Genomic DNA, 72089 nt, shown 5'->3' with positions numbered 1-72089 from the left:
AAATACCGACAGATTGTTAGGTAAGACACATATGCAACAGTTAGGTATCTTTATTTCGAAACGTCTCGCCTACACAGTAGGCTTCTTCAGTCGAGTACAGAAAAGTTGATAGAAGCAGAAGATACTTGAAGACGATGTAATCAGTCCATCACCCTTAAAGTTTTGAGGTGGTCAGTCCCTCAGTCTGGAGAAGAGCATTGTTCCGTTGTCTGAAACAATATGAAGTTGAAGTGACAGAATGGGGCCTTATATAGTGCCAGGAGGTGAGACGTAGGTGGCACTATATAAGGCCCCATTCTGTCACTTCAACTTCATATTGTTTCAGACAACGGAACAATGCTCTTCTCCAGACTGAGGGACTGACCACCTCAAAACTTTAAGGGTGATGGACTGATTACATCGTCTTCAAGTATCTTCTGCTTCTATCAACTTTTCTGTACTCGACTGAAGAAGCCTACTGTGTAGGCGAAACGTTTCGAAATAAAGATACCTAACTGTTGCATATGTGTCTTACCTAACAATCTGTCGGTATTTTATACCATTTTAATGTTCGCCCAGAGTATATACATTCCCCAGAGAGAAATTAGGTCTAATAATAACGATCCCAAATGGGTTAACAGGAGGCTAAAGCATCTATTAGGGGAGAAAAGGGGAATTTATAGGCGCATCAGAAGAGGAGAGGTTAACCTTACTGACCAATATGTTCAGCTTAAAAGAGAAGTAAAAAAGGCGATTAGAAAGGCTAAACGTGACTATGAAATTAGAGTCGCTAATGAATCAAAGACTAATCCAAAGGGGTTCTTTCAAGTGTATAGGACGAAGGTGAAGGAAAAAGTAGGACCTCTGAAATCTGGGAATGGACTGCTGACGGATAATGAACTGGAAATGTGTTCCTTATTTAATGACTATTTTTTGTCAGTTTTTACACAGGAAGATGTAAATGAGATTCCAGTAATAAACAATTATTTAGTTCCTGATGAATTTAAGTTAACTAATATTACTGTCACGAGGGACATGGTTATTAAACAGATAGACAAACTGAAACAAAATAAGTCCCCGGGACCCGATGAGTTGTTTTCAAGGGTACTTAAGGAATGCAAGATGGAGCTTAGTCAGCCATTAACGAGTGTATTCAATGCGTCCATCCTTACCAGTGTTGTGCCAGAGATGTGGAAGATGGCTAATGTGGTTCCTATATTCAAATCAGGGGATAAGTCCACTCCTTCAAATTACCGTCCAATAAGCCTGACATCTATAGTGGGCAAGTTATTAGAATCAATTATAGCTGACATTATCAGAAGTCACCTTGAAGAGCATAACTTGATAAATGAATCTCAGCATGGATTCACGAGAGGTCGTTCCTGCCTGACAAACTTACTGACGTTCTTCAATAGAACATTTGAGGCAGTTGACAGTGATAAGGAATATGATATTGTTTATTTGGATTTTAGTAAAGCCTTCGACAGAGTACCTCACAAGAGACTCTTAAGAAAAGTGGCAGCTCATGGTATAGGAGGTAAAGTTCTAGCATGGATTGAGGCATGGCTTACCAATAGAAAGCAGAGAGTTACCATTAATGGAGTGAAATCTGAATGGGGATTAGTCACTAGTGGCGTTCCACAAGGATCAGTTTCAGGCCCTCTCTTGTTCATAATTTACATTAATGACCTTGATGAAGGGATTACTAGTGACATGAGTAAGTTTGCTGATGATACAAAGATAGGCCGTATAATTCACTCTGAGGAGGATATCAATGAACTCCAGGACGATTTGAACAAATTAATGTCTTGGTCTGAGAAATGGCAGATGAAGTTTAATGTGGATAAGTGTAAGGTACTTGCCCTTGGTAATGAAAATAACCCTCGAAGCTATAATCTAGGTGAAGTAGAGCTTGGTCATACAGAATGTGAAAAAGACTTGGGAGTCATGGTAAGCAGAAATCTAAAGCCAAGACAGCAGTGCCTCAGTGTGCGCAACAAGGCCAACAGATTACTTGGATTTATCTCAAGAAGTATAAGTAACAGAAGTCCAAAAGTTATTTTACAGCTCTATACATCACTAGTGAGGCCTCATTTAGATTATGCTGCTCAGTTTTGGTCCCCTTACTACAGGATGGACATAGACTCATTAGAGAACATACAGAGAAGAATGACTAAAATGATTTACTGTGTAAGGAACCTCCCGTATGAAGATAGACTTAAAGCCTTAAATCTCCACTCTCTGGAGAGGCGTAGAATGAGGGGAGATATCATTGAAGTGTATAAGTGGATGACGGGCATAAACAAGGGAGGAAATGGTATGGTGATACCGACAAGATGTGGAAAAAGACACTTATGTACAGTTCAGGACATTTATTAAAGGAAACGTTTCGCCACGAGTGGCTTCTTCAGTCCTAATACAGAGAAAACTAAGAAAACACACATATATATAGTGGTGGGAGTCAGGTGAGGTGAAGCGTGGGTAGAGGTGGTAATAGTAGTAGTAGTAATGGAACTAAGGAGGTGAGGTTAGAGAGGGACCTGCTGGCATCAAGTAACACCAGTTCCCAGGATGGGTAATATCCTCTTGCTTAGTAATTTTGAAATACTGTAACTACCGGATTTTTGCTTTATAGTGTTACTGACAGAAATTAGTGCAGCTTCAATGCATTTTCTCCGTCTTAAGTCGTCTTCTTTAATAACTAGTTTAGCTTCATTGAATTTCATGAGGTGTCCAACATCGTCTCTATGTTGAACACATGCGTTTTTGCGGTCATCATTTCTGCAAGCATTTTTGTGTTCTGCTATTCTAATGTCCAGAGTTCTGGCTGTTTCCCCTACATATACTTTGTCACACCCACCACATGGTATAGTGTAGATTCCTGCACTTGTGCCAGAATCATGCTTGGGTTTTTGTATCAGGTTCCTAATAGTAGTTGAAGAGCTGGTAGATATTTTAGCCAGTTTTCTGTCAAACATTTTTGAAACATTAGTGGCAACGTTGCTGACCGGTAAAACGATGTAACTTGGAGGCTTTTCTTCAATTTGATAGGTGCTGGTCTTGCTGAGGATACGTGTTGCACGTTTCCTGCAGTCACGTATGAAGTGTAGGGGAAAGTGTAGTGAACTAAAAGAGTTGGTGATGTATGTACATTCTTCTTCGAGGAACTGCGGACTGGAAATTCTGTAGGCTCTCAGAAAGAAGCCAATAACTACCCCTCTTTTAGTTCTTGTGTCATGGTGAGAGAAGAAATGTAGAAGATCATTCTTGTAGGTAGGCTTCCGGTAGACTTTAAAAGAAAGTTTGCTTTCCCCTGTGCGTAAGAGAACGTCGAGAAAAGGTAACTGGTTGTCCTTCTCCTCCTCTAGAGTAAATTTAATAGTAGGTTCCAGATTGTTGATGGTGTTGAGGATGCCCTGTACGTCAAGATTTTTGGGTACAATGACCAAAATATCATCTACGTACCGCATCCAAGTAACTGAACGAGGGATGTTATTGAGGATCCTTCTTGATTCCAGGTCCTCCATATATAAATTGGCAAGAACTGCACTAAGGGGGGATCCCATGGCTAGTCCGAAGAGTTGTTTGTACTTCTTGTCCTCGAACCTAAAACAGTTATAACGAACACAAAGTTCGACAAGGCTCACAAAATCTTGGCGGGGTACAGGTAACTCTGTATCATCTTTAATCACCCTGCGAAGAAGATCAATGGCTTGATCAACTGGGACATTGGTGAATAAGGCAGTCACGTCAAAACTTGCAAGCTTCTTATCACTCATGTCGAGATCCCTGATACGGTTAAGGAGGTCACCCGAATGCTTTAGATGAGCCTGACTGATTGTACCCAGGAGCTTTGACAAATATTTCGCCAAAACTCCTGCTAGACTGTGAGGGGCGCTGCCGATACCAGATGTAATGAACATTAAAATGGTATAAAATACCGACAGATTGTTAGGTAAGACACATATGCAACAGTTAGGTATCTTTATTTCGAAACGTTTCGCCTACACAGTAGGCTTCTTCAGTCGAGTACAGAAAAGTTGATAGAAGCAGAAGATACTTGAAGACGATGTAATCAGTCCATCACCCTTAAAGTTTTGAGGTGGTCAGTCCCTCAGTCTGGAGAAGAGCATTGTTCCATTTAATGTTCAGTAAGGGGACCAAAACTGAGCAGCATAATCTAAATGAGGCCTCACTAGTGATGTATAGAGCTGTAAAATAACTTTTGGACTTCTGTTACTTATACTTCTTGAGATAAATCCAAGTAATCTGTTGGCCTTGTTGCGCACACTGAGGCACTGCTGTCTTGGCTTTAGATTTCTGCTTACCATGACTCCCAAGTCTTTTTCGCATTCTGTATGACCAAGCTCTACTTCACCTAGATTATAGCTTCGAGGGTTATTTTCATTACCAAGGGCAAGTACCTTAAGAACATAAGAATGTAGGAACACTGCAGAAGGCCTACTGGCCCATACGAGGCAGGTCCTTATCAAAACGATCTCTACCTAAAGCTACTCAAGAAACAACTCCCGCACCCCCCAACACCAATCAAACCCAGCCCCGTCCTGGAGTTCATTGATATCCTCCTCAGAGTGAATTATACGGCCTATCTTTGTATCATCAGCAAACTTACTCATGTCACTAGTAATCCCTTCATCAAGGTCATTAATGTAAATTATGAACAAGAGAGGGCCTAAAACTGATCCTTGCGGAACGCCACTAGTGACTAATCCCCATTCAGATTTCACTCCATTAATGGTAACTCTCTGCTTTCTATTGGTAAGCCATGCCTCAATCCATGCTAGAACTTTACCTCCTATACCATGAGCTGCCACTTTTCTTAAGAGTCTCTTATGAGGTACTCTGTCGAAGGCTTTACTAAAATCCAAATAAACAATATCATATTCCTTATCACTGTCAACTGCCTCAAATGTTCTATTGAAGAACGTCAGTAAGTTTGTCAGGCAGGAACGACCTCTCGTGAATCCATGCTGAGATTCATTTATCAAGTTATGCTCTTCAAGGTGACTTCTGATAATGTCAGCTATAATTGACTCCAATAACTTGCCCACTATAGATGTCAGGCTTATTGGACGGTAATTTGAAGGAGTGGACTTATCCCCTGATTTGAATATAGGAACCACATTAGCCATCTTCCACATCTCTGGCACAACACTGGTAAGGATGGACGCATTGAATACACTCGTTAATGGCTGACTAAGCTCCATCTTGCATTCCTTAAGTACCCTTGAAAACAACTCATCGGGTCCCGGGGACTTATTTTGTTTCAGTTTGTCTATCTGTTTAATAACCATGTCCCTCGTGACAGTAATATTAGTTAACTTAAATTCATCAGGAACTAAATAATTGTTTATTACTGGAATCTCATTTACATCTTCCTGTGTAAAAACTGACAAAAAATAGTCATTAAATAAGGAACACATTTCCAGTTCATTATCCGTCAGCAGTCCATTCCCAGATTTCAGAGGTCCTACTTTTTCCTTCACCTTCGTCCTATACACTTGAAAGAACCCCTTTGGATTAGTCTTTGATTCATTAGCGACTCTAATTTCATAGTCACGTTTAGCCTTTCTAATCGCCTTTTTTACTTCTCTTTTAAGCTGAACATATTGGTCAGTAAGGTTAACCTCTCCTCTTCTGATGCGCCTATAAATTCCCCTTTTCTCCCCTAATAGATGCTTTAGCCTCCTGTTAACCCATTTGGGATCGTTATTATTAGACCTAATTTCTCTCTGGGGAATGTATATACTCTGGGCACTGTGTACATTATTAAGAAAACAATCATAAAAGCAGATCCCTTCATATTCATAAGTATGATTATCGTCAATAAAATCATTAGCTAGATAACCCCAATCAAGATTAGACAGATGTTCCCTAAGTCCATTGTAATCGGCAGAACGAAAATCGGGGATTTTTACTGTATTATCATTATTCTTGCATTCCCAATTAATGCTAAAGGTGATGGATTTGTGATCACTTGCGCCAAGCTCTTCAGTGATCTCCAGATTATTCACGAGTGTTTCCTTATTTGACAAGACTAGGTCTAGCAAATTATTACCCCTGGTAGGTTCAGTTACACTCTGTTTCAGAAAACAGTCCTGAACTGTTTCCATGAAGTCACTGGACTCTAGATTACCTGTCAAAGAATTCCAGTCAATTTGGCTAAAGTTAAAGTCCCCTACTATGACTACGTTACTGTGTCGAGAAGCCCTAACAATTTCGTCCCAAAGAAGTCTCCCTCTATCGTGATCCAAGCCTGGAGGTCGGTATATTACACCTAGAATTAGTTTTTCTTGACCCTCCACGAACTCTACCCAAACAGACTCTGTTACTGCTCCATCTATTTTTATACCTGTTTTTATGCAACAATTAATATTTTCTCGAACATACAATGCAACTCCTCCCCCCTTCCCATTACATCTATCCACATTGAATAACTTAAATACCTGAATATTACACTCAGCAGTCATATCCCGACTCTTTAAATCATACCACGTTTCAGTTAATGCAATGATATCAAAGTTCCCAGCACATGCTACCAAACGTAGTTCATTAATTTTATTTCTTGCACTTCGACTGTTAGCATAAAATACCATCATATGTTTTTTCTTCTGTACATTTTTCTTATTCATCTTTGTTTTTACACAATTTCTGAAATTATCATTACCCAGAGTTACTCCATGACAGTTACTATTAAGATTCTTAATATCAGAGCATGAGTCAATATATCCATACTCATTATTAATCATTTCTAAACCCATACCTCTAACTAATCCTAGTTTAAAGTCCTAACAACCCCCTCAACTGAGTTAGCAAGAAAACCCACACCTGCCCTGGATAAGTGAACCCCATCCCTGGCATACATGTCATTTCGGCCATAGAAGTTGTCCCAGTTGTCAATGAATGGTACTGCATTATCCTTACAGTGTTTATCCAGCCAACAATTAATACCAATTGCTCTGGACAACCATTCATTACCAACACCTCTTCTTGGCAAAATGCCACATATAACAGGGCGCCCCCCCTTCTTCCTAATCATGTCTATAGCTGTCCTGAACTTTCTAACTAAATCCTCACTTCTACGCTTGCCTACATCATTGCCTCCAGCACTGAGGCAAATAATAGGATTGATCCCATTACCGTTCATGATGTTGTCAAGCCGGCTAACAATGTCCTCCATCCCAGCCCCAGGAAAGCATACCCTTTGTCTCCTTCTCCTGTCCTTCAAGCAGAATGCCCTATCCATGTATCTAACCTGGCTATCCCCAACAACAACAATATTCTTACCTTCCTTGTTGTCGTTCGTCGTGACGATCCCAGTAGTAGACTCACATTCGTCGGGTAGCACCGAGAATGCGTTGGAGGTTTCCACGGGAGTTTCCACAGCAGTCTCTTTCTTCTTCATCGTTTCTGGCTTTCCATTCGTCTTCTTGATCGTCAACTTCGTCGTCCCCTGCTGTCCAGCCACTGACCACGATCCCTTCTTGACCTGAGGACTCGAAACAGGAGGACTACTACGAATCCTCTTGTTTTCCTCGGTCAATCGGCATATCTCCATCTTCGCTTCCCTCAATTCTTCCTTAAGTTGCTGGTAAAGTTGCTCGATGGAGGGCATCTTGGTTCAGTCCACGGGAGCAAACAAGACACTTCTTCACAGAGTTAAGTACAGGTCACCACTCAAGAGCACACAAACAGGTCTTCACAGAGCTAAGTAAATTTTTCATGCCCCTCTGAAAATTCTATCCAAGCAGACTCTGTATGTGTTACTTCAGACTTAATACCCGTTTTTATGCAACAGTTCAAGCGATCTCTGACATACAATGCCACCCCACCCCCCTTCCCGATACTTCTATCTACTTGGAACAATTTAAAACCCTGAATGTGACATTCTGCAGGCATGTCCCGACTTTTTGAATTAAACCACGTCTCAGTAATGGCAAATACATCTATGTTACCTGCACTAGCAACTAGTCTCAACTCGTCCATCTTATTCCTAGCACTGCGACTATTTGTGTAATAAATACTTAAAGACCCTCCTCTCTCTTTACCCTTCCTGCTCCTTTCTGTTATTCCACTAAACCTATTGCTGTCCTTGTCAATTAGTGCCACTGGCTTTCCAATATCCACCTCATTTTGCCTATTACTAGTTCTCCTAGTACTCATATTACTACCCTGAGACTTCACAGTTTTCCCGCAAAAACCCATACCACTATTTCTAGTTTAAAGACCTAACAGCTCCCTCCACTGCGTTGGCCAGTGCTCCCACCCCACACCTAGATAAGTGAACCCCATCCCTGGCATACATGTCATTTCTGCCATAGAAGAGGTCCCAGTTGTCAATGAATGTTACCGCATTTTTCTTACAGTATTTGTCCAGCCAGCAATTGACACCAATTGCTCTGGACACTTCTTCACAGAGTTAAGTACAGGTCACCACTGTACTTAAGTTTAGATAAGTTTAGATTTAGAAAGGACATAGGAAAGTATTGGTTCTGAAACAGGGTAGTTGATGAGTGGAACAGCCTACCTAGTTGGGTTATTGAGGCTAGGATATTGGGTAGTTTCAAATTTAGGTTGGATAAATATACGAGTGAGGGGTTGGATTTGAGTGGGACTTGCAAATGAGTGGATAGAGTTATCAGAGCTTATTTCTTGGGTAGCATTGAGGATTGGGTTGGGAAAATGTTAGTGGGATGAATTGTAAAGGACCTGCTGAGCATGGGCCAACAGGCCTGCTGCAGTGATCCTTCTTTCTTATGTTCAATGGCTCAACATCGGACTAACTGGGAGAGCTACGACCCACCCCAAACTTATAGCTCCCGTCACTGACCTTCATTTTATAGGACGCAGGGTGGCTTTTGGAGACATTTATGGAAAAAAATGCCTAATAAACCACAAAATATGGTAATAATAATATGGTAGTAGGTGAGGAGGGTGGGGATGGAGGAGTAGCACAGCAACGCCCCCCCCCCCACGGCGTCAAGGGCACCACTGAAGCTAAGGTGCGGACGTTAACCTCCCCAAACAACTCCATACACTACAGTCCACATCATTATCGACTTAAATTCTGGCAACACTTCATTATTATCCTGTTTCATTATCCTCACAATTACCTGCAGCAATACCACTCTCGTAACTACCCACCACTCCCTCTATAACCACTAAAACTCCCTCTATCTTCTTCATTATCACCACCAAACCCACAACCATAATCACCACCACAATATCTCCCGCACAATGACCACTAACCCTCAACCACAATAACCAACAGAATCTTTCCCTCATACTACCACTATCCTCTTCCTCACCACCAAACATTCTTCTGATATATACCTTCGATGGGTTTCGGGAGTTTTCTTACTCTCTCAGCCCGGCCTTGGGCCAAGCTTGTCTGGTGCTTGCCTGGTCAACCAGGTTGTTACTAGTGGCGGCCCACTGGCCTACATACTGGTGACAGCCTGGCAGATCCGGCACTTGGTGGAGGAAACTCTAGTTTCCGTTAATAATCACTACCACAATCCTCCTTCCCCAGTAACAATGAAAATATATTAATTTTTTTAATAATAAAGTCAGTAAGTTCAGGAACCACGACCATTTATTCCACTCACCTCGACCCCTCGCTGCCTCAACACTCCAGCCCCAACAACACAAAAATTAAATTTTCCTGTGTATGGTATAGGCCATCCTGAAATATAGTTATTCCCAAGCAATAGTAATTCTAGCTCTGCTGGAACGAAATCTGCCTTAGTTGTGAACCTTTAATGGAATACTTGACGATATCTTCATTGTCCTACCAAAGTCTCCCAGCTCAGGCTGACACTGTATGGGCCATATCCTGTGTGATGAAATACGACAGAGGAAACAAAGCAAGCTTTTGATCTCACTGTGTAAGGGGTACGTCAGTTCCCCTGTCTTCTAATAATATGTAATTTTTCCCCTATAATCTACCTTGTCCATAATTACTATCGAATTTACTTTGCTTTCGTAAAGTGAAATCTAGGATCTTTTTTTAATTCATGGTATATTTTAACAAATCTTTGGGGACAATTGTGTTGCAAAGGTCTGAGTTTTGCTCAGACCTTTGCAACACAACTGTCCCCCCAAATTTGTTAAACTACCATGAATTAAGGAAAGATCCTGGACTTCACCTTACGAAAGCAAAGTAAATTCGATAGTAATTATGGACAAGGTAGATTATAGGGGAAAAATAGCTATGATATTAGGAGACAGGGAAATTCATGCGCCTCTTAACTGTTATAGATCATACAGAATATGGTAGGCCATTATGTATTCAGTTTTCCTAAAGTAAAAATAAAATAACCCTCCCCACGTCCACCCAACAAATCTCTCAAACTGGCATTAAGCGTCATATCAAACACAGTTTTACAGTGAAATATTTAGCGTGGTAGGTGAGAGGCCGAGAGAGTGATCGTCTCTCCTGCACACCGCGTCCAACATATTCCACACAAGAACGTGGGTAGACAGGTAGATCAACCCCCCCCCCCCGAACACTCATCTCCCGGCCGGGGGTATGGTTTATTTGCAATCGTGTCATTACGATTTCTTGAGTCATCTCTTCCCATCTCATTTGAGCAACCCATACTGCGTGCTGATATTAAAGATGACATGGAAACCATACCCCCGGCCGGGATTGAACCCGCGGTCATAGTCTCAAAACTCCAGCCCGTCGCGTTAGCCACTAGACCAGCTAGCCACAATAAGATTCATCCAACTAGGTATATTTCTACACCATAGGAATGTTAGCACAGGCACCACTGACCACAAATGCAAGTTTTTACAGACGAATCTCCAGCTAGCGTGGCCGTGACGAACTCGAGCTCAAGTCCCTTCACTGCCGTCAACATGACTCAAGAAATCTTGAGCTAGAGTTCGTCACGGCCACGCTAGCTGGAGATTCGTCTGTAAAAACTTGCATTTGTGGTCAGTGGTGCCTGTGCTAACATTCCTATGGTGTAGAAATATACCTAGTTGGATGAATCTTATTGTGGCTAGCTGGTCTAGTGGCTAACGCGACGGGCTGGAGTTTTGAGACTATGACCGCGGGTTCAATCCCAACCGGGGGTATGGTTTGTTTGCAATCGTGTCATTACGATTTCTTGAGTCATGACATGGAAACTAGCTAGCTTTTGTTCCCACAATCACTCGTATAGAGCAAGGGAGCCACACGCTGCGGGTGTTCCACACACAAGTAACATAGTGGAACACTAAGAGTGCTCTCCACAAGTAAATATCATATACAACAACATAGTGGAACACTTCGGGTGTTCCCCACAAGTGGACGTAGTGGAACACTGCGGGTGTTCTCCACAAGTGGGCATGGTGGAACACCGCAGGTGTTCTCCACAAGTGGGCATAGTGGAACACTGCAGGTGTTCTCCACAAGTGGGCATAGCGGAACACTGCAGGTGTTCTCCACAAGTGGGCATAGTGGAACACTGCAGGTGTTCTCCACAAGTGGGCATAGCGGAACACTGCAGGTGTTCTCCACAAGTGGGCATAGCGGAACACTGCAGGTGTTCTCCACAAGTGGGCATAGCGGAACACTGCAGGTGTTCTCCACAAGTGGGCATAGTGGAACACTGCAGGTGTTCTCCACAAGTGGGCATAGTGGAACACTGCAGGTGTTCTCCACAAGTGGGCATAGTGGAACACTGCAGGTGTTCTCCACAAGTGGGCACAGTGGAACAATGCAGGTGTTCTCCACAAGTGGGCATAGTGGAACACTGCAGGTGTTCTCCACAAGTGGGCATAGTGGAACACTGCAGGTGTTCTCCACAAGTGGGCATAGTGGAACACTGCAGGTGTTCTCCACAAGTGGGCATAGCGGAACACTGCAGGTGTTCTCCACAAGTGGGAATAGCGGAACACTGAAGGTGTTCTCCACAAGCGGGCACAGTGGAACACTGCAGGTGTTCTCTACAAGTGGGCACAGTGGAACACTGCAGGTGTTCTCCACAAGTGGGCACAGTGGAACACTGCAGGTGTTCTCCACAAGTGGGCACAGTGGAACACTGCAGGTGTTCTCCACAAGTGGGCATAGCGGAACACTGCAGGTGTTCTCCACAAGTGGGCATAGCGGAACACTGCAGGTGTTCTCCACAAGTAGGCACAGTGGAACACTGCAGGTGTTCTCCACATGTGGGCATAGCGGAACACTGCTGGTGTTCTCCACAAGTGGGCATAGCGGAACACTGCAGGTGTTCTCCACAAGTGGGCATAGCGGAACACTGCAGGTGTTCTCCATAAGTGGGCATAGTGGAACACTGCAGGTGTTCTCCATAAGTGGGCATAGTGGAACACTGCAGGTGTTCTCCACAAGTGGGCATAGTGGAACACTGCAGGTGTTCTCCACAAGTGGGCATAGTGGAACACTGCAGGTGTTCTCCACAAGTGGGCATAGTGGAACACTGCAGGTGTTCTCCACAAGTGGGCATAGGGGAACACTGCAGGTGTTCTCCATAAGTGGGCATAGCGGAACACTGCAGGTGTTCTCCATAAGTGGGAATAGCGGAACACTGCAGGTGTTCTCCACAAGTGGGCACAGTGGAACACTGCAGGTGTTCTCCACAAGTGGGCACAGTGGAACACTGCAGGTGTTCTCCACAAGTGGGCACAGTGGAACACTGCAGGTGTTCTCCACAAGTGGGCACAGTGGAACACTGCAGGTGTTCTCCACAAGTGGGCACAGTGGAACACTGCAGGTGTTCTCCACAAGTGGGCACAGTGGAACACTGCAGGTGTTCTCCACAAGTGGGCATAGCGGAACACTGCAGGTGTTCTCCACAAAAGGCCACAGTGGAACACTGCAGGTGTTCTCCACAAGTGGGCATAGCGGAACACTGCAGGTGTTCTCCACAAGTGGGCACAGTGGAACACTGCAGGTGTTCTCCACAAATGGGCACAGTGGAACACTGCAGGTGTTCTCCACAAGTGGGCATAGTGGAACACTGCAGGTGTTCTCCACAACATAGAACACTGGTGTTCTCCACATGGGCACAGGAACACTGCAGGTGTTCTCCACCATAGCGGAACACTGCAGGTGTTCTAATGGGCACATACACAGTTCTCCACAAGTAGCGGAACACTGCAGGTGTTCTCCACAAGTGGGCACAGTGGAACACTGCAGGTGTTCTCCACAAGTGGGCACAGAGGAACACTGCAGGTGCTCCTCACAATGTAACCATACACAGGTATACCCCCGGGACCACGTACAGGTGTGCACGTAAATCCAATGAACCTTTGTGGGTGCACCGGAAGGTTACGTTTCCGTTGAAAAACCACAGGTACTAACGGTGGAGCGGAGAGAGCGAGACAATATCCCAGTAAAGGAATAAATGTGCCAGTTATCAGCAATTTTATAAATGACTAATACTGAAGCATGACCAGAACATCTCCGAGTCTAAAAATCAATCTCAACGAGGGGATTCTTAGGTAAAAAGGACACACTTGTAACTAGCGCGACATTTTTGTGGGAACGTTTCGCTCTCCAGAAACTTTGTCAAGCAGTTATGCATTATTGCACACGTGTCCTTTTACCTAAGAACGTTGTCGTTAGGTAAGGGTGATGGACTGATTACATCGTCTTCAAGTATCTTCTGCTTCTATCAACTTTTCTGTACTCGACTGAAGAAGCCTACTGTGTAGGCGAAACGTTTCGAAATAAAGATACCTAACTGTTGCATATGTGTCTTATAAAGATACCTAACTGTTGCATATGTGTCTTATAAAATACCTGTCGGTATTTTATACCATTTTAATGTTCAAGAACATTGTCGCTTATTCAACCACTATTACAACGAGGGTATTTGTCTTCAATGAATCCCCAGGTTGTGCCAGACGTATGAGCAAGTGTGATGAATTAGACAATTGTGCAACACTTGGATATCTTTACAGTGAAAACGTTTCGCCAACCAGTGGCTTCCTCATTCTAGTACAGAAATCAATGTTTGAAGATCAGGAGTTTGAGGTAATCAGTCCCTCAGCCTGGAGTCGATGAGACCAGTCCATCAATCTTTAAAAAAGTGCAGCTTATGCGCAGAGGAGCAGTTTATATATTACAGACAGGTGAGGTGAAGCAGTCGTAGACGGTGTCACCTTGGATAAATCCCCAGGTGGAAGTAGGTCATGCCTATAGGCTAGGCAAGCGTAGAATTCCCTGTATTAAGACCTAAAGATGTTGCTACGTCTGACAAGAATTTATTGGACTTGGGAAGCCACTGGTTGGCGAAACAATAAAGATACCCACGTGTATCACAAGTGTCTAATTCATCAACCTGTCGGTTCTCTGGGCAAGTGTATACACAGGCGAGGCAACATACCCCCGACGAATAGTAGGGGCGTCATTAATACAATAAGAGAAAACACAACAGTGTCCGGGGCCGAAGACTGTTCAACAGCTTCCCACAAGTCATAAGGGGAAGTACCAATAGACCCCTGGCTGCCTTAAGAGGGAGCTGGACAAATACCTAATTTCAGTGCTGTATCAGCCGGGCTGTGGTTCGTACGTTGGACTACGTGCGGCTAGCAGTAACAGCCAAGTTGATCCACCGGGAGGCCTGGTCATGGACCGGGCCGCAGGGGCGTTGATCCCAGGAATACTTTCCAGGTAGACCTGGTGTTCCTGCTCACCTTGCAGTATAAAGGAACCTGAGGGTTCAGTCCATCCTCCAACTTCAGGCGCGTGTTACCATGCATAAACTGTAAACCATACCCCCGGCCGGGATTGAACCCGCGGTCATAGAGTCTCAAAACTCCAGCCCGTCGCGCTAGCCACTAGACCAGCTAGCCACAATAAGATTCATCCAACTAGGTATATTTCTACACCATATCTTATTGTGGCTAGCTGGTCTAGTGGCTAGCGCGACGGGCTGGAGTTTTGAGACTATGACCGCGGGTTCAATCCCGGCCGGGGGTATGGTTTATTTGCAATCGTGTCATTACGATTTCTTAAGTCATGCATAAACTGTCTTTTCATCTGGTTTCATTATTTTATTTCATCAATGTCGATATTACGATATTAACCTATTTATTTAATTTGCATTAATCTAACATACGTCTTTAATCGTTGTAGTTAAGATCGGGCAGAAATCAACGATCTGTAATGCGTTGGAAAACGCCCGTCCTATTTGGATGACAGGTTAGGGAATTAGCTTTATTGTGGGTGACTTCCTGAGGATGTGAGGGAGGGTGGAGTACACCTCACCTAGGGCTCAACTTCCAAGCAATTCTAATTGAACTGAAGCAAATATACCAATTCAGTCTGCAACTGAACTGTATAAAATGTTATTGATGTGATTGGGTTCATGAAGTGATGGAAACAACTTGCATTTGACTTGTGTCCGACGAGTGCACTTTTGGACAAAACTGTAGCCATTAAGAGTTTCTCTCAGTGGCGTAGCGCCAGTGGTCACTGTTCCCGGAAATAATTACACGGGGAAAGTTAGCTCCTGATAGATTTTACTAAACGAATTCGAGTACACTCGCAGTGTGCAACTACTGTACTCAATAGGTCTGCCACAGTGGAAACAAAAAACAGTTGCTTTTCTATTTTATATATCAGATAATCATATCTGTCAGTCTGAGTTGGAAGACTTCAGTAAGGTGGTGAGGATATTGTCAAGTGTTACATCACGGGTTCATCAGCTACGGCACTTTCAATAGTTTCCATCCATCAGAGTTACTAATAGTTTGGAATTATCCAGCAGAAAAGAGGAAGAGGAGAAGCCGGAAGTGAAGATGCTGGGGAGGTGATAAAATCTAAAAAGTTTACGATCCCACGAAACTGTGATTTGGCACAAATCAATTATAATAAAATGTCAACACCGTGGTGGAACAATTTACACGTAACCCATAAATATCACAACACCGTGGTGGAACAATTTACACGTAACCCATAAATATCACAACACCGTGGTGGAACAATTTACACGTAACCCACAAAACTGAGATAAAATTTGATGTTTCGGTCCGCCCTGGACCATTATTAAGTAACAAGTGATCAACTGGTCTAGGACGGAACCAAACTGAGGAATCACCAACTCGTGGTACTGTAAATGTATGTGTGTGTGTGTGTGTGTGTGTGTGTGTGTGTGTGTGTGTGTGTGTGTGTGTGTGTGTGTGTGTGTGTGTGTGTGTCCCTCAAGATGCATCACACTTCACAGATGCTGAGACTCAACAAGGACAACCTAGAATCCAGCCTACTAACACAGACAAACACTGATACGCTCGCTAATGATATGAACGTCGTCACTATAAATAAACATGTTTCTCTTACTTGTATTTTTCCTTTTAGATAACAAAACACTTCATTTTTTGCACTAAGTTTCCTATGATGTAAATGGGTTAGAAAACCACACAAGTTGAAGAATGAAACTTGTGCAACATTTAGGAAGTTTTATTACAGAAAAGTATCGCCAGCCAGTGGCTTCTCCAGTCCAATACAGAGAAGAACAGTGGAGGATGAGGAGCTTGAGGTAATGAAGCCCTCAGCCTGGAATCGATGTGTTCAGTTTATCAATCTTGAGAAATGTATAGCACATGCGTGGAGAAGTGGCTGCTATACTGCAGACAGGCGAGGTGAAGTAACAGGAGGCAGTCAGCATCCCGCTGACTGGTTGTCATTTTGGTTGAAATTTCTGTAGATACTACCTATGTTTGCATTTTATTTAATGTTTCTGAAGTTTGCCTCCTATAGAAAAGTGAAACATTAATATGGTTCACTTGAATAATAAAAAGCTGTTGGCCTCTGGTCTAGTTTCATCATAAATTTGTAACTGAGTTGTGATATACACTATCGTTATTGTTTACTATGCTGACCAGAGCACTCTGACAACCATTATTAAAATGAAGATCAATTAGCATTACGTAATGATCCTGGCTAACTAGGAGGTGGATCAGTGTGTTGCGGGTGGCATATTAATGTGTGTATCTTCACCACTTATCCCATCCCTAGCATCGAAGACCCCATCATCCCTATTCCATCCCTCGCATCCAAGACCCCCATCATCCCCATTTCATCCCTTGCATCGAAGGCCCCCATAATTCCTATTCCATCCCTCGCATCAAAGACCCCCATAATTCCTATTCCATCCCTCGCATCGAAGACCCCATCATTCCTATTCTATTCCTCGCATCAAAGACCTCCATCATTCCTACTCCATCCCTCCACATTGCTCACGGCCCTCCCGCTCCAATATCTCGTCCATACTCAGCGTCATCTAAGCTCAACCATGTGCAGCCTGGATGTTCCATTAAGATACTACCATATTACACTCACCTAGGAGACTGCACAATATTTATTCTTTTATCAACTACGATACGAAACTATTCAACTTTGTTAATCATAATTATTATTATGCTTTACATCTGTGCTACACAGTCTGTAACTTTACTCCAACATCTACTAAACAAGAGAAACGTCTACACAAGGCAGAAGCAACTAACAAAACATTTTCAACACTCGATTTCGTACAATATACGAAGCGGCAGCAGCAGAAGCAAAAGAAAAGCAGCAGCAAAAAAAAAGCAGCAAAAGGAGAAGCAGCAGCAGAAGCAGCAAAAGAAGCAGCAGCAGCAGCAATATTAATCATCAATCATTTATTCAGTCATGGAAAAAATCTTATAAAAATTTCGGAAGGAACCGTGTATGTCAAGACAGTCCTTCAGCTATGAAACGGCAAGCTATCCTCCTGAACAACCAATATTTCACTGTGGCTCAGATAGTTGGACGTGTGACTAACAGTAGAGTGAAGCAACCACTGTGTATAGTAGCAACCCATCCTCTTAATAAATATGTCATCTTTCATATAGGGTCTGCGGCACATATTTGGGTTAGGTCACGACATAAATATTACAAATATACGATAAAATGTGATACAAACTAGTGTGCAGAACGAGCAGAACACTGTCAGCCACTGAACCTGGCTGGTGTAAAACAGTCAAATTTGAACTGTTCACAGTTCCGTCAACAGGCTCCCACTCTCGTAGTTTTACTAGAGTGCCATGTATTAGGAGGGGATGATGTGTGTGGTGGGTCTTCATGTTCTGATCCTCCTTCAAAAGTTTCCATTATTGTATTTTTTGCTGTGGTATATAATTGGTTATTTTTTGTGAACAGACGAGAATTTAACGTAACAATATTAACCTAAACTGACATAAATAAAAATAGAAAAGTTACCTTGAAACAGTGTGCAAGAAACTGACTTAGGTTGTGGAGGATGAGTTGCTGGTTACTGTGCGATATTTCAGTGTATAAAACCCTCGCCACACACTAATACTAACAGTAGACGGGACAATACTTGCCACCAACATTAATTCAGTTAATCTTGGCAGATGCCAACAATAGTGTCGATTATTGCATGACACGAGAGCACACTATTTACTGATACTTCAACGCATGACGATGACGACGACTGTTGGGATTATTAACCTGGAAGAGGTTTTAACCCAAAACAATGCTAAAAAGCTAAGCAGCGGTGCTTACTTCCGTTGTGGTCTTAGATCCTCTTTCCTTGGATGCCACCCAAAAACAGTCTAGTAAATCCTAGATATACACTTCTGTTAGGTAAACACGGCAGCAGGTGCTTTGCCCATACCTCTCGCCTCGGCTAGGGATTAAACCCATGTCCTTTCAGATGTGAGCTGAATGTGCTACCACTGAGCTACAAGTCACAGCGCTGAGGTACAAGTCACTACCCTGAGCTACAAGTCACAGCGCTGAAGTACAAGTCAGTACAAGTCTCCTTCACCTCAGTTCACACCTGCATGCAGTAGGCTAATGCCAGGGATCATCATGTCCACATGTACGTCTTAAAGCTACCATCCTATGAGGGACTTCTAGCGCTTAACGGTACATAAGAAAACAGCATATTCTCACTCATGTATTAATGCATATTAAGATGATATATCTAGTTACATCAGTATATAAATTATCCCGAGCCTACAGTTATCAGCAATATAATATAATACAATAAAGAACGAGACTACCAAACATTGTTCCAAAACTGTTTTATTTGACCCTGACGTTTGTTCAAGTTCTCATACCGTGGCAGCTTTGTGGAGTACAATCTGACATGTCGGATTTCCAGGTCAATCAAACTTGCAGCCATCAGACAACCTTCTTCATCTGGCACTTGTTGCAGGAAGTGGTTTCGTCTCCTCTTCGGAGCTTCCAGTTTTGTTTCTGTAATATCCTGTCATTTTAATTTCATGCCTAAATGACCCACATGGGTTTAGCGCTTACCGTCCCCCATGCAGACACACCGGAGGGCAGACAATCAGCGTGACTGTAGCACATCCTGCATCAAGCTCTCCAAGGACTACCAATTATATCATAAAATTCCTCGTTATTCGAAGAAATAGTAGAAATTTTAAATGTGAAATAATATTGTTATTTATAAGTGGATCAGACCAGACCTACAGTAGAAAGGAAAATGTTAAAAGGAATAGGAGTAAGAACTTTTAAGAAACATGAAAATAATGATAGGTTTATATTGTAAGTAATATTATAATTTGTAAAATTTACTCGCTATCTTACACACTGATGAGATGAAGAAAGGAACAGCAATCCTATTAGTCCAAATCAGTTATCAGATTTTAGTTTTAAACGTACATGACAAATCGGATGTACCTCCCTGTGTGTGTGTTTACCAACATACTCCCAGTGTAAGGTTTGATGAAAATTTATTCTAATCAACTATCATCGGCAAGTCAAAAGAAGCTAGCTCCTCACCCCACTTGTTACCCTCAACCAGATCTTCCTCTGAAGTGTCAGTTAACTTCACGAGGAAACTTGGTAGTACCTGCAGCAAGTTACCGATCACCGTGTCTAATGTTGGAGATAAAAGGTATAAAATACAGATACGATGAAAAACAAAACAAATGCAGTATAATGATATCCTTTACTGAAGACGTTTCGCTCACACAGTAGTCTTTATCAAGTTACAAACAGATGTTGGGTAGGTTGTATATGAGACGAACCTGCCGTGTCAAATCCAACCTACCCAACATTCTCCACACTATATATACTCAAGTACTCTTCGCCCAGGCAGATCAGTTTGTGAATTGATAAAGCCCACTTTGTTGGCGAAACGTCGTCAACAAAGGATCGCATTATACTGCATTTGTGTTAATTTTCAGCATGTCTAATACTGACGTACACGTGTGTGTGTGTGTGTGTGTGTGTGTGTGTGTGTGTGTGTGTGTGTGTGTGTGTGTGTGTGTGTGTGTGTGTGTGTGTGTGTGTGTGTGTGCGTGCGTGCGTGCGTGCGTGCTTGCGTGCTTGCGCGCGCGCGCGCGTGCACTAGTCAAGCTGACAAGAGGAACACCTGGTCCAAGAGTGAGCCACGGGAACGATGATGTCAGAAATCATCTTGAGAACCCCACCAGGCAAGATGTCATGCTCGTCTGTTGCTACAGCAAGCACGTCTACCAGCATTACAAACCATATGTTGAAAATAGTATAAAATATATCATGGACTTGAACTCTTCTCCAGGCTGAGGGACTGACCACCACAAATACTATTTCTCCAAAGTTGATGGACTGATTACATCATCTTTACTTCGCTACTAAGCCTGCTGGCTCTGTATTTGACTGAAGAGGCCTAGCTGAAACGTTTTTAACAATAAAAATACCCAATTGTTGCACATGCGTCTTATTCATAAAAACAGTTATAATGAAGCTTGGTAACGATTTTTTCCACAGCTCAATTTTCAATTTCCTTCATTATTCAGCACTTTCTCAATGTTGATAACTGTTACTGTACCCAGACCACCTCCACCATCCCAAAAACAATTAATATTCTCATGAAAAATTTAAATATACCAATTCTATATTTTGCTATAAGACTGACAGTCTTGTAGCAAAAAATTTTTATAATACAGTTTTATTTTATAAAAAATTAATTTAACTAATCTATATAAAAAATCTTCATAACTTTTTCCTCAGGCAAAGGTTTTAAGAGTTAATCTCCAGGTGATCGTCGCACTCTGTCTCAGGGAAACACACACACACACACACACACACACACACACACACACACACAGAGAGAGAGAGAGAGAGAGAGAGAGAGAGAGAGAGAGAGAGAGAGAGAGAGAAAGAAAGAGAGAAAGAAAGAGAGAAAGAAAGAGAAAGAGAGAAAGAGAAAGAAAGAGAAAGAGAGAGAAAGAGAATGTCCACAGAACGGTCATTCTACATAAGTAATCTCAGTTATTGGTGTTTTTGCTTCTGTTATCGGAGTCTCACGACACTCCCTAATTTGGTTGCATCTTAAAGTTGGACATCTAACCGAGGTCTTCCACTGTCCTAGCGATCGGTAAAAAGAAATAAGTTGGGTAAAAGAACACAAGTGCAACTAATGTGACAGATTATTGTGGTAACGTTTCGCCCCCCAGGAGCTTTATCAAGACGGCTTGATAAAGCTCCTGAGAAAGCAAAGGCTGTTGCCACATAAATGTCACATTAGTTATTACTGTAATCCTTTTACTCAACATATTGTCAGTAATTCTACCAACATTAATACAAAAATAAATAAGCATCACAATGTCACATCAAGATACGATGGTAGGTTCTCCAGTTTGTACCTAACATCAAACAAGAATGATTACCACAGAGTCGTGTCTAAGGGCGCGCTGCCCCCTCTGCCCCTTCAGCTGAGGGTAAAAGCGACAGATCTCTAGGGAAACATTCACGGTACAGGAAAATGACAATCATATGTGATACAAAAACTCTCTGAAACATTACCCAGCGTCACCTTATGAACGTTGTCAGCTGGTATTAGCTAACACCACTCTTCAAGACCTGACCTACAAGAGCGTGTGTCCACCTACCTTCACGTTGTTTTAATACACTTTATCAAAGGAACTGAACCTATTCTTCTATTCACCTTAAACCTGACAGCATTCCACTTCCCCAGGCGATATATGACCTATACATAGAAGTAGTATATTATTAGTTTAATAGTATTATAGTAGCAATAGTATAGTAGTAGTAGTGTAATAATAGTGGTAGAAGTAGAGGTTGTAGTAGTAATACTGTTCTTACATCATAACAGCTGACTAATATTTGTAATGGCGTGTGGGACACCAATGCTTCCAAGGGAATAGCAAGGAAATACCAACGCTTTTTAGAGATTACCCTAGTGGATACCAGCGTTCCTAAGAAACTGTAGGGATACCAACGCTTCCAAGATGTACTCTAGGGGATACCAATCTTCATAAGGGACTACTATATTAAGCCAATGTAGGGGATACCAACGCTCTGGGTAAGAATGTTCCTCAGTGAAAGACATGTGCCGCTACCTGGCGGTAACAGGTGGTTCAAAGGAGCCGGTGCCGTCTCCAGGTGGTGTTAACAGGTGGTTCCCAGGAGCTGGTGCTACCGCCATGTGGGGCGAGGCGCAAATTGGTGGCAAGCAGTGATGTCAAGCAGGAGATGACAGTGCAACCTCCACCACGCCCTCACTGTCAGCCCCACCCCCACTGTCACTGTTATTACCTTCCCTCCACACCTGGTGCTGTATGCACTGCTACACTACACACCTGGTGCTGTATGCACGGCTACACTACACACCTGGTATTGCATGCACTGCTACACTACACACCTGGTGCTGTATGCACTGCTACACTACACACCTGGTGCTGTATGCACTGCTACACTACACACCTGGTGCTGTATGCACTGCTACACTACACACCTGGTGCTGTATGCACTGCTACACTACACACCTGGTGCTGTATGCACGGCTACACTACACACCTGGTATTGCATGCACTGCTACACTACACACCTGGTATTGCATGCACGGCTACACTACACACCTAGTCCTGTATGCACGGCTACACTACACACCTGGTGCTGTATGCACTGCTACACTACACACCTGGTGCTGTATGCACGGCTACACTACACACCTGGTGCTGTATGCACAGCTACACTACACACACGACACTGTATACAATGGTACACTGCACACAAAACGCTGTGTATATTTCATTCGTTAGGTTCAGAATGATTTTTGCTAAATTATTATACACAAATTTCCGGTTGCTTTATTCGGCAAGAAGAGCATTGATATTTAAGCCAAAAATTGCAAGTTTTACCTATTCGGCACGGTATTATATATATATATATATATATATATATATATATATATATATATATATATATATATATATATATATATATATATATATAAACACTGATCTCTGGCTGAAGGAGACTCGAACCTACGAACCTTAGGACAAGGTACGCAGTGCTTTACCAATCTACCCACACTGGACCAATACCTTGGCGTGTAGCATGAGCTACACGTTTGATCCAAGGCATTGTTCAAATCTCTAGTAAGGCTGATGCATACAGGGGATGAGATGAAAAGCTGTAAGCCTTCTCCCTGAAAGCTGGCTGCCTTGGATCAAACGTGTAGCTCATGCTACGCGCCAAGGTATTGGTCCAGTGTGGGTAGAATTGGTAAAGCACTGCGTACCTTGTCCTAAGGTTCGTAGGTTCGAGTCTCCTTCAGCCAGAGATCAGTGTTTGTGTATATTTCTGCATGCTCGCGAATTCCTGCATTGTTCAAATCTCCAGTAAGGCTGATGCATGCAGGATAGATGAAAAGCTGTAAACCTTCTCCTGAAATCTGGCTGCCTTTGGATCAAAACGTGTAGCTCATGCTACACGCCAAGGTATTGGTCCAGTGTGGGTAGATTGTAAAGCACTGCGTACCTTGGTCCTAAGGTTCGTATGTTCGAGTCTCCTTCAGCCAGAGATCAGTGTTTGTGTATATTTCGCATGCTCACGAATTCCTTTGCATTGTTCAAATCTCCAGTAAGGAAGATGCATGCAGGGGATGATGAAAAGCTGTAAGCCTTCTCCCTGAAAGTGCTGCTGCCTTGATCAAACGTAGCCTCATGCTACACGCCAAGGTATTGGTCCAGTGTGGGTGATTGTAAAGCACTCCGTACCTTGTCATAATATATATATATATATATATATATATATATATATATATATATATATATATATATATATATATATATATATATATATATATATATATATATAATATATATATATATATGAACACTTGCTGACTGAACTGTCGAATGACTTGAATAATCAATTTAAATGTGTTTCAGGTTCCTTTTTGCGCTGTCTTCCACGATGATAATGCATCAATTCACACCGCTAGTTGTTTAAAACTGTCATAAAGAACATGAATGTTTAGTCGAAGACTTGGAGTGACCCCACAATCGCCGGATCTAATTATCGAGCATCTGTTAAGTCAACTGGAACAGCAAGTTAAAAACCAATTTCCTCCACTGTCGTCTTTGTTTGAGTTAGAGCAGGTTTTGCTTAAGGAATGGCTCACAATTTCCCTGGATATTGTTCTGATGATATATGAATTAATTCCTCGACGAACTGGTGCTGTTTTTGCTGGAAATGAAGGACCAACTCCACAGTGAAAATAAAAAAAAAAACGTTAAATAACAAGGTGTTATTATTTTTGACAAAGATTAAGTTAAATGTCCCATGTTAGATTAGGTTAAACTACATTAATCTATCTCTACGGATAGTTTACCGAGCGGATAACGTCAGGCAGCGAAGAACATAGTGTAATTTCTTAAAGAGATGTCATCCCCACGCACACCGGTGAAGCTGGAGGAGGAGCTGCGTCTACAGTAAACCTGTATGGCCTTGAAACTGAGGTTACTTTACCTCAGCGGATATGATGGGTGGTCATGAAATGCTTTCTACTCATGATAATAGTGTGTAGCAGCAGCAGTTACCAGGAGACAGTTGTGAGTCACAGCGGGGACCTCCACCCACACACTCAAGGCTGCTACATCTCTCTAGGGATATGAAGACAACATACAGAACAAACTTTAATCTGGACAACGTTTCGCTCAGGATTCGATTTTATCAAGTCTACAGAGGATACTTTTTTACATGATGTAAATGGTTTAGAAAACCGACAAGTTGAAGAATGTGTTTAACAGATGTTTGTCTGACATTCAACATAACGGTTTTGTAAACAATTTACATCGTATCTACCTTTGAAGATATACCTTTGAAGAATTTCGAGAGTATATCTACTCTCTGAGCCCGGCCATGGGCCAGGCTCGTATCTGTCTGAAACTTTTTTACATATTTACATACTGAAGGAAAGTGATGCAAGAACAATAAAGAATGGTAGATCAGGTGTTGATAATGCAGGTAACAGAGTGCTGCTGTCAGCCTACTATTCCATTACTTAGGTTAAAATTATTGTTGGATTATAGGCCGGTTTTTTTTTCCATATAAGATACTGTGTCATGGTTTTGTTAGGCTGAAAGTCCTCTGCTTCTATTCTGAAGATCACTGATTCCAGCCACTGTCGTCAGAATCTATCACTTCATAAGTTTGGCGACTTTCTACGTAATGAGGTGTCCATGTTTGTCCCCACGAATGACGAACACCTTGTTGAGAGTCCTACAAGTGTATTGGTCATCCAGAATTGTGATTTAAGTTCCGTGACGTTTCTTCTATATATTATTTGTCACGGCATGCACCAGCACTGATGCTAATTGATTATGTCCCCTGGTCTGGTAATGTCACGAATGGTGTCTGACGTTGTTGTTGTTCTAGATTCGCCCGGGTCTTTTCTAAGAGGTGGCCCGGCCTTGGTTGGCTCCCTTTCGTGTCTTGCGTGAAGACTGCGGCGTTAGTACTACAACTCTTCCGTGCCTTGGTGAGTTGATCTGTCACAGTAACTAACACTAAAACAGAGGAGGATCAGGGAAGCCATGGTGACTGTACACACATGGAATACTCAGAGGATTAGAGGGCGTTAATAAAGACGGGCTGTTGAGGACAGAAGTGTAGTAGCCACTGCAGACAGTCAAAGACACAAAAAAAGCCATATGAACGTGAGGAAGTACTTCTTCACAGTCTTAGGATAAGTGGAAAAACACTACCTGAAGAAGTGACTGAGGCAAACGCCTAACACAGTTTCAAGAGCAGATATGATCGGGGTGTGAAGGCCAGAAATCAATAAAACCAGTCGATACGAGTTAAGGAGTAGAGGGGTTAGGAGTGGACAGGAGAGGGAAAATCAGACACGAAATACAACCTGGAATTAAAGAAGCTACAGACAACGTGCAAGGAGAAAGATCTACGAGTAAATGATTCGGTATTTATGGAGGTGAAACTGCGATATTACAGAAATATCAGCTATAAAGAACAACACAGGCAAGTCAGGGTAAGTGTACACCGAAAGTACTTTATACGATCTACCTGCTATATTACATGTTCAGGGGGGGGAAGGGAAGGGAAGGGGGGGGGGGAGAGAGAGAGAGAGAGAGAGAGAGAGAGAGAGAGAGAGAGAGAGAGAGAGAGAGAGAGAGAGAGAGAGAGAGAGAGAGAGAGAGAGGAGAGAGAGGAGAGAGAGAGAGAGAGATAGAGAGAGAGAGAGAGAGAGAGAGAGAGAGAGAGAGAGAGAGAGAGAGAGAGAGAGAGAGAGAAAATCAGCAATTCTGCCAGAGTGCAAAACATTTAACAAGCTTCCATTTCACACACGTACAAAAGAAGGGTAACACCTTCGTGGATGTTTGCTGCCTATGGTAGTGAAGAGTTGACACCCAACGTATTCAAATATAGTTGTGATTCATGCCAACTATCAGTCGACTGAATTCAGTGGAGTGGTGGAGGGGGGGGGCAGACAGAGGCAAGAACAACATATGCATGGATGCACTTAAAATACCACTCACCCATAACTAGACCAAGGTTAAAACAAATGAACGTCAAACACCGGTCTAAGTACATGCAAGACTTTCTCCTCACACTGTTTTGTTTGTTTTGATTTACAAACATTATTAGTTTTAGTTTATTTAGCGTTTAAAACAGTTTCTGATATTATCCAACTGACACTATTACCATCTTGCAATTATCTCCACCAGTTCACTTTTTTTTTTTCACCAATTTCGAGGGTTCTTCTACTCCCGCAACTTACTCATAGGCCAGAATTCCTTGACTGCCAAGTCAAGCAGGTTGTTGCTGCCAGCGGCCCTCATCACAAAACAAATACTACTCGCCCGGGATTGAACCACGTCCTTCAGGTTATGAGCCGAACGGTCTACCACTGAACTATGGCAGCACCATAAAATTTTGGATGGTGTTGGTAAAGACTGAGATGATAGAGGAGAGTGCAGGTGGGTATTCCCACTGATTTTATGTACAATGATACTAGACGATACTCACAGCTGACTTTGTCCCAAGTTACAGTCCTTGCTGACTTAACGACCTTATTCCTGCACTGATACCAAGCTAAATAATCGAGGGAGAACGGAAGAGTTTGTCCAAACAAATTTGAAGAAAGCCGTGGAAATCAATGACAGTAATTCAGAAACTTTTAGGACAATCAGTCGATAATGAAAGATCCAGAGTATGAAAGTAGAGGTGAGGTTGGTCACAGCAGCAGTATCAGTACTACTACCACTCTAAATAACAATACTAGAACAATTACTAGTAAAAATCAAACTACTGCAAGTTTCAAGACATAATTAGATATAGTCAATAGTTAAAAACCTCTCAGCAATGGTTTGAGATGTGGAGCGTAGCGGTTCCTGCTGTCAGCTTTTCCCATGTAATCTGATGGAAGGAAAGAGGATAAGAGGGGGAGAAATAAGATCTGTTTCAGCGTACAGCAGGATGCAGGCACTAACAATGGCTTTCCTGTTATTACCAACAATTTACTGCATAATCAACTTTCAATATTTACCCTGAAAAGATTGGGTGCATCCGTTCAGTCCAGCCTTTAACAGCGAGCGTGGGGATACCAACACTGTAATAGACTACCACAAGTTACAAGCTGTTAACTATACGCAAATACTGATTAAATAACAAAAACCTAATCTATAATAACAGTAACTGTCGAGGCTTGGATCGGGAAAAAAATCGAGGAGCGAAAACGCCCATGCTGTTTGGAAGTCAAGCTGTTCCGCTAGGTACAGATATGGGAAAGTACCCCACTATTAAACCGACAGTGTTGGTAGTGGCAACACTGTGTAGCTCAGTGTATCAACAATAAATCCACTATTAAACCGACAGTGTTGGTAGTGGCAACACTGTGTAGCTCAGTGTATCAACAATAAATCCACTATTAAACCGACAGTGTTGGTAGTGGCAACACTGTGTAGCTCAGTGTATCAACAATACATCCACTATTAAACCCACAGTGTTGGTAGTGGCAACACTGTGTAGCTCAGTGTATCAACAATACATCGACAATTAAACCCACAGTGTTGGTAGTGGCAACACTGTGTAGCTCAGTGTATCAACAATACATCCACTATTAAACCCACAGTGTTGGTAGTGGCAACATTGTGTAGCTCAGTGTATCAACAATACATCATGTGTAACAGGCCAACACACAGACGGTGGGGAGAGTTGTATGACTGGTAAAGCACTACAACTGGCAGGGAATAAAGTGATTTCAACGCAGGAACAAGCTAACATCTACAAAAATTCGCTACCTACATTACTAATTCGTTACTAGCGTGCTAGTGAGGTACTGAACTACTACAACCCCGTTCCCACCGTCGTCGCAAGGACGGGGAGAGGAGTGGAGGGGAGAGGAGTGGAGGGGTGAGGAGGATGGTGTGCATCTTCCTTGCTAATATGTCATAAGCAACAACGCCTACCTGTGCATACCACCCATCTGTTTGCAGGGTGAAAACATTAGCTACGATATATCTTACAGATATCTTAGTGCAGACGTACCCTAAAATAAATCCACCATACTCCAACTAAATAAGAGATGCGAACATAGGCTAAATGCTCTCAAAGCTGTTGCTGGCTAGTACAACCCTAACTATGGTGCTAGTGTGAAAATAGTGAGAAGGATGTACATAGCCTACGGCAGGTCTTTAATTGATTATGCTGCTCCCATGTTGATATTAGCTAGAAAAAGTTTTCTCCAACCCTTGTAGTTAATGCTAAATGAAGCTCTCGAAATTATTCTTGGCTGTCCCAAATCTACAAAGCTTCTTAAAGTGAGGAAGGAGCTTGATATTTCTAGTATCAGTCATAGGACTGAGATAAACACTGTGCTCGGTATTAGAATGTTAAGAAATGATCCAGACTCTGTCACTACGAATCTTACTAATGTCTAGAAGCAAATACACACAGACCTAAATGGATTGTGAAAACATGAATGAACTGTATCACTGTAGACAAGAGCATCTCAACCCTCCATGGAGGATGTGATCATTTAATATCACATACCTGGAATCTCCTCCTAAGTTGCTCATTGCTAGTAATCCCTTCCTTCAATCACTTGTTAAAGCAACTGTTCAAGAAGAAATTTCTCGCCTAGCTGGTAGTAATAAGTTATCACAAGTTATATACACTGATGGATCTGAACAGGAGTCTTCTGGCAGGGCTGCATCTGCTTTTGTTGCCACCTCCCTAATTAATACGATAATAAATTTGTCGAGTTTGGCATAAGAATTAACAACTGAGCGCCTACACTGCAAACTGAATTGTTTGCAATCCTAATGGCGCTTATGGCACTGAGCTTGACTATCATGAAAGTTAAGACTTTGTCAATGGTCCAAGTCGGACCGAAACGTCGTCGTAAGCTTCTCTCTTTTATGTGCGGGTTATTTGTGTATCGTTCCAGTCACGGTATTGTGCCTTTTTTGTTATTTTAAGACACGTGCAACATCTGGATATCTTTATTGTAGACGTTTCGCCATCCAGTGGCTTTATCAATACAGATTCTAGGACATAATTAGAAGACAGTAGAACTATATACAAAAGATGAGGTAATCAGTCCCTCAGCCTACATAACCGCCAGTCTCCTTGCCTTTGCTCCAGATTCTCCTCCACCACGATGCTGTAAACACTAACTCCAAGGCTGAGGGACTGATTACCTCATCTTTTGTATATAGTTCTACTGTCTTCTAATTATGTCCTAGAATCTGTATTGATAAAGCCACTGGATGGCGAAACGTCTACAATAAAGATATCCAGATGTTGCACATGTGTCATAACTTTCATATTGTCGGTATTTTATACCTTTCTTGCACAACTTGACTATCATCATTACTGATTATACGTCATCACTGAATGCTCTTAACTCATATAGTGACTCCAATAACATGTACATTGGAGAAGCCAGGTATACTCAAAAATTCGAGAAAAAGGAATTACTGTACAATTGCTATGGATCCCATCACACAATGGATTACTCTTTCATGATAAAGTTGATGTTAGCCAAGAAGAGCACCCTGAAGGAGAATGTAGGACGTAACATTGGTATATATGTGTCTAGCATTAGGAATAATATTAGGAGAGAAGTCAGTAATGAAAATGAATGTTATAGGAATGCAGTTAGAAGTCTGAGTAGATCTATAACCCACTATGATAACTTGCAACTAGCAACTTGCAATGTGAATCTGGAATCTGTGAACAGACCGACTGATGGTGTAGTGGCCAGGCTTAGGCCTGGTTACAAGTACTTCTGGCAGTAAATTATATGGTCAGGCATATGGTCACTGTCTTGAACACTATGTAATTAACTGTCCACTTATTGAGGAATATAGAGATAGACAGTATAATAACCTAACTGACATGTCAAGATATCTTATTAATGAAAATAAGATACCAGATATACTAAGCAAATTTCCTAAATTTGCTTGTAACAGGTAAGTGAACTGTAGATACAAATCCAAATGGACAACTGTTAACCCTTGTGGAGCCTAGTTCCTAGACCTTTTGTGTATCCATATGCTCTTGCGCTACCGTCCACAGGATGGATATGGGGTGCACAATAAACTAGCCACCTCGGTGGCAAAATCTAATCTGTGTATATACCTGTGATCAGTTTCGAGTTTTTCTACCCTCGCAGCCCGGCTTGACGTCAAACGTTTTTGTTGATTGCCTGTTTAAACAAGTAGATAAAATTACATCTGATTTTTGTAGATTACATCCGAGGTAATCTGCAGGTAGATTACATCTTCATAGTTTTCCATAACCTCCATAACTTTCTCCCCCCCGCCCCCCTTCTACACACTAGTGGTACTCGTACAGGTTTACAGATTTCCTGGCGCTGTTCAACTACTGTGGTGCCAAACGTGTCGCTGGCGTTTTAATTTTATGATCTGTGGTTAAATGAGCCTACACAAACTTTATTTAAAGTGGCATTTTTAAATTTATAGAGAACGTTTAAAAGATGACGTTTATTAGTGTAAGGAAATTAACATTGTAAAGCAGGTTGGTATAGGAGACTGTCAAGATGTTGCTGGGGGCAGCGCCCCCAGCAACATCTACCACTATAGAAGTTCTCGTTTGACAAGCACCTGTCAAGTTATTATCCTTGAGTAAGAAAGCAACCAGGCACTCTTAAGTCAAAATGGAGACTGTCTGGTTCACAAGCATACAAACCTAGTGACCTGGCATCACTGTGCCAGGTATGTTATTACTAAGTAGCACTTTGAAGTCCAGTCTCATCCTGCTCTCTCAATTAGCATGGGTAACGGGGCAGACACGCTGACATAGGTACGAGAGGTAGCGAGAGTGTAATAAATAGCTACCACCGTTCCTTCTCTCTACCAAGGGAATGACGAAACAGCGTTAACCTGGCCTCTTTCTTACAATAAATCTCCCTCGTTAAATTTTTGTTTACATAGTTCTTTCCCCCACCAAGTCAGGGTAACCCAAAATAAGGAAACATTCACCACTCATTCAATAGCTGTTCTGCCATAAGTGCGCAGACATTACAGTTCAGATAACCCTCTGAACGGCAACATTTCCACACATCAGTTGTTGGTATGTGGGGAACATTGTGCACCATCATCACGTAGACATACATAGGTCAAAAAAAATATTATTTATCTAACTTTCATATTGATAAAAAAAATAATAATCATCCTAATACAATATGTAATGAATCTGTTGTAACAAGAAGGAAAATATATACCTTTGGTAAGCTGTGGCATTTGCTTTATCGCTAATACCCAACATTAGTAAGCCAGTGGTTGATTAATCACCTGAACGGGTTATCTGAGAGAACTGTTCCAAGATATTTTCGTTAACAAATCACTACTACTACTAAGTCTTCACACCCCTGCTTTCCCTCTGAAATTTCAACAATCACACTCAAATTTCAGTGTAAATTACTACTACTACTACCTACCCTTGTGATCGACCACTAGTTATCCTCATCGAAGATAACCTTGCAAAGACAGCTAGGTAAGTTCTATTCTCAGTGTTATCAGTCTAACAATATTCTCATATTGCTACCATTCTTAAAATATTCTCATAGTGTTACCAGTCTGACAATATTCTCATATCACGCCACACCCAGGGTCCACCTGTTTCTAAATCTTACTCAATTTGCTACTGCATCAAGAACTCTCAAGTGTTTCCCACATTTATTAAAGTTTTTCCAGGAGAGGATGTGAGTGAATGAAGGGGTGGAGAGGTTCGCTCCAGAGATCACTAATGCCTGACATTAATAAAAACTCCCTCCGGCAGTGTGCTAGATTTTAGTCATCTTGTCTTACCAGGAATGTACTCGAGTGACTGGTTCCAATCTGCATACTGAAATTACTCCCTCTGACAGTGTATGTGAAACGCTTCCAAATAAAGGTACCTAACTGTTGCACATCTCTTACTTTTCTACCAGTCTTCATATATGAGAATCGCCAAGACAGCCACAATCGTATTCATGAAGAAACAACGAATTGTTTATTCCCTGTAACCAGAGTCATGTGCTACAAGCATGAACTTCCGTAATAATAAGGCTATCAACCACGCCTGGTTTGCGACCAGATCACGGGGGTAATGACCCCTGGAACTATGAACGAGTAGTCAACATGGAGACATGCATACGATGACATGTGGGAGGGAGATCGAAAGCTGGGAGGCGACTGTGTATGCCTGATACACCACAGCATATACACAGACGATTGCAAGTTATACATAGAAGTGGCAATTTCATTTTGAGGAAGAGCATCACGGCTTGATTTCATTTTGAGGAGTATCATCATGGCTTGGTTTCTTTAAGCGTCCACGTCTCTCAGCAAGCCCACCATCAGTAATGTGTCGCTAAACCAACACTGTCCCACCAAGAACACTAGCATGACTCACGAAATCGTAATAATACGATTGTAAAAGAACACAGTACGAGTGGGGTTAGAACTCATGTAGTATTATCTCGGGTGTCACTGAAGAAAATATGCTGCCACAGAGAAGAGCAATTATGAAGAAGTTTAGCTAAGCACAACCGTCAAACACCATGATAGTGAGAAAAGTCGACGTCAACCTTAACATTCTTCACAGTCTCGCACAATAACGTTCTAACTGTGGCCTATTTCCACTGTTCTATCATCCAGTCCGGCCTAACACCAGATTTCACTGTCGACTGTCGCACCTGAAGGATTTCCTAAGGATATTTCTGGAAAAGGACATTTGTGTACAGTTCAGGACACTGTACAGTTCAGGACATTTATTAAATGAAATGTTTCGACACTAGTGGCTTCATCAGCCCTGAAGTGTACAAAAGTACTTTTCCACAGTTGGTCGGTATCACCACACCATTTACAACCTGAATGACTTTTGCACCGTCTGGTCAAGAAGACTGTTAATATCAGCGGCCCACAGGCTTACACAGCCTTCACAACCAGACTCGTATGACAGGTCAAACAGTGGCTCAGAGCGGCTTCCTCCCGGTACGTACACTCTTGAGATAGCACCAACAACCTGACTGATCAGGGAATACCTATCAGGAAGACAGCTGCGAGTTATGGTACGCGGCGAGGTGTCAGAGTGGGCACCTGTGACGAGTGGGGTTCCACAGGGGTCAGTCCTAGGACCGGCGTTGTTTCTGGTATTTGTGAACGACATGAGGGAAGGAATAGACTCCGAAGTGTTCCTGTTTGCAGAGTATGTGGAGTTGATGAGAAGAATTCAATCGGACGAGGACCAGGAAGAACTACAAAATGGATCTGGGCAGGCTGCAGGCCTGGTCCAGGAACTGACTCCTGGAGTTCAACCCCATCAAGTGCAAAGTCATGAAGATTGGGAAAGGGCAAAGAAGACCGCAGACGGAGCACAGTCTGGGGGCTGGGGGCAGAGACTACAAACCTCGCTCAAGGAAAAATATCTTGGGGTGAGTATAACATCAGGCACATCTCCTGAGGCGCACATCAACCAAATAACTGCTGCAGCATATGGGCGCCTAACAAACCTAAGAACAGCATTCCGAGATCTTAATAAAGAATCGTTCAGGACCCTGTACACTGTGTACGTTAGGCCCATATTGGAGTATGCGGCACCAGTTTGGAACCCACACCTAGCCAAGCACGTAAAGAAACTAGAGAAAGTGCAAAGGTTTGCAACAAGACTAGTCCCAGAACTAAGGGGTATGTCCTACGAGGAGAGGTTAAGGGAAATCGACCTAACGACATTGGAGGACAGGCGAGATAGGGGGGACATGATAACGACATATAAAATACTGAGAGGAATTGACAAGGTGGGCAGAGAATGTTTCAGAGATGGGGCACAGCAACAAGGGAAGACAGTTGGAAATTGAAGACGCAGATAAATCACAGGGATGTTAGAAAGGATTCCTTCAGTCACAGAGTAGTCAGGAAGTGTAATAGTTGGGGAAGCGGTGTAGTGGAGGCAGAGGTATGATAAAGCTCATGGTGCGGGGAGAGTGACCCAGTAGCGGCCAGTGAAGATGCGGGGCCAAGAGCTGTGAATCGACCCCTGCAACCACAACTAGGCGAGTACAACTAGGCGAGTACTGGTCCACCTGGACCACCTGGTCCACCTATTATTGTCCCACTCCAGCGTCACTGTGGGCTACCCTTATGAGGCCAAATAATGTCTGCATAATTCAGGTTATGCGGCTGAACCTATTATTGTTGACAGCTGTACTGTCTGCTGCTGTCCTCCACCCCTCCCCTGCTGTACTGTCTGCTGCTGTCCTCCACCCCTCCCCTGCTGTACTGTCTGCTGCTGTCCTCCACACCTCCCCTGCTGTACTGTCTGCTGCTGTCCTCCACCCTTCCCCTGCTGTACTGTCTGCTGCTGTCCTCCACCCCTCCCCTGCTGTACTGTCTGCTGCTGTCCTCCACCCCTCCCCTGCTGTACTGTCTGCTGCTGTCCTCCACCCCTCCCCTGCTGTACTGTCTGGTGCTGTCCTCCACCCCTCCCCTGCTGTACTGTCTGCTGCTGTCCTCCACCCCTCCCCTGCTGTACTGTCTGCTGCTGTCCTCCACCCCTCCCCTGCTGTACTGTCTGCTGCTGTCCTCCACCCCTCCCCTGCTGTACTGTCTGCTGCTGTCCTCCACCCCTCCCCTGCTGTACTGTCTGCTGCTGTCCTCCACCCCTCCCCTGCTGTACTGTCTGCTGCTGTCCTCCACCCCTCCCCTGCTGTACTGTCTGCTGCTGTCCTCCAACCCTCCCCTGCTGTACTGTCTGCTGCTGTCCTCCACCCCTCCCCTGCTGTACTGTCTGCTGCTGTCCTCCACCCCTCCCCTGCTGTACTGTCTGCTGCTGTCCTCCACCCTCCCCTGCTGTACTGTCTGCTGCTGTCCTCCACCCTTCCCCTGCTGTACTGTCTGCTGCTGTCCTCCACCCCTCCCCTGCTGTACTGTCTGCTGCTGTCCTCCACCCATCCCTTGCTGTACTGTCTGCTGCTGTCCTCCACCCCTCCCCTGCTGTACTGTCTGCTGCTGTCCTCCACCCCTCCCCTGCTGTACTGTCTGCTGCTGTCCTCCACCCCTCCCCTGCTGTACTGTCTGCTGCTGTCCTCCACCCCTCCCCTGCTGTACTGTCTGCTGCTGTCCTCCAACCCTCCCCTGCTGTACTGTCTGCTGCTGTCCTCCAACCCTCCCCTGCTGTACTGTCTGCTGCTGTCCTCCACCCCTCCCCTGCTGTACTGTCTGCTGCTGTCCTCCACCCCTCCCCTGCTGTACTGTCTGCTGCTGTCCTCCACCCCTCCCCTGCTGCACTGTCTGCTGCTGTCCTCCACCCCTCCCCTGCTGTACTGTCTGCTGCTGTCCTCCACCCCTCCCCTGCTGTACTGTCTACTGCTGTCCTCCACCCCTCCCCTGCTGTACTGTCTGCTGCTGTCCTCCACCCCTCCCCTGCTGTACGGTCTGCTTCTGTCCTCCACCCCTCCCCTGCTGTACTGTCTGCTTCTGTCCTCCACCCCTCCCCTGCTGTACTGTCTGCTGCTGTCCTCCACCCCTCCCCTGCTGTTCTGTCTGCTGCTGTCCTCCACCCCTCCCCTGCTGTACTGTCTGCTGCTGTCCTCCACCCCTCCCCTGCTGTACTGTCTGCTTCTGTCCTCCACCCCTCCCCTGCTGTACTGTCTGCTGCTGTCCTCCACCCCGCCCCTGCTGTACTGTCTGCTTCTGTCCTCCACCCCTCCCCTGCTGTACTGTCTGCTTCTGTCCTCCACCCCTCCCCTGCTGTACTGTCTGCTGCTGTCCTCCACCCCTCCCCTGCTGTACTGTCTGCTGCTGTCCTCCACCCCTCCCCTGCTGTACTGTCTGCTGCTGTCCTCCACCTCTCCCCTACTGTACTGTCTGCTGTTGTCTTCCACCCCTCCCCTGCTGTACTGTCTGCTGCTGTCCTCCACCCCTCCCCTGCTGTACTGTCTGCTGCTGTCCTCCACCTCTCCCCTACTGTACTGTCTGCTGTTGTCTTCCACCTCTCCCCTGCTGTACTGTCTCCTGCACACACCCTTCTCCCTGCTGTACTGTCTGCTGCACGCACACTTCTCCCTGCTGTAATGTCTGCTGCATACACCCTCACCCGTCACTCAATGGTGACGAGCAGGTCACTGATGAGAGCATTCCGCCGACAACCACAAGCTCTACGGTTCGATTCCCGGCACGTCGACACGTCCGGGGTCAAGTTTTCCATTCCTCGCCCTTATTGCTCCTGCCCACCCAGCACTTGACACACACGTGCACTTGCCAGCCCACTACTGTGAGTTGCACCAGGGGAAAGTTAGGCTCGTGAAAACATTCAGGTACTGGCTAATTTGTTTTAGGAAAATTGTATGATAGTTACGTGTGTATTTGCTCATTACTGTATATTTCATGACAATTGTGGAAATAGCCAACAATGACAGCTGCATCACCTGTTTCAGGTTTCCAGGTGCGTCACGCACACCTGGTGCCCGAGGGAATCACATACCAGGTGCCCAGATGTGTCACACACACCTGGTGCCCGAGGGAATCACACACCAGGTGCCTGAGGATATGACACAGCAAATACCTGGAAGACCTTGAGAATAGTAGTGCTGGGACAGTCACGGTGATGCTTCCTCTTACGCTCCACTCACCTTAATTGATCAATACCAACTAAATAAACTTTACCTCATATTATCAGAGGTTCACACAGTTTACCTGGAACAATAGACTATTAAAGTGGTAGTTTGCTACGCAGGTTGGCCCACACCTCTAGGCTAGTGACGAATCAACACAACACACACAAGTTGGTTCAGCCCACGGCTGCCCTAGTGGCACCCACTTGATATACTGTTATGAGTAAGATTCTTAAGTAAAAAACTGAATCCTACAAATTTTCTAAGACCACAAGAAACTGCTCAGCTCTCAAGCTTCGTACAAGTTACCTACTTCAAGACGTCATCGCACTCACTCCTTGACCTGTCTTTCCACGTGCTGACCTGACGCTCCATGTTCATCTGCACAGCTCAGAAGCGCAACCATATAAATTCATGTTCTAAGTAACAAAAAAGGCACAATACCGTGACGGGAACGATACACAAATAACCCGCACATAGAAGAGAGGAGCTTGCGACGACGTTTCGGTCCGACTTGGATCATTTACACAAGTGAGACTTTGTAAATGGTCCAACTCGGACCGAAACGTCGTCGTAAGCTCCTCTCTTCTATGTGTGGGTTATTTGTGAAAATTCATGTTCTCCTTCCATTTGTGTATCTGCTGAAGAAGACCCCAGAAGGGGGTCGAAATATGCAGTTATTATTAAGCATATTACACACACACACACACACACACACACACACACACACACACAGTCTGCTTGATTAGGTACACCTGTACAGACCACGGTACGGGTGGAGATTGAACTTGCGGCAAGTGAGCCTGTAAAACTCCAGGCTAGCACGTAAGCCACTGAGCCACCCTGCTTCGTAAGCCACTGAGCCACCCAGTTCGGCTTACGAACTGACCTGGTGTTTTAAGACCCACTTGCCGAGAATTCAATCCCCACCCATACAGTGGTGTGTTTGCAATCGTGTCATTATGACTGAGTCATGTATACCTGTACACCTCGTTAATTCAAATATCTAATTAGCCAATCACGTGGCTGAGCCTCAATGTTTCAAAATATGGGGACATGGTCAAGAGGTTCAGTTGTTATTCAGACCGAACAGCAGAAACAGGTCCACTCTTGTCAACTGAGAAAAGGAAACAGATTAAAGACCGGTCTCCTGGTCTGTCGAACCGCGATTTCTGCTGCGACATGCGGATAGGGTCAGAATTTGACATAAACCTTTGGGACGTTGTGGAACTGGAGATTCGCAACATTAATGTGCAGTTGACAAAGCTGCAGCAACTGCAGAATCTCTAAAGAATGTTTCCAGCGCCTTACCGAAGGATATATATATATATTATATATATATATATATATATATATATATATATATATACATATATCTATAAATATATATATATTATATATATATATATATATATAAGGTTGGATGAAGGGCTCGAACCGGGGTCCGCGATTTACTGTCTATGCTACCTCAGGCCTCTAATAGAGGCACCAACAGCAAACAACAACAGGTAGTAGTTACAAAAAAAACAAGAGCTTCACTGTTCAATAAGATGACGTTGCAATATGTCAGTTTTGTCATACACTGTACAATGTCAACTGAAGTATTTCGTAAACTTTGGGTAATTATTTTCACTAGGACTCCAGGAAGACTACAAACTACAGTCATCTGCTTCACGAATCATTAGCGACAACCTTGTCACTGCTCACATTTCCAAGCGATGCTTCAGAAATTCAAAGTCTTAAAATAGTCACTCGCCTTTGCTGACTTCCAATACATTAACCACCGACGTATTAAGAAAGTAACTCAGTCTCACCTCACTATGTATCTTTACCATGTCCTTATTTTATAGGTCGGTTCACTAAGACCAACTGTCATAAAATTTATTAATATAGAAGAACTATATATGTACATATATATATATATATATATATATATATATATATATATATATATATATGTACATATATATATATATATATATATTTGTCCAGGCTGAGGGACTGACCACCTCAAAACTATATCTTCAAGGGTGATGGACTGATTACATCGTCTTCACATCTACCATCTTTTCAGTACTCGACTGAAGAAGCCTACCGTGTAGGCGAAACGTTTCGAAATAAAGATACCTAACTGTTGCATATGTGTCTTACCTAACAACCTGTCGGTATTTTATACCTTTTTAATATTCACAAAGCCCCCAGGTGGGCGAAATGTTTACAAAAATTTACCTTTCAAACTAAATCCTGATATAACATGATCTACACCTGGGGAAAGGAAGGAGAGGGAGGAAGGAAGGGGAGGGGGGGATTAGGTTATGGTACCTAAAATCTGGTCATTTCAATGTTGTTCAGTGATTACCGGTGAGCTATTACACCCTAGAAGTGACAGACGCTGCTTCTGTAACACAATGTTTGTTGTAAATATTGGTAATAACACTGACAACACTCAAGTAAAAGCACAGACGTAAGTTAACGACACATTTATTAAGACATTAATAAACCTCTTAACTTGAATACGAGTCCACTTACCCAACAAAAGTTGTGCTTAAAAATACAACTTCTCCGAAGTTTTTTTCCTCGAGAAACAGAGGAAAAAAAACTTTCCTAGAAGACAGTCATGACTGGCCCAACCGTCTTGACAGTCATGTCTAAACACCCTCAGTGAACAGTCATGGCATCCACAGTTGAAAGTTTCCGTCACAGATTATCTTTTGACTCCAGCTCGTTTTCTTCACTTTTTTTTTTTTTTTTTTTTTTTTTTTTTTTTTGTTATGTCGACCTTCGTGTGTTTGTGTGTCAAGGTTACCTGATACTTCCCTTAGCGGCTACCTGCCCTGCTTCCCATTGGTGCAGCTGCCGGTCTCACCCCAGCTGCAGCTGTCAACCAGTTGTGCTATATACCACGACTTGCACAACTTACACGTCTATGACGTTATTGCTGCTGATTTACCTGCTACTGTTGCCTTTGCTGCGGATTTACCCGCTACTGTTGCCTTTGCTGCGGATTTACCCGCTACTGTTGCCTTTGCTGCGGATTTACCCGCTACTGTTGCCTTTGCTGCGGATTTACCCGCTACTGTTGCCTTTGCTGCGGATTTACCCGCTACTGTTGCCTTTGCTGCGGATTTACCCGCTACTGTTGCCTTTGCTGCGGATTTACCCGCTACTGTTGCCTTTGCTGCGGATTTACCCGCTACTGTTGCCTTTGCTGCGGATTTACCCGCTACTGTTGCCTTTGCTGCGGATTTACCCGCTACTGTTGCCTTTGCTGCGGATATACCCGCTGTCACCTTTGCTGCTGATTTACCTGCTGCTGCTTCTTCTTGTGTACATTCTACGTTATTTACGCTGCTGCTGATTCTACTACTGGTAATTCTGCAGCTGCACCACTTTACAAGAGAGGTCCAACTCAACAAGAGCACCGAGTCCTGTCTACGACTAAACGCATAACTGGAGTCGATTTAGATTGAAACTTGACTCGGGTGAGACCCAAAATGCTTATAATTTCTACCAAGAATTTCATAAAAAAAAAAAAAAAAAAAAAATAGTCAAGGTCTTGGTCCAGTGAGCTTGCCAAAGTGCTTTCACGCAGAAAATAACTTTTTTCGTCATATTAATAAACACTGCGTTTTCACAAGTGAAAAAAAATAAAACTCCGTCAAGAAATTACATCTTACTGGGTAATTATGAAGGAAAGTTTCGTTCTTGAGGGGAAGCTCTGGTGGCCTGGTGGTTAACGCTCTCGCTTCACACGGTGAGGGCCTTGGTTCGATTCCAGCCAGAGTAGAAACATTGGACGTGTTTCTTTCCACGTGTTGTCTATGTTCCCCATCAGTAAAATGGGTACTTGGGTGTTAGTCGACTGGTGTGGGTCGCATCCTGGGACACTGACCTAAGGAGGCCTGGTCACAGACCGGGCCGCGGGGGCGTTGACCCCCGGAACTCTCTCCAGGTAAATTCCAGGTAATACAACAGCTTGGAACAATTAATGTATTTTGCGAAAGATTGATGCAGCGGAAAGTTGGTGCATACATCAATGTTAGTAACAGCGTCATAATGTTACCTTGTTCTATCGTCAGTTATGAAAACAGTTTACACATACACTCACCATCATATATGTGCACGCACATACACATACTCGAGGACACAACTGGAAGTTAAAGACAGACGAACCACAGGGATGTTAGGAAGTATTTCTTCAGTCTTAGAGCGGTCGGGAAGTGGAATGATCTCGATGAGGAAGTCGTGGAAGCAGGCAAGCCTTAAAAGCAGGTGAATATTAAAAAGGCATAAAATACCGACAGGTTGATAAGTAAGACTAGAGGCTGAGGGTGATGAACTGATAGCATCGTCTTTACATCTACTGCTTCTGCTCACTTTTCTGTACTCGACTGAAGAAGCCTCCTGTGTAGGCGAAATGTTTCGGAATAACAATACCCAACTGTTGCACATGTCTCTCAACAGCAGGTACAACAAATCTCGTGAAGCTACGAGAGAGTGAATCTGCCAAGTGGCCAGATGAGAGGTGGGGCCTGGAGCTGAGACTAATAACTGTCATGTAAATGTAATAAAGAACCTACATATATACATTAACATTACATATACATACATTAATATTTCTGTCGTGAAAGAAGACACTATTCTCAAAAATAATTTTGCTCCGAAAATAATGGTAAATCATTAAAAAAGATGAGACATTAAAAACTAATTTAAAACGTCGATTGAATGTAAGACTTTCTTATAGAAAGTCTGTATCACCATAAATCCAGTGATACTAAATACATCCACCTCAGCCACCGCCCACTGATAACTTGTACACGCATACCAACACAAGTGTGAGATTACCATGTAAAACAGTATACAATACCGACATGTTGATGAGTAAGACGTATGTCCTACACTTAGCTATCTTTACTGAAGAAAAGTTTGGCCTGAGATGCAAGCATTATCAGTAGGTGAAAGACAACGAGTTCCTTAGCGTCAAGCAGTTCTACTGTCTTCAAATTATGTCCTTGAATTTGTATTGATAAAGCCACTGGACGGCGAAAATGAGACATGTTGCGTATGTGCCTAATTTTCATCATGAGGCCAGAGACTTGTATAATGAAAACTGAGTGCAAGTGTGTATTACTCAGGGCGTGGGGAGGGGAGGGACCGTACTCACCTAGTTGTGTCAGTTCGGACTTAACATGTAACTAATGACCTAGACTAAAAGTTGTATCGACCTGTTTCACTGATTCCTGATCTCCAGGGTCCGATCATATCTACTCTCTAAATTGTGTAGTGCTCATCGATTTTTTCATGTGACATTAAATATTAGCAACATGTGTACCAAGGTATCTAATAAGACAAAAGACCTTTATTACCCTAGCAATAGAGACATTTTCGCTGAAATTACTGTCATTACCAGCGTCAACATCACATGCACACCCAGCTTAATCCTTGTACACAAGCCCTCTAAAATTTCTTCACAGCAGGCAAGACATTCTACAAATGATAAGAATACCCACAACTCAGATTTTAATTCATCACATTTACAATGTTTACAATGAAAGGCATCAGCGATACTTTTCCTTTCCCACTAATTATTTCCATTTCTTAAGCAAAATAATCTCAACTCAAGTTCTGTCTTGAAGGCAAATATAATGACGTCAGATGTTACACTGAGCATTTCATCCATCAAGTATATGCACTGATAGCTTCCTCTCGAAACTCACTGGTGCAGCTGAAAAAGCAATCACAGGGACGCCATAACAATGGTTCTTGCCTGGATAACAAGGTTCGTGTAAAGAATTTGAATTCTACCCTCTTAAAACAAGAAAAAACGCTTAAGGTGGTACTATTCCAAACACTTGGTCTTTCGAGTTCGTATTATTTTGTGTTCACAGCTCCGTTCAAGGAAGCGGAGACATCAAAGTTAGAAAATGTAGAGATCGTTTACTCCCCGCATAGTCAATCTGTGAATGCCATAAATTTGGAATGCACTCTCTGGAACGGAGGAGAGATACCTGATAATATATACATAGAAAATACTCGAGGGTCAGGACCCCAATCTAAGAATTGCCATCACTTACTGGAGTGAGAGTCATGGGAGGAAGTGTAGTGAAACAAGATGCATCACTCACAATAAGAGAACACTCTTGCCAAAATTCGTCGTCCACAACTCCAGCTTCATACCAGCAGATATAAAAAAGCAGATACTGCAGGAATATGGTTAGAAATTATCAAGAATAAACTGGAGTAATGTATGCCAAAGCAGCCAGTTGTAATTGGCATATAGGCATACAGACTACTGGTAGCGACAGCCTAATTTTTACTCAACAAAGAAGGCTATTCTCTCTGAAAAATCCTAGAAACCCATCACAAATATGTCATAATTACAAAGACCTGAAATGAGTTTAACATTAGAGTAAAGGGGACACTCGGAGGAGGAAAACAGCAGCTCAAGGGTGAGAGGAAAACAGAAGCTCGAGGGTGAGAGGAAAACAGGAGCTCGAAGGTGAGAGGAAAACAGCAGCTCGAAGGTGAGAGGAAAGCAGCAGCTCGAGGGTGAGAGAAAAGATGACTAAGACAAGAGTACGCAATACAAGAGTACAAGTGCCTGACAACACAAGAGAGTACAAGTGCCTGACAACACAAGAGAGTACAAGTGCCTGACAACACAAGAGAGTACAAGTGCCTGACAAGTACCTACTTTACCCTGGCTTATATAATTGCGATATATCCCGTAACTTCCATGGCCTCACTATACTCTACAATTGTCAGGTTGTCTGGTACATGACGAAATCTTTTATCTAACGACTGTAACACTGACTTTGCTACCCACCTACAATGATTTATACTCTGGTAACCTGGACTATGGCTAAGCTATTGCTGCTGGCGGCCTGCATAGCCATAACACCCTGACTGATCTGGTACTTATCATAGGAAATTGTCTCAGTTCCTATACAAGACAGTTTTTCTGTCACTATTTATAAAATATTACGTTTTCTGGCAACAGGTTGAAGAGTCTTAGACAAGGAATGTTGACAATTCTCTAGCTGTGAATCTACAATCTCAGTTTAATTATAACAGTCACCTTTTCATCATTACTTGCTCTAAGTCGCCTGAGACCTGAAGTAGCATGCAGATATATACAAATTACGAAGGGAAAACTAGTTTTTTGGTATTCAATGGTTATAATCATAACCATACTTTTAAAGGTGTTGACAGGCAAGCCAGCGGAAAGCTTCAGCGGCGAGTTGTCATCTAAGACCAGAGTCAAGAAACACTTGTCCTGTTTCCTGACAAAACCTTATCAAACCTAACTAGGTTTTTGTTTACTCCCTCTCACATAAGCCTCTAGGAACAAATAAGAATTAAATAAGAATATAATTTTAGGTTCTCAAACATAAGCTTAAAAAATACACACACAAAAAACTAGTAACCTTGTTTGACAAAAGTACATGAGGGCAATTATCCATCATAAACAATGTATCATCGCCGCCGCTGCTAGTAGTAGTAGTACTGCTTGTAGAGATGCCACTGGAATAAAATGTAAAGTGTGCTGACGGAGGCCGGGCCATACACTGACTGTCCAAACATCCAACATTTCAGACGCCTCCATGCAAACCTTATAGGATATGGCAAAACACTTCATTGATGGTAATAATAAGATAGCTGAAATCTTGAGATTGTATCCACATTTTGTGTAGACTAGATGAATGAACTGTTTTCGGGGAGACAGCAGCCCAATAATGACGATTATGTTAGTGGTAATAAGATGCTTACTTTTATCGAGTTTAAATCTTCATATTATATTGTTCACATTAAAATATGACGAAATTGTAATAAGTGAAATAACTAATATATTTTTTATATAACGCCAGTGGATTTGATGAATACTGGATGTGACCTTTGAAATCCTAGTTTTTGGGGCTAAAACTCACAGGATGAGCAATGGTTGCACAATAAACTCACAGGATGAGCAATGGTTGCACAATAAACTAGCAGCTCCATCGGCACTCTAAATTGTGCCGATAACTACCCTGACTTTCATTTATTCTATTCTTCCTTCCATATTATCACGTCTTCCAGTAAGTTACTTTCTGGTGTGATGATTAAGCAAATGATCTTATATTTCTTCATGTATAGATAATGATCTCTCAACCACTACACAGTTCTACGCTACTAATGTATAATGACGACACAACAGTAGACATCCTCCATATGGATCATGGGTCCTCCTGCTGTTTGTCTTTCCCATGTACTACTATGTCAATTTATCTACCGAATAAAGTTTGTTTTGGAGCATCTTTCAATATCTTGATTCGATAAAAGCCGTATATTAGGTATTCTAAGCTAGGTTACGTTGTTGGGGTTAACCTAGACGAAATTCAACACAATTTATGCATAATAATTTCTAATTAGGATGTATCAAATGGGTGGCTCACGTCTGGCAGCGCGGTTCATTCTTTTGTTCTTTCATTGATAATTATCACTGCTGTAGGCCTACTAGTCCACACTAGGCCCATACTCTCGCCCATCTATCTCCACACGTATATCTAATCCTATTTTTAAAGCTAGCCAAAATATTGTCTTCAATAACACTTCTTGCCAGACTGGCGAGCAACAGTGGCAAGACATTTCTAGTTCCATAACACGAATGACAGCGAACACGCCTCTCACTAAGAAAAACAAGTCAGTGTGGCCAGAGAAGGATTCCTGGCTGGATTCCACATGATAAAAATACAGAAATACTGTAGAGTTACGAGTAAGAGTTTTCACGGCTCTATAATTAAAAAACAGTCTGAAGACTACACTAATATCATCAAAGCTATGAAAAGCCTTTATTAACCATCAAAATGCACTTGGCATTTTAACAAATCATTCGCATATGTTATGGTTGTACTTGAATAACAATCATATTAACGAGTTAAGTGCTTGAGACAATAAATGTTGGCAGTAATTGAAACAAGAACAAGATAGGAGCAGCAAGTCACGTCAGCGTTAAAAAAAAATTACGTCTTCAAACGTTCTCCGTGGAAGTGGCCTCTGGGGCAGACCTTGGAAAGTAATCTTTGAAAACCTGACTGATTTATATCACAGCAGAGTTGATCACTGTCAATTCTCACAGTGTCTGAACACGTGTGACCAGAATACACACATGTACAAAGGCAGGGTAATAAAACCAGTCTCTTCTGTCAAGTGTCTCTTATTCTATTATCTCGCCACTCGGTAATCTCCACCTATCTGTATCTCTCATTAATTTCCATACGCATCTCTCAGTTTCTCCATCGGTAATCTCTCTGGGTTGTGTATGTCTCCCTCTGCACATCATCTCGGCTCGCTCGCGCTCTCTCGCTCCCTCGGTAGTCTTTGTCTCTTCCTCAGTAGTCTCACTGCCTCTCTCAAGCGAGTCACTACCTACTTCAGTTGTGAATGGAACCTGAGGTTCAAAAGTTTACACAAAGCTGAGGCGTCCATTGTAACACCGCAGTGACAACATCATTGTAGAAACTACATGACACCAATGACACCACCATTGTAGAAATTAGGGTACATAACACCACCACTGTAGAAACTACGGTACATGACACGTGTGTGTATGGCGACAAACTTATGTATGGTATGAAATATTTACATGCCACATCCCCCCCTCTCCCAGTCCTCCCGTATTTACAACACAGCTGCTGGGTAACACTGATACTGCCGCCACCGCTCCTGCAGCTGCTGTTGCTACTATTGCTGCTGCTGTTTTCTTTTTGCTGTTGGAGCCGCTATTGCTGCTGCTCCGCCACTTCCGTCCTTCCGCCAGGCCACGGACACGACCTTATGGACAACGGTACGTTGAACTGGTGCTAAGATCACAAGATGAAACTCAAGGAGACTGCCAACCTCCACCCTACTACTGCTGCTCTCCTACCCTCCAACCTACTACTGCTGCTCTCCTACCCTCCACCCTACTACTACTGCTGCTCTCCTACCCTCCACCCTACTACTACTGCTGCTCTCCTACCCTCCACCCTACTACTACTGCTGCTCTCCTACCCTCCAACCTACTACTGCTGCTGCTCTCCTACCCTCCACCCTACTACTGCTACTGCTGCTCTCCTACCCTCCACCCTACTACTACTGCTCTCCTACCCTCCACCCTACTACTGCTGCTCTCCTACCCTCCACCCTACTACTGCTGCTCTCCTACCCTCCACCCTACTACTGCTGCTCTCCTACCCTCCACCCTACTACTGCTGCTCTCCTACCCTCCACCCTACTACTGCTGCTCTCCTACCCTCCACCCTACTACTGCTGCTCTCCTACCCTCCACCCTACTACTACTGCTCTCCTACCCTCCACCCTACTACTGCTGCTCTCCTACCCTCCACCCTACTACTGCTGCTCTCCTACCCTCCACCCTACTACTGCTGCTCTCCTACCCTCCACCCTACTACTACTGCTGCTCTCCTACCCTCCACCCTACTACTACTGCTGCTCTCCTACCCTCCACCCTACTACTGCTGCTGCTCTCCTACCCTCCACCCTACTACTACTGCTGCTCTCCTACCCTCCACCCTACTACTACTGCTGCTCTCCTACCCTCCACCCTACTACTACTGCTGCTCTCCTACCATCCACCCTACTACTGCTGCTCTCCTACCCTCCACCCTACTACTGCTGCTCTCCTACCCTCCACCCTACTACTACTGCTGCTCTCCTACCCTCCACCCTACTACTGCTGCTCTCCTACCCTCCACCCTACTACTGCTGCTCTCCTACCCTCCACCCTACTACTACTGCTGCTCTCCTACCCTCCACCCTACTACTGCTGCTCTCCTACCCTCCACCCTACTACTGCTGCTCTCCTACCCTCCACCCTACTACTACTGCTGCTCTCCTACCCTCCACCCTACTACTACTGCTGCTCTCCTACCCTCCACCCTACTACTACTGCTGCTCTCCTACCCTCCACCCTACTACTACTGCTGCTCTCCTACCCTCCACCCTACTACTACTGCTGCTCTCCTACCCTCCACCCTACTACTACTGCTGCTCTCCTACCCTCCACCCTACTACTACTGCTGCTCTCCTACCCTCCACCCTACTACTACTGCTGCTCTCCTACCCTCCACCCTACTACTACTGCTGCTCTCCTACCCTCCACCCTACTACTACTGCTGCTCTCCTACCCTCCACCCTACTACTACTGCTGCTCTCCTACCCTCCACCCTACTACTACTGCTGCTCTCCTACCCTCCACCCTACTACTACTGCTGCTCTCCTACCCTCCACCCTACTACTACTGCTGCTCTCCTACCCTCCACCCTACTACTACTGCTGCTCTCCTACCCTCCACCCTACTACTACTGCTGCTCTCCTACCCTCCACCCTACTACTACTGCTGCTCTCCTACCCTCCACCCTACTACTACTGCTGCTCTCCTACCCTCCACCCTACTACTACTGCTGCTCTCCTACCCTCCACCCTACTACTACTGCTGCTCTCCTACCCTCCACCCTACTACTACTGCTGCTCTCCTACCCTCCACCCTACTACTACTGCTGCTCTCCTACCCTCCACCCTACTACTACTGCTGCTCTCCTACCCTCCACCCTACTACTACTGCTGCTCTCCTACCCTCCACCCTACTACTACTGCTGCTCTCCTACCCTCCACCCTACTACTACTGCTGCTCTCCTACCCTCCACCCTACTACTACTGCTGCTCTCCTACCCTCCACCCTACTACTACTGCTGCTCTCCTACCCTCCACCCTACTACTACTGCTGCTCTCCTACCCTCCACCCTACTACTGCTGCTGCTCTCCTACCCTCCACCCTACTACTACTGCTGCTCTCCTACCCTCCACCCTACTACTACTGCTGCTCTCCTACCCTCCACCCTACTACTACTGCTGCTTTCCTACCCTCCACCCTACTACTACTGCTGCTCTCCTACCCTCCACCCTACTACTACTGCTGCTCTCCTACCCTCCACCCTACTACTGCTGCTCTCCTACCCTCCACCCTACTACTACTGCTGCTCTCCTACCCTCCACCCTACTACTACTGCTGCTCTCCTACCCTCCACCCTACTACTACTGCTGCTCTCCTACCCTCCACCCTACTACTGCTGCTGCTCTCCTACCCTCCACCCTACTACTGCTGCTGCTGCTCTCCTACCTTCCACCCTACTACTGCTGCTGCTCTCCTACCCTCCACCCTACTACTGCTGCTCTCCTACCCTCCACCCTACTACTGCTGCTGCTCTCCTACCCTCCACCCTACTACTACTGCTGCTCTCCTACCCTCCACCCTACTACTACTGCTGCTCTCCTACCCTCCACCCTACTACTACTGCTGCTCTCCTACCCTCCACCCTACTACTACTACTGCTGCTCTCCTACCCTCCACTCTACTACTACTGCTGCTCTCCTACCCTCCACCCTACTACTGCTGCTGCTCTCCTACCCTCCACCCTACTACTACTGCTGCTCTCCTACTCTCCACCCTACTACTACTGCCTCTCTCCTACCCTCCACCCTACTACTACTGCTGCTCTCCTACCCTCCACCCTACTACTACTGCTGCTCTCCTACCCTCCACCCTACTACTACTGCTGCTCTCCTACTCTCCACCCTACTACTACTGCTGCTCTCCTACCCTCCACCCTACTACTACTGCTGCTCTCCTACCCTCCACCCTACTACTACTGCTGCTCTCCTACCCTCCACCCTACTACTGCTGCTGCTCTCCTACCCTCCACCCTACTACTGCTGCTGCTCTCCTACCCTCCACCCTACTACTGCTGCTGCTCTCCTACCCTCCACCCTACTACTGCTGCTCTCCTACCCGGCAGAACACACACAACTTAAAGAACAGGTGAAAGATATGGGAATAATAATGTCAGATTATGTCATTCAGAAGCAAATACAGCAAAGGTCAAGGAAAATGACAAGCAACCCCAATAATGATCCTTTTGAAATATTTTTTCCCACTGCTTGATTCTGCCTTTCCAGTGTCGTCTTTCAACGCAGGAGAGGTTGAAGAGTAGGTAAGTGCACAGAGGTCGTATACCGACTATGAAAATGGAGATCTGGGAAGACTCCGTATCTTCTTTCGGTGTTATCATGCCTAGGAGAGTTAAAGATGTTACGTGCACGGCATCTGTAATCCCTGAAGTGGCGAGGACAGTCAAGCTTAGAAAAGAGTTATTCAGTTAAAGAACATTTTTCTTCAAGGAATTTACTGTAGATACGAGCACACAGGAAATAAACCAATGATTACTCCCGTTTAGTTTTGCTATCATGGTGAGAGTAGAAATGGAGAAGATCGTGTTTGTTGGTTGGTTTGCAGCAGACTATGACGAAGCTCATGGAAAGGAAGAGTGTCGTCACCTCCTTCTGGTTTTAACTGAATTGAGGGCTCGACCTGGTTGAGTCTGTGTTGGAGTGCAGGGACATTGAAACATAACGGAGCCAGGTGACCGAGAAGAGAATAATAAAGGAAAATCTCTCAGTTTAATGATGTTCCATGTAATGGTTCCCCAGTACAGCCTTAAGGGGAACCTATTTTGCAATCCAAAAGTCAGTTGAAAATGATAATTTTCAAAAGTGAAACATGGAAAACCAACACAATTCAATGAGGTACAAAAAAACTTAAGACAGCATGTGCTGTGAGTACCTTGGTTAATAAGGGATGTCACTTCTAGGCTGGAGTCGTCGTCGTCGTCTTCCTGACGTAATATTGCGGATGTGGTTGAGATCAGAGTGCTTAAGATGTGCTCGACTGATTGTAATCAAAAGTTTAGACAGGTGTTTTGTTAGAATCCCTTGTAGTTGGTGAGATGGGGGCACTACTTATCACAGAGGAGATGGATCTCAATGCAGTGCCTGGCTAGTGAGTCTCCGGCAGGCAGGCCATACATTCTGGCAGGTCTGAGGTTCCTGTAGAAGTTTCTTCCTTTGCTCTGAGTCGTTTAGAATGTGGCGAGTCTTTCGCAGAAAAGTCTTGGTGAGGTTGTCTGCTTGGGTTGTGGAAAGAGGTTTGTAGGTGTCTCAGTCGTTCAGTAGACTGAGCATATTAATCCTATAATCAATACTGTTCAAGATGAAGACAAACACCTGTATGGGCAGTAATGATACTGATGTTATTGTCTTCTGCTAAAGTTTTGATGGCAATGATATAACAACGAGGAGGGACTGGAGAACGGTGTCTTTACAGAGTCGCTAAAATTATTCTTTAATATAGTCTTTCTGAGAGTCGGAGTCACTGATCTTTGTGACTTGATAAAGCTCACTGTAAGTGAACACATGTTATTTAAGGGTCGCATTATACTTCATGTTTCTCGTAACCAAGAAACTTTTTTGTTTTGTCGTAACCAGGAATTACTTCTTAACATTAGGTGTTCCTCAGCTCGATTGCTAGAGCACTCAGCTCATATACTGAGCTCCACGGGTCGATACCCGGTACGGGTGGAAACATTGAGACGTGTTTCCTTACGGCACCTGCTGTCCATGTTCACCTATCATTAAAATTGACCTAATTTGCCCGAAATGCTCTACATAAGGGTCTTTCTATATAGTAGTAAGTCATTGATGTCAGCTAGGACTGTATACCTTGTACATGTACTAGATTATAATTATCATCATTATTTACTAAGAAACATCCTCTTTAACAAAGACCATTTTTCTACTTGTGGCGGCGGAGTCAGTGTAGGCGTCTGGGGGGCGCCACGAGTACACAGAAACAACACAATAAGTGTCAGGGGCCTAAGACTGTTCAACTGCCTGGCTGTCTTCAAGAAGACACTGGACAGGCACATAAAGTCAGTACCTGAACAACTGTGGTTCGTACGTCAGTTTGCGTGCGGCCAGCAGTAATAGCCTGGTTGATCAGACCCTAATCCACCACGAGGCCTGGTCTCAGACCGGGTCACGGGGGCGTTGATCCCCGAAACCCTCTCCAGGTATACCACTACCATCATGTGTAGTTCCGCTTCCTGTAACATTGTTGCTTGCCAGGCCGCCTCACTAACCCACTTATCTACACACACACGGCACCCAGCCCCCACCCTATACAATCCCCACCGTCCACCCCAGCCATTCACCCTCCCATCCCACGCCAACCACCACACCAGCCACCCCAACTACGCAACCTCCTCCAACCACTAGTTTCCTAGCAAGGTGACGAGTAACTTGATGCTGAAACACTGGACCCACAATCACAAAATGTCCAGGGTTCGATCCCCAGGCCAGCTAAACTGACACCTTTGATGTAGTTGAGCACCTAGCAGTAAAAATAGGTACTAGAGTGTTAGCCCATTTTAGACGCAGGCAGGCAATAAATGCAATACGATTGCTAAGAGACTCCAGTCCCTCTGAAGTATAGAGGTGTGGGCAAAGAGGTTCCAAAACTTAGCAGGTGTATCTAATAAGGTTAATTATACATGTTGTTCCTGGTGTTACATCGAGAGTGTAGCAAGGAACAGTGTAGCAGTCAGCAGTATAGCAAGAAGCAGTATAAAAAGGAACAGTGTAGCAAGAAGCAGTGTAGCGGGAAGTATAAAGACAGCAACACCACACAAGGTAGCACTTGTTATTCTGTGACCATAATTATGTTCCGTAGTGACCTCACACTTGATGGTCGCTCCTCCCTCCCACCCACAAATCCTTCCCCTCCTGTTCTTCCCACCCTTCACACTTCACCTCATCTTTGACTAGCAGCGTAAATCCCAGGACACTGTAAATCTGGTATACAAACCTCGTTAATAGCAGTAGAGTTCGCTAAACATATTAAGAACACAGACATCAAATTATAAATTCTTAATCCTACGCTCAGTATCATCCTCCTCGGAAATTCCCAAAGTCCGTGTAAACTATATCTACATCTTTCCCATTACACTGTAAAATGTTCCAAACTTCAGAATACCAGTGACTTAACCTGATTCTCTTTTCTCCTCCTTCCTCTTCCCCTTTGCTCTTTCTTCTTTGGGGTTTGTTCCTCCTGTAAACATCCCAAACGTACAATGGAAAAGAATATACAACACAGTGAAAAAGCAGTACCAGGAAGTACGGTAGCTAAACAGCTGTACAACTGAGTGCGAAAAGTTTGTTGTGAGCCACCAGACAGTACAACTTACTGGAAATTAAAATACGCTAGCTTTGATCTTAAACTGAGAGGCATAACACTCTCCTACACAGTACACTCAAATCACTCGCTCATTAATGTGCAAATAAGCGTAAATGCAGGTGTAGACCTATGCAATAGTTAACTTGAGTGTATGATAATTTCAACAATCAGAATTCACTGGGAGAACAGAAACAAGGAGCTATCAAATACTGACTAGAAAATTGTGCACAGCTTATAAGATCTGAACAATAATGTGTCCCACTGATAAAGCCTAATAAAGGATCATACACAGAACTAGAACGTATTAGTCGTCAGATAAAGAGGGTTGTTTAACTGCTTAATAAACAAATATCAGAGCAAACGAAAAAGAAATGTACATCAAGAAATTACTGAGGTAGAACAGAAACTACAGCTTTCATAGCAAACAGAAGAAACACTAATGAATCACAAGTCGACTCAGGAAATCGGGGAAAATCCTTTTTTTCAAACTTCAAGTCAAAAACATCCAGTACTGACTCTTCTACTTAAAAGGGATATATACACAGCTAAAGAAATGAGCAAAATGTTGAAAGAGCAATACGAATGAATGTCCAGTCATCCTATCCATGTCATGCGAGTTAAAGACCCAGAGTTATTTCATAATCTCTGCCCATCCTACAAATTTCATTCATTCTCTCTCTCTCTCAAATTAGCACAAAGGCTATAGTCATCGATAAAAAAAAATACATGTCCTCGCACGTAGCACCTAGACCTGAATCCTGAAATGCAACACTTACAATAAGACTGCACAGTGCTCTTATGGAGAAGCTAAGATTAAGACCAAATCCCAGAGGTCTCAACAAAAGCCCACACACAGTCCCCTTTCAGTGAAGGGCTGGCAAAAAGACTACAGACCAGCAACATTACCTCCACACACAACCTGAGTTACATAAAGAAAGTCATCACTTTTGAACAGGAAGAACCTGCTGTCAACTACTAGATGACAAAACAGCTGTGACCTTGGAAGATAAATAAAACGCCGATGCTATCAACACGGACTTAACAAAAGGCATCTGGCAAATGCAACCATGGAGTAATAGCAATAAAACGAGGGCAACAAGTTTAACATGAAAAGGCAAGTCGATCTTTATCAAATTTCCTTCCAGAATACAAAGATTAGCAAAAAAAAAAATCTAATTTTATTACACAACAAATTTCAGTACCCCAAGGAAAGCTACTTGCACCCTCAATGCTTCTCACTCTCATGGCAATCTTGGATAGAGTACACAATAAAGCGCAGCAAAGGCAATAAAATTAATAATCTGGATAATGAGAATTTCAAAACAAAGCAATAAAGCCAATTATGGTATTATTCAAATCACTTGAGCTCTCGCCGCTAGAATATTTCGTTAACTCCATTCAAGACAGGGAGCGAGGGGAAAGGGGGAGGGGGAGAGAATATGTACAGAGATTGTTTACTGCCAGCATCAAATCAATATAGCATTTAAGGTACTGGTACATGGAATGTACTCTCGGGAGCAAAGAAGACATACTTGATAATATATATCTAGAAGTTATTGAGAGTCCAGGTCCTCTAATATGGGAGGAAGCGTACAATAAATCCAGTGAACAGCAGTGGGCACAATATGCGAGCATTGTAAACATTCATGGGCCAAGACTCTTGAATATGCTAACAGCAGATATCAGAAACATTGCCGAACCATATACAGACAAGAGAAAACTGAATTACTACGTACACTAAGTGCCAGATCAACCAGGCTATCATAACTATGGCAAAAGTAACTAAAATTACACCTTAGCAAGAGTTAATAAAATTTAGAGTATATAGGCCAGAGATGGTGTGCCACAAAGGTTATGAATAACTATAAAGAAAAATAAGGAAAAATGATTTGTAAGTAGTCAATGTAATAATAGTCTCGTGAAGTGTGCACTAAAATTACTATAACTATACCATAATTTTTAAAGGGGTGGACCGATAAGCCAGCGGAACGCCTCGGTCAGATAACCAGATGACCCGCTCCAACGGCGGGTCATCATCTAAGACCTGCGTCAGGAAACACTTGTCTTGTTTCCTGACGAACCTTGCCTGACGTAACCTACCATCAGCTACTTACAACACTACTGAGTACCAACCTATCATTTCACACCATTCATTTTCTTACACCATTCATAGGCAATTTCTGAAAGTTTCCTACATTTCAAAAATATATTGCCCCTATATTAGGTTAGGCTACATAACCATTATACATGTATGCAAAAATGGCGAACAAGCGATACAAGATACAAAACAACCAAGGAAGGAGTTGAATCATCTCTTTTCTGCAACAATGCAAGCTCTTGATGTGCTGATTGCAACACAATAGGCCTAGAGCTATCATTCAACTCACCCCATGGGTGTTTTGCTTATACATACATATTTAGCCCTCAAATAAACAAGTTATAACAAAAACACTAATTCACCTGGCAACGCAGTGGCTGGGGAACCCCAGACAATGTTCAAATCTGCACAGAAGTGAAGACAGGTTGGGAGTGATACCAACACTGAGGATAAAATGGTGTAAAATACTGACACGATGGAAAAATAGACAATGTAGTATAATGCGATCCTTTATTGACTACGTTTCGCCCACAATGGGCTTTTATCAAGTCACAAACAGATCTACCTGGGTAAAGAGTACATGAGTATATATTAGGGTGAGGACGGACCTGCATGTGTAGGTCAGTCTCAAACTGAACTTTCCCAACATTCTCTACCTGACTCTCCACCCTATATATATTCGTGTACTCTTTACCCAGGTAGATCTGTTAGTGACTTGATAAAGCCCACTGTGTGGGCGAAACGTAGTCAATAAAGGACCGCATATGTACTGCATTTATGTGTATTTTTCCACCGTTACCCCCTCTCCCCCAACACACACAAATGATAAAAGCAGTAGTAAAGGAGATAGTATAGAATATTCATAACGAGCTGGATGCCAAAACTGAAACATCATGAAGGATTGTACTAACTGCATTTCCAGACCAGGTGAAAAGTGAGAAACAGAAGAGACATGATCCTGACATACACATTACCATGGGATATGTGCAGTACTGGCTGGAAAAAAAACACACTCTTCACCACAAATATTGTGAATAAATGGTTTACAAACCGACACGTTGACTGAACACATCGACTCAAGGATGCACTGGACTGAAGAAGCCGGTGTGTGGGGGAAACGTTTCCAAATGTTACACAAGTGTCTAATTTATCAACTTGTCGGTTTCGTAAACTATTTATTAACTTGTAGAATAGATATGACGTTAGTCACCTCTTACATGCACGCATACATGATGTATGCACGCATACATCAACTATGTGTAGTGTCAAAACTTTAAACCACATGACAAGATAATAGTCCAGGACCCACAGAAACGCCGCGTAAAATTACCTTTACAAATTGTGGTTGGTTGTGAAGTGTTCCAGCCACGGTATTAAGACGTATTATTTAGACGCTTAAAATTGAAAGAAATATATCAAAGAACCTCTGTTAGCAAAGGTGGAATTATCAGCAAACTGAGCGAGGAGACAAGTCAGTAGTAACAGCTTGGCTGATCAGGCCATGATTCACCGTGGGGGCGTTGACCCCCGTAATACTCTCCCACATCCATCTACCCTCAGGGTAAACACAAACTTCAGGGAGGAGATGTGTTAACATTGTTTTTTTTTTATTCGCCGGTATTCTCCCGGGTCTTTTCCAAGTAGTTTCTTATCCTCAACACTTCGCTCTACAAGGCGGGGGTCGGGAGGCACCTACATTAAATTCTATTTATTTCAAGATAATATCTCTTAATGGTCCCAGGGACCAATGCCTCAGCACCCTGGTCTCAGAACAAATACCATCCTAACTTTAAAAAGAATTAATACATTATACATTTAAGGAGGATTAAGGATACACTAAAAATATAGAGCATACTTAATAAAAGTACCTGTTTATAAAGTATACAAGTCATCTAATGTGTTCATGAGAAATTCAACAATATTGCGAAAGTGCAAAACATTTAGCAGGCTTCAGTTTCACATACGATTAATAGTAGGATAGTAGCTCCCTGGAGGACGATGTTTACTAATATTATCTGGTATAAACCTTGGTAATAAATACCGACAAGTTGGTTTAGAAAGACACGTAAGCAAACACTATAACATATTTATTAGAAAACGTTTCGGTCCTGGGACCTTGATCACTTCTGGTCCCAGGACCGAAACGTTTTCTAATAAATATGTTATAGTGTTTGCTTACGTGTCTTTCTAAACCAACTAATATTATCTAGAAGAATAGCACAGCTTATTCTAAAGTCTGTCCTTAAATAGGTTTATAATTGTTATTAAGTGAATTTATTGCTTTAATTTGTAACTACGGGAAGTTGCCACTTGGATATACACTAAGAGAAGCTTTGTATTAGTTCCTCAGTCCGCCAGCCGTCTCTCACCAGCTGTGGCAGACCTACTGATCGTAACTGACTCACGTAATCGTAATAACACGAATGCAAAGAAACCACTTGCCATGGGTTCAAGCCCCAACCCGTTCCCTGAATGATGTACTGATATTAACATTATATACCAACTCCACACCACCAGTCAAGAATATTTTAATCCCTAATATAGGAATTACAGTAACCTCTCAGTACATCTTAGTGTATATGCACAGATATACATCGCTAGATATGCTTAACAATTCTCAAACGGGCGAAATTATTAATAAAAATTCTCTCTTAATGCACAGCAGGATTCGAACCTACACATTCCACACTTAACCCTTAAATGGTCCAAACGTATATATACGTTTTTATAACATCTGAAAGTATGTAAAAAAATGTAGATCTTTTTTGTTTTACATTTGAAAACGTGTCAAAAAAACTTTTATCTACACTTTTTTTTTTGTTATATTTGAAAATATGTAAAAAAAAAAGTAGATCTACTTTTGTAGCACTACGAATTTGAACGTCGATCTGTTTGGACCGTTTAAGGGTATTAAGTACACAGTAATTTTGCAGCTCAGTCAGATCCCAGAATAAGCATGGGGCGCCTAGCGTCTAGGTATATATACCCAGAGAGTAACTACTCGAAAATCTTTAACGTTCATGAACTTTGGTAGTTTTTCTTCTCCGGGAGGCGGGGCCTAAACCAGTACTGACTGAGAATAGCTAGGCGAGGTTTTAGCACTTACCCTCGGAATGTGTTCACGTCACGCTACTGGCGAGACGTCAAACCAAGCCTAGCACAAGAAACCACAACGAGGGCGTGTGTAATGAACTGAAGAGGGATAATCGTAACTCGCTCGCCAGTTGGAAGAAACACGAAAGCCCTGCTGAGGAACCATTCTCCCCGTCAACCATCACCACCACCACCACGAGAGCCCTGCTGAGGAACCATTCTCCATGTCAACCACTACTACCCTCACGAAAGCTCTGCTGAGGAACCACTCTCCCCGTCAACCACTACTACCCTCACGAAAGCTCTGCTGAGGAACCACTCTCTCCCTCAACCAGCACCACCATGATGAAATTAAGACATGTGCAACATCTGGGTATCTTTATTGTAGACGTTTCGCCATCCAGTGGCTTTATTAATACAAATTCTAGGACATAGCTTGAAGACAGTAGGACTATATACAGAAGATGAGGTAATCAGTTCCTCAACCTTGGAGTAGGTGCGAAGAGCACCGTAGTCATGGAGATATAAGCGCCAGGCTCCTTGCTTCTGCTTCAGAATCTCCACGACTACGGTGCTCTTCGCACCTACTCCAAGGTTGAGGGACTGATTACCTCATCTTCTGTATATAGTTCTACTGTCTTCAAGCTATGTCCTAGAATTTGTATTGATAAAGCCAATGGATGGCGAAACGTCTACAATAAAGATACCCAGATGTTGCACATGTGTCTTAATTTCATCTTGTCGGTATTATATACCATTCTTGCACAGCACCACCATCATCATGTTATGCAATATGAAAGGAAAACTTACCTATCTTTTGTTTCTGAAACTGTAATCATATAAAAAAATAAGGCATGTGCAACACCTGGGCATCTTTATTGAGAGAGGTTTTGCCTGCATAGCTGGCATCAGATTGCTAAAACTGTGCAGAAGAAACAACACTAGCAACATGCACCATCACTGGACATATGCCCTATTCATCAACCTGTGGGTACAATACAGTCTAATGGAAGATGATAGCCACACACTGCTGATGTACCCAGTTTTATCAGTCACTACCGGTCACTATCCCAGTACTTGATTTAGCTTCCAGGGAAAGTGATGCGACGACAAAATCAAACGCAGCATCCATAAACGTTTCTTGTTTTCTGACGAAAGAGAACTCGAAGTTAAGAGTTTCTTCAGGAAAATGGCAATGCATATAAAGAAAATATCTTCAGTAAAATAGGATTCTCCAAGTTTTCATGGTGGTGGGAGGGAACTACCTGGAGCCACGACAAAACTCCTGGATAGCGAAACGTTGCCACAATAAAATGTCACATTAGTTGCATCTGTGTTCTATTATCTACCTGAAGTCTACCTGCAGGGAAAGAGTACAATTACGCACTTTATTATTGCATCCTTCCAAAACAATAAACCCCATTTTATTATTCACAGCGTCTACCAAAATATTAGTCCCATCTAAATTTAGAAAGGATGCGGAAAGCGCGGGCTTGATAGAGAGTTTTGGTTGAGTGGAACAAACTCCCGAGTAGTGTCAATCAAGCAAGTACTTTGTGTAGCTTTAAAAACAGGATGGAGAAGTGGGCGGGGATGCGAGTTAGAGTTGTAGATGAATGGTTCACAGTTAGAGTTGCCTAGTATGGACCAGCAGACCTGCTACAGTGCTCCTTCTTAGCCTCCACCAACCATGGTGTCCCCCCGCCCCCCAACTCAGGGGTCAATCACCACCACCCCCCATCCACTGCATATCCTCGGCCCTACTTCATGTCTAATAGTAGCCCCCGCTAACCATGTCTTCACACCCCTTCCCCACCCAGGCTGACCATTACAAAGTACAACTCCAGTTCTGCTATGAAGCTGAGGTAGCTGCTGAACCCAAAGTGGAATGCTTGGCAACAGTCTTCCATCAAGCTCACACAATTCATTATCTTCTGTATGAAACCCCTCCTGTGTGATGAATACGACAGGAAACAGCTAGCTCTTGCTCCCACAATGTAACTATCATACAGAGAGTAGCAACACACTGTTGTTCCCAAAATGTAACTACCATACAGAGTAGAGCAGCAGCGCACTACTGATGTTCCCCACAATGTAACTGTCATACAGAGTACAGCAGCAACACCCTGATGACATATCCAAATGTTCTTATAGAATCCTGCGCTGGCAAGGAGCGGAAACACTCAAGGATTCAAAAGACAAACAAGCTGGAACGGAAATTGATACAAAAAAAAAATAAATTTGCGTCATTATCTGCCCCAAGAGCTCCTCATCTTTCCACTCAGTGCCTTAATACGCATATCTGGGTTAAAAATGTTATTATATTTTTAGCTTCATATTGGAACCTACAAAACTGTCATTCTAGCTTTATAATGTTTAACCTTGTGTGAATATATTTCTAGTTTGATTCTGTAGAACTTTATGTGATAAAAATGTCCTAGTTCGATCATATAGAACCTTGTGGTAAAAATGACATTTTAGCTTGACCTTTTGGAACCTTTCATTACTCTAAGCCCGGCCTCACACTTCAGTATAAACTACCTGATCAACCAGACTAAGCCACAACAGACTCACTCGTCTCCATCCCTCGCAATTTCAGTGTAGCCTGAAGGAAATGGTTCATGAGCTCGTGCAGATAACTATCTTTGGGATGCGCTAAGGTCTATTCGTCAGCTGTGAAAGACCTTCGCTCCACCATCACTGAGAAGAAACATCTAGTTCACTATGATGACGAAGGCATAACATCCTACAAGAAACAGTGTCGGGATACCAACGCTTCAAGGAGCTCCATATATTCAATGTTACTACACAAGTCGCCCTCTTATATTTCCTTACTGGCGCTTAACTATTCGTTTAGGTTAATATAAGGTTAACATAATCTTGGATAATTGACGCTAAAATTGCAAGAAGAACGAAGTATTTACAGGAGGGGTTGTAGTGGGAAAGACCCCAGGTGGGTGATCACACCACAACACAAGAGCTATCAAAACTGAAGCCCCCCGAAGCCAAATTACTAGGTAGATGCAAGAGGACGACCTTGGGTGGGTGAGCCTCACCCTCGGTGCACCTTTCAAGGAGCTGCCCTGCCTGGAGACAACCTTGACGCTATCTTACCACCTCCTTCTCCGGCCAGCCCTCTTACTCAACTTTCTACTACAACTTCAAGACATGCCTGCATGCTGCTCACGGACTTCCGATCCCAGAAATTGGAGCTACCCTTTCTTTTCTTTGGATCAAACCTGATTAAGTCCCCCCTTCATTCCGCAAGTGTTGTATGACCCCCTACGAGTTTTGAGCTTCTCCATGAATATTGTAATAATAATACTGTACAACCTCTCTGTACTCCTCACTCCTGCCTCACTCAACCAGTTCCCACAATTCTATTTTTTTCCCACTCTCTCGCTTCGTACCTATCTACCTTTTCTGTGTTTTCCACCATCTTCCTACACTATACACCCCCTACTCTAAACGTAGCACAGATCTACACACTGCCATAACTTACTAGATCAACCAGGCTGCTATGGCTATGTGGGCCAGTAGGCCGCTAACAGCAACATCCTGGTTGGCCAGGCAATCGATAAAGAAGCCTGGACAAAGACCCGACAGCAAGGTTTGAAAATCCTTTTAAACCAGTGACAGATTTATCCTCCATGTATTGTAACCCCCTACACACCCCCTGAACCCTCTCCCTACATCCTACACCCCCTGTCCGTATAATAACCCCTTCCCCCCTAACACACACCTTGTGCTTCCCTACCCTCCACATAACTCAACACTATCCAACCTGTGCTCCTGAATATAAGTACAGTAATCCATATGTGTACAAGTTTCGTTGAAATGCAGAAATATTGTAAGTAGAATATTCATTCTGCGGCAAGAACGAAATTATATCTGTGACAGGTTTCTAGAGTAACCTGCGTTCAACATTACGAAACCCAAAGTTACTGCTAGAGTAGCTTACTGGCAGTAACTCCTTCCACTGAGGAGGATCCCAGAGTGCGCATAAAATGAGGAGGATCTCAAAGAATCTGCTGAGCAGAATACTACAGAACAGATACAATGAGGAGGCTCCCAGAGTACGGATACAATGAGGAGGCTCCCAGAGTATGGATACAATGAGGATGATCCCAGAGTACGGATACAATGAGTAGGATCCCAGAGTACGGATACAATGAGGAGGATCCCAGAGTACGGATACAATGAGGATGATCCCAGAGTACGGATACAATGAGTAGGATCCCAGAGTACGGATACAATGAGTAGAATCCCAGAGAACGGGTGCAATGAGGAGAATCCCAGAGTACGGATACAATGAGGAGGATCCCAGAGTACGGATACAATGAAGAGGATCCCAGAGTACGAATACAATGAGGAGGATCCCAGAGTACGGATACAATGAGGATCCCAGAGTACGAATACAATGAGGAGGATCCCAGAGTACGGATACAATGAGGATCCCAGAGTACGGATACCATGAGGAGGATCCCCGAGTACGGATACAATGAGGAGGATCCCAGAGTACGGATACAATGAGGAGGATCCCAGAGTACGGATACAATGAGGATGATCCCAGAGTACAGATACAATGAGGATGATCCCAGAGTACGGATACAATGAGTAGGATCCCAGAGTACGGATACAATGAGTAGAATCCCAGAGTACGGGTGCAATGAGGAGAATCCCAGAGTACGGATACAATGAGGAGGATCCCAGAGTACGGATACAGTGAAGAGGATCCCAGAGTACGGATACAATGAGGAGGATCTCAGAGTACGGATACAATGAAGAGGATCCCAGAGTACGAATACAATGAGGATGATCCCAGAGTACGGATACAATGAGGATCCCAGAGTACGAATACAATGAGGAGGATCCTAGAGCACGGATACAATGTGGAGGATCCCAAAGTACGGATACAATGAGGATGATCCCAGAGTACGGATACAATGAGGCGGATCCCAGAGTAAGGATACAATGAGGAGGATCCCAGAGTAAGGATACAATGAGGAGGATCCCAGAGTAAGGATACAATGAGGAGGATCCCAGAGTACGGACACAATGAGAAGGATCACAGAGTACGGATACAATGTGGAGGATCCCAGAGTACGAATACAATGAGAAGGATCACAGAGTACGAATACAATGTGGAGGGTCCCAGAGTACGGATACAATGTGGAGGGTCCCAGAGTACGAATACAATGATGATGATCCCAGAGTACGGATACAATGTGGAGGATCCCAGAGTAAGGATACAATGTGGAGGATCCCAGAGTAAGGATACAATGAGGAGGATCCCAGAGTACGGATACAATGTGGAGGATCCCAGAGTACGGATACAATATGGAGGATCCCAGAGTACGGACACAATGTGGAGGATCCCAGAGTACGGATACCATGAGGAGGATCCCAGAGTACGGATACAATGTGGAGGATCCCAGAGTACGGATACCATGAGGAGAATCCCAGAGTACGGATACAATGAGGATGATCCCAGAGTACGGATACAATGTGGAGGATCCCAGAGTACGGATACAATGTGGAGGATCCCAGAGTACGGATACAATGAGGATCCCAGAGTACGGATACCATGAGGAGGATCCCCGAGTACGGATACAATGAGGAGGATCCCAGAGTACGGATACAATGAGGAGGATCCCAGAGTACGGATACAATGAGGAGGATCCCAGAGTACGGATACAATGAGGAGGATCCCAGAGTACGGATACAATGAGGAGGATCCCAGAGTACGGATACAATGTGGAGGATCCCAGAGTACGGATACCATGAGGAGAATCCCAGAGTACGGATACAATGAGGAGGATCCCAGAGTACGGATACAATGAGGAGGATCCCAGAGTACGGATACAATGAGGAGGATCCCAGAGTACGGATACAATGAGGAGGATCCCAGGGTACGGATACAATGAGGAGGATCCCAGAGTACGGATACAATGAGGAGGATCCTAGAGTACGAATCGGATTTTCTGGGACATGTTTTATTTGAAATAATATTTAAGTGTTACGAATGTTTCATTTTCCATATTTCAGGAGTAACAAATATACTTTCATACACAGGAACAAGGTAAAATAAATATATTCATCCAATATACTTTGGTATACCTGTGAAAATATACATTACACTGATGGTATACAAGTGTGATGGTCTTATACACAGCCTTCATACTTCATGTATCAAGTAAAAGGATACAAGTGCAACTAATATGACATTTTATTGTTGCAACATTTCGCTCTCCAGGCTTAACAAAGCTCCTAGAGAGCGAAACGTTGCCACAGTAAAATGTCATATTAGTTGCACTTGTGTCCCTTTGCTTAACATATTGTCGGTAATTCTACCAATATTACTACATTAATGTATCAAGCAACGAGGTTGCGCCTCAGAGGACATCCCTGTAGATGGATGGTGGTGGTGTTGGTGGTGGGGTCAGTGCTCCCGAGACCAGCTCTCAATACGGTCGATTTAAATTCAGACCTGTAAGTCTGTGTTGAGACAGAGCTAGTCTAGGGTTATGTTGTAAAATTATCATCAATAGTGTCTTAAGTCTCTGTTATGAGCAGCTGAGAGCTCACAACCTGTCCTCGTAACTCCAACGTTGGGGTTTTATTATATCAACCTTAAACATTTCCTCTGTATAGACTATTTTAGGTTAGCTCAACGTCAATCAACTAAACTGAAAAACAATACAGTAATAAATGTTAATAAAGACTGAGGGAAAGTAAACTTAAGTGTATACTGCACGTAAGAAACATAGTAAGATTGATCAATTATCATACATGTTTAGGAGTCACAAAAGATTAGCAATCCTGCAAAACTTGCAATATGTATGAAGGGGAGAGTGCTATGATGCATCCACGGGAAACTGGGGAGCAGAGAGAGAACCCAGGAAGCACCACTACAACAAGTAACCTTCACATTTTAGTGTCAGCTTGGCTGCCTCAGTAACCTTGACCCATGACTCGTAGGAAACAAAAACGCTTATTTAAGAAAATTGGCTGGAAATCCTAGCATTTACATTCTGCTTCATCGTGTAACATTCACTGCTCATGACATTACTGTTCATCAAAACATCTTCAGTACTATCCATCCTCAGCACCACAACATCCTCAACTAAGTCTCCCCTAGGTGACCATAAGTCGGCTCCTCAGTCACACCTTCGAGAAAGAAGGTGCATTGATGCTGGAAAAAGAACTCGATGCAAGGAATTAGAGCTACCCTCCACTTTGCCGAATCAAACCTTATTACCCCCCATTCCCGTCACTGTACTACTACGGGTTTAGCATTTCCCCTGTGCTCTGTTAACACTGCCACTGATGATCACTGTGCTCTCTGTTAACACTGCCACTGATGATCACTGTGCTCTCTGTTAACACTGCCACTGATGATCACTGTGCTCTCTGTTGTTAACACTGCCACTGATGATCACTGTGCTCTCTTGTTAACACTGCCACTGATGATCACTGTGCTCTCTTGCTAACACTGCCACTGATGATCACTGTGCTCTCTGTTAACACTGCCACTGATGATCACTGAGCTCTCTGTTAACACTGCCACTGATGATCACTGAGCTCTCTGTTAACACTGCCACTGATGATAAATTAGACACATGTGCAACTCTTGGGTATCTTTATTGAGGAAACGTTTCGCCACACAGTGGCTTCATCATTCTATTCAAGATTGATGGACTGAACACATCGACTCAAGGTTGAGGGACTGATTACCTCATTCTCCTCCTGTTCTTCAAGATTCTCCTTTGTATGGACTGATGAAGCCACTGTGTGGCGAAACGTTTCCTCAATAAAGATACCCAAGAGTTGCACATGTGTCTAATTTATCAACATGCCTGTTCTCTGAACCATTCATCTACAAACTGCCACCGATGATCACTGTGCTCTCTCTTATTAACACTGCCACTGATGATCACTGTGCTCTCTCTGTTAACACTGCCACTGATGATCACTGTGCTCTCTTGTTAACACTGCCACTGATGATCACTGTGCTCTCTCTTGTTAACACTGCCACTGATGTTCATTGTGCTCTCTCTTGTTAACACTGCCACTGATGATCACTGTGCTCTCTCTTGTTAACACTGCCACTGATGATCACTGTGCTCTCCGTTAATACTGCCACTGATGATCACTGTGCTCTCTGTTAACACTGCCACTGATGATCACTGTGCTCTCTGTTAACACTGCCACTGATGATCACTGAGCTCTCTGTTAACACTGCCACTGATGATCACTGTGCTCTCTCCTGTTAACACTGCCACTGATGATCACTGTGCTCTGTTGTTAACACTGCCACTGATGATCACTGTGCTCTCTCTTGTTAACACTGCCACTGATGATCACTGTGCTCTCTGTTGTTAACACTGCCACTGATGATCACTGTGCTCTCTGTTAACACTGCCATTGATGATCACTGTGCTCTGTTGTTAACACTGCCACTGATGATCACTGTGCTCTCTGTTGTTAACACTGCCACTGATGATCACTGTGCTCTGTTGTTAACACTGCCACTGATGATCACTGTGCTCTCTCTTGTTAACACTGCCACTGATGATCACTGTGCTCTCTCTTGTTAACACTGCCACTGATGATCACTGTGCTCTCTGTTGTTAACACTGCCAATGATGATCATTGTGCTCTCTGTTGTTAACACTGCCATTGATGATCACTGTGCTCTCTGTTTCATCAGGTTACCAATGCATCATGGTTTTCATCATGGTTTACATCTCACACTTCACTAAGCTTATGAACGTGTTTACGTTACTAAAAGCATTTTAAATGTATTTTTTCACTGCGCGTAATTAAACACAATGTTTAGTAATCACTTTCAACTAGGTTGTTAGAACGTCAATAAGAACTTACACAAAATGCGTCAGCTTTCTTAATGCTGCGCGTTTAATGACTATAATGAACAATGACTTTTGTAGATTATAATGAAGTGTGTTGATAATGCAAACTAGATCGTGGCCTCAAAAATAAAAAAAAAACAATAGAACGCTTATTCAATTAGTCTAGAATATTATTATTTTTAATATTTTCAATGAGGGAAGAAAGCCGGTAAACCAGTGATGGTGAACCACGAGTATACAACACCAGTACACTCAGGGTTGCCGGTAAACCAGTGATGGTGAACCACGAGTATACAACACCAGTACACTCAGGGTTGCCGGTAAACCAGTGATGGTGAACCACGAGTATACAACACCAGTACACTCAGGGTTGCCGGTAAACCAGTGATGGTGAACCACGAGTATACAACACCAGTACACTCAGGGTTGCCGGTAAACCAGTGATGGTGAATCACGAGTATACAACACCAGTACACTCAGGGTTGCCGGTAAACCAGTGATGGTGAACCACGAGTATACAACACCAGTACACTCAGGGTTGCCGGTAAACCAGTGATGGTGAACCACGAGTATACAACACCAGTACACTCAGGGTTGCCGGTAAACCAGTGATGGTGAACCACGAGTATACAACACCAGTACACTCAGGGTTGCCGGTAAACCAGTGATGGTGAACCACGAGTATACAACACCAGTAGCACCCAGTTTACTCACTGAACGAGTATTCGCCTGACGAAGACTCGCTCTGCAAGTATTTTCCAGTTTTCTGACCAACAAAACACCCAACAGCCTTTATTCAGACCTGTTTTCCATGTTAGGTAAAAAGGACATAGATGAAACTAATGGGGCATTTTATTGTGGCAACGTTTCGCTATCCAAGAGCGAAACGTTGTCACAATAAAATGTCCCATTAGTTGCATCTATGTTCTTTTACCCAACATTTTGTGGGTAATTCTACAATTATTACTAAGCAAAGCCATCAGTATCTTTTAAATACAAAACGCAACTTAAGTTGCTACAATGAATGTATATTTTTTTTTATAAATTGTCGTTTTTGGAGATTTCTCAGTGAAGGATAATACAAATTCACCTCAATGTAAAATCGCTATGTATTACTCCCACTGATTCCAGTCTCGTAATTATTTAAACAATGTGCTGTCGACAATTTACAGGTTAGGTTAGGTAAGGTTTGTCTTATTTGTGCGCCGAGAAAAACATTCCAATGATATTAGCTTACTGGAAGTGTGTGGAGGGCGAGATACGTGGCGAGTTGTGATCTACACTCTTGTAATGCTCACTTATCCAGTTAACGAATCTTGATTTGTAATGCTCCTCATTATAAGTCATTTCTCACTTACCAAGTTAGTGAGTCTTGACAATGAGAGTAGATGTCTAAGTGCATGGCAAGATTAATCCTGGGATGGTATTTCCTTCACTTGCAGTCGTTTTGTTTGATTTGCAAAGCACTAGACACTTCATGTTGTTCAGCACTAACATAAACACTTGTTCACAATCTTTTATTACAGAAATCATCACAAGCAAAGCAAAACAATTCACAATTCATTATTCACCGAGAACCATATCCATAATTCGGTCTAAGTCATGTACAATAAGTCAGAGAAGTAAACTAAAAGGGAAAACAGTGTAATCGTTTTACACTAAAAAGAATGTGACTTGTCTTCTATATCACAGTGACCACTTGTTTGCCCTCCCCCTACCTACCTGGAGGGTATTCCGGGGATCAATGCCCCCGCGGCCCGGTCCATGACCAGGCCTCCTGATGGATCAGGGCCTGACGGCACGTAGTCCAATGTAGTCCCCTGGTCACAAACCCTACTCCTTCCTTCCCCGAGTTAAGTTTGCCCAGTGTTGTGCAGTCATTCTCTCTCTGCCATACTTGCAAATTAAGAAAAAAAAATACAATGTAGAAGTCCTTTAACACTCCAAGGCTCCAAACACGCATGTCGTTGATATTCGCCACATGCTCCTCCCTTCCTGCTCCAGTGATAACCCATCTTTCTACAAAATTTTTTTACAGTGACTCAAGATTGTCGGTGAAGCTACTACGATACTAAAATTTGAACACAGATACTAAACTATCATGCTTATTCAGTCTTCTTGGCTACTCCCCATTTTCTATTCGCGCATCAAAATTTAGTGTAGATTTATAGATGAATTGGTTATGTTAGGTTATACTGAAACGGTGGTTGACACCAACGCAGCTACAGTATAGGAAATCTCTTAAGCGGTTGTGACTTGATAAAGCGATCATGACACGAAATCGTAATAACACAACTGCAAACGCAAAACGGAGCGGGTGGGGTTGAACCTATTGTGCACAGAAATATACCTGGTTGGATGAATTTTATTGAAGTCAGCTGGTCCAGTGGTTAAAGCACTGGCCTGTGAGTTTTGGAGTCCTATGGGTTCAAACACTACCCTTTCCACGATTAGATAACGCTCACTGTGCGGGGACACTGTGCGGGTTAAGTATTATTCCAATAAAAAAAACTATGTAAACAAACTGGCTTAAACATATAATGTAAAACAATCGTTGGCGTTAAGACAGGTCGCCACCTATTCACCTAAAGCCCACACTCACGAGTGAATCCTTATGATGACGTTTCGGTCCCTCCTGGACCACTGTGAAGCCACAAAGTTACAATGAACCAGGACTCACCGTCACGTCGTCATAAGGTTCCTCTCCTAAGTGACGGTGTTTGGTGAATTGTTGCAGTCACGGTACTGTGACTTTATTCTCAAGTTTTCATTGGCTAACCACAGGCATCAAACATTTTATTGAGACTTGTGCACACACAATTCCTTCTAATTGTCACTTGTATTTCGGATATTTTTTTGATATGGGTAGAGAGGGAGTAAAACAAAGACCTGAGGAGAGGACAGAGAATGGCAGATTAAGTGTTCATAAATGACTGAAAACAACTAAGGGTTTAATGGCAACTGCACAGTACACTTTCAAGCTTCCTGTAGTGCTACATTTAAGTAGAGAAGTCCCAACACTACAGAACTATTCTGTGGTGTCGGGACGAGTCTACAGAACAGTTCTGTGATATCGGGACGATTCTACATAACAGTTTTGTAAAGTGCAGATACTAGGGAGCCGCCAACCTAGTAAGTGTTGCACTTATACTATCAAGCTCTCCTCAAAATATAAGGACAGTTTTCACACACATTACAGAGTACTGATGATCACTGCCCAACCTTAACCTTTACAAAAATTATTCTAATTTAGGTTAGGTTATTTCAAGTTAGATTCTGTGAGTTTAGGTTAGGCTATGTTAGGTTAAAACTATGTGAGGCTAGGTTAGGCAATGCTAAACTAGGTTATGTTTAATTACGGTTAAGGTATAACATTAGGCTATGTAAGGTTAGGCTATGTTAAACTAGGTTATGTTTAATTACGGTTGAGGTATATTATGTTAGAATACGTTAGACTGGACTAGGTTAGGTTACACGTTAAACCATGTTAGGGTAGGCCAGATTTACATAAATTAACCTTTACCGACATACACCGTAGGTTACAATAAGGAAATAAACAAGTAGCTTACGTCTGGCGAGTAGGGCAAATTGCCGCCCCTGAGAACGTTAGTATTCCTACGTTTGTTGCTTATGTTAAAGGATGAAGTGGGTCTCCTGCATCACCATCTCTAGTAACATTTTGTGCACCACCAACACATTTAAAACACATTTTGTACACCAGTAACAATACATTTTTATGAACCAGTGAACAATGTCACTGCAAGAATTATCCGTGTGAACAATATCACTGCATGAATCACAGATGATCTAGTCAGCAGCCGTGCAGACACTGTCGGCTGACAATGCGCGTACACTTAAAGTGTACACCAATCAAAAGGTGTAAGGTCCGCATTAGCAACACTATCCAGTAACAAAATAAACAATCGACTTACGTCCCTAAGTGTGCCGGTATCACCATGCAAGCATTTGTGCAATGGGGATGCTTACATTTTATGCCTATGGAGAAGACCCATTCTTTGGTAGCACCCATCCCTCCCCACAGAAAATACTAATCCAACCTAACTTAACCAAACCTAGATTAGGCGATAAATCTAGGTTGGGGAAGGGGGGGTTATCAAAAAATTTTTTCCCCGAAAGGCCCAAAAATATGAATATCTCAACTGTACACCCACTTAATATTGGAGAATTTACATAATAAAAAAAAATTGACGAAACCGCTGTCGATAACAGTAATTCCTTGGCTATATTATCGGACGAAAATGGTTTGACCACCAACGAGGACAACAAAAGTGACTAGTGAAGGCAAAAACGTTCTTGTATGCGGGAATCCAAACTAAGACCTGTGCCAGGACGCCGGTCCTGGTGAACATTATACAAACAATTGGGGATTCTCACCTTATATTTATAGAAAGGGCTTTTTGTAACAGTAATAGGAATATGAGGCAGAGGGTGTTTTCTCCTTGGGCTAGGATGGTTGGCACAGTTAGCAGATTAAGAAACATGACTGGTAATGATAGCACTGAGGAAATGTTTGAAAGTGTAGGATAGAGGACCCTCTTACTAGATTATACAAG

The sequence above is a fragment of the Cherax quadricarinatus genome, chromosome 55 (genome assembly GCF_038502225.1).
Source record: "Cherax quadricarinatus isolate ZL_2023a chromosome 55, ASM3850222v1, whole genome shotgun sequence".
NCBI lineage: Eukaryota > Metazoa > Arthropoda > Malacostraca > Decapoda > Parastacidae > Cherax > Cherax quadricarinatus.
Note: the sequence above shows the minus strand (reverse complement) of the source record.